This window comes from Ranitomeya variabilis, chromosome 8 (assembly GCF_051348905.1).
Source record: "Ranitomeya variabilis isolate aRanVar5 chromosome 8, aRanVar5.hap1, whole genome shotgun sequence".
Classification (NCBI taxonomy): domain Eukaryota; kingdom Metazoa; phylum Chordata; class Amphibia; order Anura; family Dendrobatidae; genus Ranitomeya; species Ranitomeya variabilis.
In genome coordinates this window covers 29268743-29340305 of record NC_135239.1, presented here as the reverse complement: position 1 = coordinate 29340305, position 71563 = coordinate 29268743, and the positions used below count along the sequence as shown (strand labels likewise).

Sequence of the window (71563 nt, the reverse complement as noted above, 5' to 3'; positions counted from 1 at the left end):
AGTGCGCCAAGGCGGCCTGCAAAGTCCGCCTGCCCAGACTCACATCTGTGGAAGTGTGTGAATTATAGTGCTTCAAGAATGCATGCGGACTGGAGGAATTCGCAAGCTTGCGGTCGTGCTTGCCGACGCCTGGTGCCTAGAGCCCTGAGACAGGGAGATAGGCTGACCTCTAGCACGGAAGGACTCCTGGATGGTGAAAAGAATCCACCAGGCTAACGTGGCCGATGAACACGGCTAAACCCTTCCTGTGACCGTCGGGAAGCCTACTTACCATCGAGAAGCCCAAGCAAAGTGTCCAACCTTCGGAAGGACGCCGTCCTCGATACGTACCCACTTGGAGCACTCACTTCTTCCAGATTATGGAGAACCCATTCCGTTGTGTGGACTGGAGCCGAAAGAGATGAGAGGACGATGCCCCTGCAACAGTGGGAATACAAAACCACCTTGGCAACGAGGGAAGGGGATGGCTTGAGGGCAACGATGCATTGATGGTAACAAGGAAAAAAGACTGAAAGGAACAGAGTGGCAAGCTCTGAAGACTCATCAGGATGACAAGAACGCAGAGAAAAAAGGGGAGTGACGTTCCCTGATAGTAAAGTCTTTCTGGATCGAAAAAGGAGTCTACTGTAAGATCCCCAGGACCATTAAGGTCCCCCAGATCTAACGGTACGCGGTAGGGAAGAACTACAGGTGAAGGCTCCCTGCGAGAAGATCCATATTTCCAGTTTTGACGAAATAAGACGGAGAATACTAGTACCGCAAGCGAGAAAACCTGACATGGTCAGTGCGGGTCTCCCGGGATCACTGGGGGCCTTTTCTGCTTCCAAAAAGATCTCAGACGTAGTGGAAGAGGAGTTATGGAAATTGGTACCGTGGAAGAAACGGAGCATGCACTGCGATGGACTTGGATCTTGAAGCCAAACCATGAACTGGAGTACATAGGCGTTCAGCTTGGACGCCATCCGATCTACATCTGGAGTACTCCAGTGAAGGCAGATGTGAAGGAAGACTTCCGAGTGAAGTTCCCACTCACTTGAGGAGAAAACCCTGACGGCTGAATATGTCAGCCGCCCAGTGTTCTACTCCAGGGACATGTACTGTTGAGATCACCGAATGATAGATCTCGGCCCATCAGAGAGTGCGAGGTACCTCGGCCATGGCGCTTGACTGTGGGTACCTGCGAGATGATTGACGTATGGTACAGCCGTGACATTATCCAAATTGAAGACGGATGGTTGACCCGCCTAAGGGCAGTAGACCTGCTGTAGGATTAGCCGTACTGTTCGGATCCCCAGAGAAATGATCGGGAGAAGAAGACGGGCATTGGTATCCCTAATAACCATTGGACCAGAAGAAGGCTCTGGATGAGGAAGGAGCTTAGAGACTACCTTTTGAAAGCCTGATTGACTTGCTGAAAATGAGCGGAGCAAAAGAAAACTACTTCCGTTTTCATCTTATTGCTCGGAACCCTCCTAGCTAATTGAATGAACCGAGGGAATGAGTGATCAAGTGCACAAGCTCCGTGTTGAAGGGCCACGACCTTGACTCGAGAGAGAGAATTACCATCCTTCTTGTGTAGGATCATCGTCAAAGAGGATCTGCTGGGCTGGGAATGAGGAAAAAACTTCCTAGTGAGAGGGTATTGCAAGTGATATAGACAACTTAGCGTAGTCCTTGTAGAGCGGCTAGAAAGTCGACCGAGTAGGGCAGGACAACCATGTTTCTAGGGTGCAAGAAGCACATGACAACTGCTATGAGCGTTGCGACCACTGTGGTGCGGTAGCCAGGCTGAAGGGTAAGGTCGTGACTTGAAAATGCTGTTCGCGAATGGAAAGGAGAAGAGATAATTGTAGAGGGGAAAAAAGTAGGCATGTGAGGGTAAGAAAGCCGAATGTCGATGGATGCCAGAAAACTCCACTTTTTTTTTTTTTTTTTTTCTGTTGAAGTAATGGCTGAGCGGAGGAACTGCATCTGAAAAAGGAGGGCCTTGTCAAAGGTTGTTAGAAGTTTGAGGTCCAGGAATGATCATACTTTTCATTTTCTCCTTCGTGAAACCAAGATCCCTTAGATCTACACTGTCCAGGACAATGCTTCTACTGCTGGATGGGTCTGTAGAAAAAATACGATCCCTTGTTAGTCTCCCGCTCAGAAGATTTGATTTGAATTGAAGTAGTCAAGGTCTCTGACCAGGAGACTATTGGTCAAGCAACATCATGTGGCGCTAAAGGGTAGAGCGCTGAACCCGAAGCCACAAGACAGAACGAACCAGATTTGCTATCCAACCGTCTGTGGTTTTTTAATTGATGATACATCGGGCAGGGATACTGGTAGGTATACCTCAAGAAATTCCATCCGGTTAGACTGCCAAGTGGCAGAATGCGGGGCTGCAACCAGCAGGCCTCTTGCCATCTTCGTGCAGAGTAGAAAATTAGGAACCTTCGATCCACCATTCCGTTAACAGGGACGTGGAGAGGAATCGTCCGCTTTCTTGCATCATCCCCTAAATTGATACAAAGGGGGGTGCTTGGACGCCAAAGATGTGTGCCTCTGTACATCCCCAGAGTTGAGGTCCCCGGGTGGACAAGGCAGGTTGTTTGGCATTAGGCCTGGATGCAGAAGAGGATACATGGAGGCGACACTGCATGTGTTAGTCTGTTGAAGATGTGGGGGGAATCGGTGCCCTTAAAAGGACCCGTCGCCCATAAAAATCAGACCAGGTATGGCAACCTACTTAGCGGCTTCTGTCCATTGAATTGCTCGTCGATTTGTTGATGGTATAAATAGGAGAGTCCCTCTTTTTCTGAAGCTCTTGCAATCCAAGGCAATATGCGATCCATATTCAGCGTTGTTCTTAACCAATCATAGGGGAGAGATTAGGAAATGAAAACTACCGTTTTGCAGACGCCTGTACGTTTTTCTAGAACACTTGCGGCCCCTGCTAGCGGAAGCTCCCATGTAGGAGAGGGACCATGTATATCTGGGTTGCGGTTAGGCTACGTTCACACTAGCGTTGTGCGCCGCTGCGTCGGCGAAGCAACGCACAACGCACGCAAAAACGCGTCAAAACGCACGCAAAAACGCTGCGTTTTGCGACGCATGCGTCGGTTTTTGCCGAAAATCGGACGCAAGAAAAAATGCAACTTGTTGCGTTTTCTTGGTCCGACGCTTGCGGCAAAAAAGACGCATGTGTCGCACAACGCAACAAAAAAAAACGCATGCGTCCCCCATGTTAAGTATAGGGGCGCATGACGCATGCGTCGCCGCTGCGTCGCCGACGCACATTAGCTTAACGCTAATGTGAACGTAGCCTTAGGGATGAGCGGCGGAAGGCTCCAGAGCTCAGTTAGAGTGACCAGCTTAGGATTGATGATGTGCCCATAAGACCAGTAAATACTGGTTATGCGCCTTTAAGACTAGGGAATGCTGGTCGTGCGTCTTTAAGACCAGGGTATACTGGTCTTGTGCCTTTAGGAGGAGGGCATGCTGGTCATGTGCCTGTAAGAACCAGGACATACTTGTCATATGCTTTGAAGACCAGGGCATACTGGTTATGTGTCTTTAAGTCCAGGGCATATTGAACACGTGCCTTTAAGACCAGGGCATACTGGTCACGTGCCTTTAAGACCAGGGCATACTGGTCACGTGCCTTTAAGACCAGGGCATACTGGTCACGTTCCTTTAAGACCAGGGCATACTGGTCATGTATCTTTAAAACCAGGTCATACTGGTCATGTGCCCTTAAGACCAGGGCATACTGGTCATGTGCCTTTAAGACCAGGGCATACTGGCCAAGTGCGTAAGACCAGGGCCTACTGGTCATGTGCCTTTAAGACCAGGGCATACTGGTCACGTGCCTTTAAGACCAGGACGTACTGGTCATGTGCCTTTAAGACCAGGTAATACTGGACATGTGCCCTTAAGACCAAGGAGTACTGGTCATGCGCCTTTAAGACCAGGGCATACTGGCCATGTGCGTAAGACCAGGGTATGCTGGCCATGCGCCTTTAAGACCAGGGAAAACTGGTCATGTGCCTTTAAGACCAGACAATACTGGACATGCTCCTTTAAGACCAGCCAATACTGGACATGCGCCTTTAAGAACAGAGAATACTGGACATGCGCCTTTAAGAACAGACAATACGGGACATGCGCCTTTAAGAACAGAGAATACTGGTCATGCGCCTTTAAGACCAGACAATACTGGACCTGCGCCTTTAAGAACAGACAATACTGGACATGCGCCTTTAAAACCAGACAATACTACATGCGCCTTTAAAAACCAGACAATACTACATGTGCCTTTAAGAAGGGAGAATACTTGCGCGTTTAATGCCTTGATGTAGAGTGGTTGTGCCCCCTTAATGCTAAAAATCGTTGCCTCAGTGTGAGCCGGCCGGGTGGACCAAGATGGCCACTGTGAGCTGCAGAGTAGATAAAATCTCGCAGAGAGCGAGAAGCGCCAACTCGGGGGGCGGAGCGACGGACACGATGCTGAATAGGCCCAAGCCGGGGCCTAAATTTCTGTAGCAGGCGGGCGACACCAGCGGGGCGTTTCAGGAGACTTCCGGGATGCGGCCTACACATCGGCCGAAGCCAGGGGCTAAATTTTTGCAGCCGGCCAGAGCGTTACCTCAGAGAGGTGGGCCACAGGAAAGTGGCTAAGGCTGCCTGCGCCTTTATGGATATCCCTCTGAAGATGGATCCACTCACCATCGTTGCGCGTCCCGGCATGGAGCCGCCGCGGATGTGGGTTTCAGCGCTGTTTTGTGCAGCGTGGACGGTGCAGGGATAAACCTCAATCCATCATCCGTTTGTTAGGGAGGAGGAGAGGAACCGTCCGCCTCCTTGTACCATCCGCTCTTAATAGTGGTGATGCAGTGGGGGCTGCTCGGACGCCACACTGGATTGTGCCTCTGAACAGCCGAGGGTATAACCTGGTGGGCAGGGCTGATGTCCGGCAATAGGCCTGGCTGCAGAAGAGGATACTGAAGGTGACACTCCAGTGCTCGTCTGATGAGGGGGAGATCGGTCCCATGAAAGGGCCGTCGCCCCTAGAATCAGCTCAGGCAGTGGCTTCCCACGTCGCAGGAGAGGATACGGAGAGGTGAAACTCCCGTGCTCGCCTGTTGTTGGTTCGGGGGAGATCGGAATATGAAAGAATCCGTCGCCCCCTTCGTCCGGTAAAAGGTAAAAGTAAAAAGATTCTTTGGGTCTGAATAGCAGACCCGTCCGTGTGCCTCCTACGGACACTAAGCAAGAACTGGTTAGCTGGGAGCCAGCAGAGGGGTGTATACTGCAGGGGAGGAGATCACTTTCTTTGTAATACTTAGTGTCAGCCTCCTGGTGGCAGCAGCATACACCCATGGTCTGTGTCCCCCAATGAGGCGAAGGAGAAACACTAATTTGAGAGATATCAGCCAAAGGTTACCGGCAACATACAGTAGAAGGGAAAAAAAAAAAAAAATCTTCTTTGGGTTAGAAAGGGGTAAACGACCCTAGAACGGATAACCCCAAGAAGTGACCAATTGTGCCGCTATTTATATCACCAGGGTTTGTGAAGGGCTGGTCCTAGAGATCCACGTGGTCATATAACGATATATTGTGCGTGTGAGAAGTCTGCACTCACCTCTTCTCCAGGCTCTCCCTGTTATCGTCACTTCTCCCACTGCTCTTCCCTCTCTCCAGGCAGCGATGAATACAAGTCTAACACAAGGGGAAATCATTACAAACGGTTCCAGACATGAAAAGCCCCTGCACAGGCATGCAAAAAAAAAAAAAAAAAAAACATCTATAATACCATTAATTTCCAAAGGACAGTTTAAAAAAAGGTTTCAGAATACCCCCTGAACTCTAGCTGCAGCTTAAGGAAAAAAAAAAAAAGAAAAAAGGTCCTTTATTCACCCTCCCCAGGTCCTGCACAGTCTTACTCGCTGCAGCACTGACATGTAGCTAGTGATGCACCCAATCAATGGCTCTGAGCAGCTCATACCATCAACTGGGGCATAGCCTCTGAGCTAAGTGATTGGCAGCAGTGATGGTAGGTGCTGCAGACAATAATAAACGCTGGAGCAGTGGAAGAGACTCAGCGCTGGACCCGGGGAGGGTAAGTAGTGCAGTGTTTTGAGTTTAATAAAAACACTGCAGGGGAAGAAAGTTTTTAACCCATGTTTTCTGGTAGTTTTGTTCCATATGCAAGGCCAATGCTCTGCTGAAGGACGGACAGACAGATCTGTGTATGTCCCCCCTGACGTAGCCCACCTCATTATCGCAGTCAAAGAAGAGCACAAAAGAGACAGCAGCTTTGCCATCCATGGTCCTGTCCCAGCCCTGCAGATTGTCCTCGTTCCTGGGAAAACCGTCAATAAGAAACCTATTCTTCTCGATATTGGCCGCCATGGTCTGCTCCATTGCCTGGACCGGAAAGAGAGATTAAGTCATAGAATATTAACCCCTTCCCGTCAGTCCACCCCGCCCATTCTTCCAAGAGCCATGACTTATTTTTCCGTCGACATGTCTTGATTTTCGCATGACGAGATTTAGATTGTGAATAACACCGTTCATTAAACTATATAATGTACTGAAAAAAAATGCAAACAATAAAAAAAAAAAAATCTGTTTTGGGTTTCGTTTTCATGGCATTTATTGTATGACTAATATTGAATTATAAAAATGGACAAGAACATCACGAAATTATCAAAAAGATAAAAACGTTGCAACAACAATATCGCTAAATAGATCCAGGGGACGGGCAGTAAAGAAAGCAGTGTATGACAAAACTAATATACCCAAAAGGTCCCCCAAACAGCACAAGACGGATAAAGACACTAGTATCCCAAAATATCACTTCCAAAATGTCACAAGGGTCTGTTCACATGTGCGGTCGTCAATCGAGTGGAACAAACACGGTAATAATAATTATTAAACTGGATCCGTTATGAGCAAAGCAAAAACAGATGCAAAGACTGGTTTTCGTTTTGCAATGAATTTGGTTCTGTTTGCAGCAGATTCGGTTTCTTTACTGGGAGGTGTCCGAGATTACCGTCATGCGGGATCGGCCGACAGCCAAGGTGTAAAACCAACTTTAAAATTACGGTAACTTTGTTAGTGTGAAAACCCCTTTAAGGATATGGCATGTCCAGTTTTGGACTGCCTGATCCTTTGTGATTATCTGGAACCAGGAGCCCAACAATGGAGCTCCCATACAAAACCGAGTAGCAGAGCGCTCTGTGTGTGGGGGTCTGGGGAGGAAGGTCAGGCTGCTATCTATTGTACATAGGAGGCTTTATCTTATGATTAAAGACCTGTTTGGTTCTATCATTGTGCTTTCCCTCCTGCTTGTGCACAAAGAATCAGGATGTCAGATCTTGTCGTAGATTATATTCTCAATTCACAAACTGCACTCCGATCACACAGAGCGGAGACGCTGAGACGTGCCGACCCACTAATATCACCCCAATGTTTGCCCTACAGCGGCTTTTTACAGGACTATTACGATAGAAAAAGAAAAAAAGAAAAAAGGTTATTTCTATTCTCCTTTGCAGAGTGTTTATCTTATGCCTTATTGAACTTTAGATCTTCATACTTTGGACTTCTACAGACACATTAAGACCTAATTGATTTTTTTTTTTTATAAAAATATATATTTTTATCTGTACACTAATTCTAATGATCACTACATTATTCCTAGAAAGTCTTATGAGAACAGGGGATCAGCATCCTGGAAACTTGCAGTGATCGGCCCCTGGTCTCAGGAGTCATAAACCGCAGATCTCTGGCAGTTGTCCCATGTGATGACGTCCCGCAGAGATGGAGAAAGTGGAGAAAGTCCTCCTTAACAGACCCCTTTAAGTAGAAACTTTGTAGGACTTATGGCATAAAATGGACCCTCCATGTAACCAAATAAAACACCCACCTATGGACCATAAAGAGGGGTCCTCCCACTTGTATCCCCCTCTCTTACAGCCAGCAGTGTTTGCATTGTCACGGATTAATAATTAACAATGCCGCTGATAAGATGAACTAATGCAATAGTCACTGGCTGCTACGTGTCAGGTTGATCTCCAGCACTACAAAGGGCCGCACCCGACATTAACCCTCAATCATGGAGTTTTGTGTCTTCATAGAAATCATTAAAAGTTTTCAACATTACATAATGAGCAAAAAAAAAGTGTGAGCTTGGTAAAACTTTTTTCTGCATCTACTCTTAACTCTTGTGAATATCTTTGTTTGACTGTAGTGAATGAATTACATTTTGGTGTTAAAAAAAAATCTATAAAGACCTAATACTTCTCACAGCTGAGGGTTTGCTACACTTGCATCTGAGTGATCTTGTGTGAGCTGAACAGCTTGGACAGGATTTGCTTCATACATCTCAGGTCTCCTGACACCAAAGACACTCCATTAGCACCCGAGCATGCTCAGATAACACCTTATCCCAGCACATTCACTTATCACTAGTGCCCAAATATGACTCTCCTGGCACATCATCGTAAAATCACAGGGGAAACAAATGTATATAAATGACCGATACCCGTGTGTGCATCCGCTGTACTGGAGGTCGGTGGCCTCCGCTCGCTCCAGCACTTCTTACCCTTTGCAGCAGGCTAATGGTGATCTCTACCGGGACGATCTTCCCATCCCTAATGTAAGACTCGATCAGTTCCCCGTACTGAGAGCCGGGCCTCTTCCTCTCGTCACGCAGCAAGTCTCCCGCTGACAGATGGGTGTAGCCGTATTTCTAAAAATAAAAAGAGGATAATTCTCATAATAAGAGCAAAGACAAGGCAAAAAATATTCAACATACACGTGACTGGTACCAGCTCCTGCTTTCTGTAGGGTTATTAGCTTCCAAAGTCTGCGGCATTGTGTCTGTGCGGTAGGAGAGATTACCGGGAGGGTACACCGGCGTCTAAGGCCGAGCATACGTAGAGGTCGGTCCGCCTAATGCCGCCTCTCCCATTACAGGGGAGCCCTCACTCAGACAAGCGATCCTGTGTTTCCCCAGAGAAAGTTTACGAATGACGTCTGCCTGCGGCTTATTTACGGGCAAACAATGCGATCGACAATAATAAATCGGTTATATCTGATCAATATCTCCCCTGACCATCAGCCGCCCCATACACATGGGACCGTCAGCCAACCCATCGTATAGTGAGATTCAGCCGACATTCATCTTATCTGCAGCTGCCTAAGAGATGCCACCCCTGGTCTAATATAAGGACCCTTCCTTCGGTATAGCCCCCCAATATGCACTCACCGCTACGACTACTCCAGCAGCGCCGGCTCATCGCTGCCAACATGGCGGTCTGTGCACGAGCAGCAGGAATATCCTGAGCTTTTCTGCTCCATCACAAAGAGACTTTGTACTTTATACATTTCTGCTGTATAGATCTACAAATCTGGGAAACCTGTCATTACAGTCTGAGACCGGCACAGCACCACATTTATGGTCTTCAGAGTATAAACTTAGCAAAGCAAAACTATTTTTTTTGCAGTTGTGGCCGCAGGGCGGAGACCGCACCTAAATGAAGGGTTTGTAATTACTCCGGACTCCTCCAGATGTCGTCAGGGTCTGTCGCAAAGACAAACTATCCAAGATTTGAACTTACTGAGTGCAAGATTTCAGCTCTGAAGCCTGCAGAATTACAAATACAGCTGAGCAATAGAAATTATTTCCAAGAGGAAGATGCAATGTATGGTGGGAAAGAAAATCTTTGCACAATGCCTCAAATGTAAAAATCAATTTGGGGTCAAATTGTCCATTGTCTGCCCATAACAATGCAACCAAACATCACTGCTGGAGGTATAGGGGGGGAGAAGATATCAGGGCAGATATCACAGGCCAGGATCCAGACGTCAATAGAAGACTATCAGCGGCCGGAGCCGACAGCCGGACCCCAAGCCGCCTCCTCTTTGCCGTGGTAGATTCATCATGCCCTTGCAATATCACCAAAACTAAAGGTCCAGTTACTTTACATGTTATATGACTGCCGACCAGGTTACCGGTTGTTGAGGGTAATTTAATACTGTTTACACAGAACGACCAATGAGTGATCAGTAATATATAGATCATTCTGTTTTTTTTTGGTTCTCGGCAGCACAGGTCCGGTTTACACAGCTTGACGCGCTGCCGAAAATAATGATCTTTTGTGCATAAGAAAATATAATTTAATCCGACGAACGAGTATTCTGTTGGATCGTCAGGTGATCGGCCAAGATTATTGGGAAACAAATGAATAAAACGAACCGTTAGGTTGCAAAACTTCTTACAAAACCCGCAGTATTGTGCACGGAGAGCAGATTCTGTGAGGAGCAGATCCTGACATTGGCTCTGTGCGGAGAGATCGCCCGCGGGCGAGAGGCTGCCGATTGCTGGGCGATGCGCTGTAATCTCGGGTCAGGTTTCACCCCGCACACACCCAGAAAACGCAGGTTCTACCAGTGCGAAGCCAGAATAGATACAATGATCGTTTGCCTCTGATCCTGGGAAAGCTGGGTGACGGTGTAATAACAGGGAGAAGAGTCCTGACCGGCCGGGTTCACACTTGGCAAATTAAGGATCTGATTTCCGTTCAGAAAAAAGCGCACAAAGATTTGGAGCATTATTACAAAAACACTTAAGAATAGAGAAAGCGAAAAAACACTAAAGGGACGGCGCTTTAACCCTTTAGTGCATTTTTTCTACAAAGAAGGAACAAAAAACTTGCAATGGATGAGATGTCACACAGGTATCGCCGGCATGCTGAGCCTTGTAGTGCCCGGTCCCCCCTGATTACTAAGGAGCAGGACCGGCCTCACCGGAGGCAATGACAGCCGCGCGCACTCACCTCCACGATCCTCTCACACTGCGTCCCCTTCCCCGCGCCCGGTCCTCCGAGGACGAACACTACGAGAGGCTTCATGGCAGCACACAGGAGAGCGCGGGCGGACACTGGAGGGAACCGGGACACAGCACGGAAGAGCATACAGAGCGGGAGAGGGCGGAGCACGGAGCCGGCGCGGCCGCCCGCCTACCAGCTGCTGAGGTGTCACTCACCGGAAGTACGTCACCACGACCCGCCCTTTCCTTGACAGAGCTGACCGCTGATTGGCTGAATCACCTATCAGTTACCTCATTTCTCGTTGGATTTCATCTTAACTGTGGGCAATTGCCAGTAGTTTGGTCATTAAAACCTTCTGAATATCTGGAAATCACAATTTTTATTTTATTTTATTTTTTTAATCCCAATACAGTTAATTTATCAATGCATTGAAATGACTGGTGTTTAGGTTCAAAGCCCTATTTATTCAAGTGTCCCTACACAGATAAGTGGTAGTGGCCAAACTCCATATTCACAGTATATAGATGGTAATGACCACATCACGGCGGATTTAATTAAAAAAATGTCATAGCTACCACAAGTTTTCATTTTTGAAGACAATTATAAGAAATGAGAGCTGCGCTGTGATTGGTTGCTATGGGCAACAGACCATTTCATAGCAGGGCCGGCGCCGGGTCTATCCGGGCCCTGAGGTGACAGCGTCTGCGCTTTCCATTTTTCCTCCTCGCCTTCCAGGAGCTATACCTCGAGCTGTATCAGGGCTTGTTTATTGCGTTACGAGCTGTAGATTTTATCATCTCCATTTTGGGGTCTTCACAACTTTACAATATCTTTTCATTGTTTTTTTTTCGGTGAGTCAAAATGACTAAAAAAGCAGCGATTCTGCCATTACAATTCTCTTTCACAAATTTTTTCACAATTTTTTTACATTTTTATTAGACCCTCTAGGGGGTATCTGCGATCACTTTCCATACACTGGAATATTCTAACATTGCTTATATTGTAAAAATACCATCTTCCTATGAAGCCGCGTAGAAACTCGGCAGACACGGGGGCTTTAGTAGGTCCCTTGTGCCATGACTATGTCATCAGGACCCCATTTCCAACCTCTTAATATTCCTCTGTCACATAAAGGGCTGCGATCACTGCACTTAGATGGGTGTAATGTATGCGGCGGGCTCAGCTCCTGAACCTGCTCCATACATGCAGAGTGGAGTGGGCTCACTGCAGTGGCGTAACTGGAAGCTCATGGACCCCAATGCAAAAACTCTGCAATAGTAATGGCCTTTTCATATTGGCCAGAAGGACTTTTTGGTCCCCTTAGGCTCCAGGGCTGATATGCAATCACAACCCCTGCACCTACTGTAATTACGCCCTTTTCTTCCTGTACACCGAGGGTCCCGACACTTGCCTTGGTTCCAATTATTCACGATAGCAATTATTCCACTATTTACTTGTATGGAATTTTTGAAAACAGAACCCCCTCGACTGTTTTCAGCGACTTACTTCTCTCTCCCCATTGAGATCACACGCATGTTCGGACAGCTTTTGCTATATGTGTATGGGGTCAGGAGCATTAAAGGATATGGACACTTCAGGGCAAATATTTTTGCATTTTTGCCTAAAACTTATTCATGCGGCAGGGTTTCATTATTATGGAGCATTTCTACAGCCTCTATGTATCATAGTACATAGCAGTCTGCAGAATGAGTTACCAGCGAGCTCATCGGATGGCAAATTCTGTAAGCCCAATTTTTACCCCACTGGTATTTACAGCTGTGGCGACTTTGGCTGTAACACAGGATGCACGGCCAAAGATCGCTGTTATGCCACTGCTGCTGCCAAAATGTATCTGAAAGTCCTGGGAAATTAGGGATAGTCAGCTGGGGCCACTTCTTTTAGGGATTGTCCAGTTGTGCTATGGGTGATGGGGGCAGACATGGCGCTCTTATAAAGTAGTGCAGCCAGTGGCATAACTTGGAGCTCATGGACCCCAATGCAGAAGCTCCAATGGGGCCCCCAATTATTGCAAGTCTTTAATAGCATTTGTCTTTTTATATAGGCCAATGTGACTTTTTGGGCCTTCTGGGCTCCAGGGCCCGGGTACGATTGCAACCCCTGCACCTAGTGTAGTTACGCCCCTGACTGCAGCATATTCAATCTAGACTTTTTCCTTGAGACGAACAGGACCACAAGTCAATTCCATGTAGTGGGGGATCCATCTGTCGGCCTCGCAGTGATCATCCTGTACTGTGGATGGGTGAAAACGTCCCCAGCCTTGCATCGCCATGTAAGTATAGGGGGTCAAAACCCCTGTGTGAGCATAGTAGTGCTGGGGATGTGTGATCACTGCTTCATTCACTTCTATGGGGCTGTATTCTATAACTCTATAGAAGTTACATATGTTCACCAATGCTTCATTTACATAGGGGACTTTGGGACCCCTGTTCTTGAGAATTCGCGGGAATGGGGTCTCTGCCGTTGTAATCTGTGGACAGGTGCTAAAAGTGAAAACCTCTTCAATTTGTGTTTGTTTGAATACTTCTTCTATCACACAATTCCTTAACGAGTTTATGAGTGACCAGTCTTTGCTTTTATTTTATCCCGGATGCAGGGGCGTGCATAGAAATCATGGAGTCTCATAGTCAGGGCTTTGGAGTCGGAGCCCATTTTGGTGGAGACGGTGTCATGAAAATTAAGGAGTCGGAGTCTGAGGTTTGGCTTACCGACTCCACAGCCCTGCCCATAGCAGAAGTTCTAATTGCCTACCCTCCACAAAAATAAATAAATAAATAAATAAATAATTATCAGGGTCACAGAAGAGCATATCCCACAAATTTTCACTGATTTTACAAAGTAATTTTCCTCCTGCTGAATTCCTAGATTTCCTCTTTCATTGCGCCAATGAAGTATGATATATAACCAAAGGAAAAATGGATACCAGAGCAGTAATAAAACATTCATACAGCTTATTATGACTTTAAACATGCAAAATATATTTTGTTAATACATAAACAATTAATTATAAAATTCAAAGGGCAGCGACACCTTGGTGCCACGTTAGAGCCAGGGTAAGGTGTACAAGTCAATATAAGAGCCTAGTGAGAGTCCAAGAGAGATATACAAAATGTAGATTATAAATATAGTTGTATAGTCATGTTATATAATACCTGGGAGGATAATAGCTGATGGTCATACACAAATATTTGAGTGGCGTAATATAAAGTGCATGGTGCAAGACATATAAGTGGTTCAAACAGACATACTGATGGAAGACACACATGTAGTACAGCTTAATAAGGCAAGGTGACATACTGATAAGCATTGGATACAACTACAGCTGGTAAGGATCCATAAGGGAGCCAGGTTAGATGGGTACTGGTATGCCCTCTGACAAAGTGACAAGGCATAAGATGACTAAAAGATCTCCGGACTTGTCTCCCATGGCTGCAGCATCTCCGGACTTGTATCCTATGGCTGCATCACCATTCTTGTCTCCCATGGCTGCAGCGTCTCCAGACTTTGTCTACCTTGGCTGCAGAGTCTCCAGACTTGTCTCCCATGGCTGAAGCGTCTCCAGACTTGTCTCCCATGGCTGAGGTGTTTCCAGACTTGTTTCCCTTGGCTGCAGCGTCTCCAGACTTGTCTCCCATGGCTGCAGCGTCTCCAGACTTGTCTCCCATGGCTGAAGCATCTCCAGACTTGTCTCCCTTGGCTGCAGCCTCTCCAGACTTGTCTCCCTTGGCTGCAGAGTCTCCGGACTTGTCTCCCATGGCATTTGAAAAAACTGACCGTCACATCCAAACATAGTCTAAGTGTGAACAGGTGCTGAACCTAGAGTCACCAGCTCTTATACAGTCAAGCAAATAAGGCATCACACTGCAGCGCTGAAACATACAAACATGAAAATTGAACTGCATTACTGCTCTAGAAATATGAAAAATGAGAGTGTTTAGCGAATAAAAATGGCCAATTTTATGTGTACCTTGTAGCCACTTTACGGCATCTCTCTTATACCAGGTCCTACGCTTTCCTTTCCTCGCTGAGAATAAACGTCCCCATCTGAATGGGTACCTATGAAAACCTCTTCTTACACTAACATTCTCTCTCTCTGTGGAGGGGTAATGGACCTGTTGCAATTAAAACACCTAGATGTGACGGTCAGTTTTTTCAAATGTATTATTTAGCCTTCTGACCGAGCACTCCGCCTACTAGCCACAGGTGTTTTAATGCCGTAAATGCGCTGCAGTGTGCTGCCTTATTTGCTTGATTTTCTCCCATGGCTGCAGCGTCTCCGGACTTGTCTCCTATGGCTGCAGCGTCTCCTAACTTGTCTCCCATGGTTGAAGCATCTCCAGACTTGTCTCCCATGGTTTAAGCATCTCCAGACTTATCTCCCATGGTTGAAGCATCTCTGGACTTATCTCCCATGGTTGAAGCATCTCTGGACTTATCTCCCATGGTTGAAGCATCTCTGGACTTATCTCTCATGGTTGAAGCATCTCCAGACTTGTCTCCCATGGTTGAAGCATCTCCAGACTTGTCTCCCATGGTTGAAGCATCTCCAGACTTATCTCCCATGGTTGAAGCATCTCCGGACTTATCTCCCATGGTTGAAGCATCTCCAGACTTATCTCCCATAATTGAAGCATCTCCAGACTTGTCTCCCATGGTTGAAGCATCTCCAGACTTGTCTCCCATGGTTGAAGCATCTCCAGACTTATCTCCCATGGTTGAAGCATCTCCAGACTTGTCTCCCTTGGCTTCAGCATCTCCAGACTTGTCTTCCATGGCTGCAGCATCTCTAGACTTGTCTTCCATGACAGCAGCATCTCCGGACTTGTCTCCCATGGCTGCAGCGTCTCCATACTTGTCTCCCATTGATCACATTTGCAATTAAAACACCTAGATGTGACGGTCAGTTTTTTCAAATGTATTATTTAGCCTTCTGACCGAGCACTCCGCCTACTAGCCACAGGTGTTTTAATGCCGTAAATGCGCTGCAGTGTGCTGCCTTATTTGCTTGATTTTCTCCCATGGCTGCAGCGTCTCCGGACTTGTCTCCTATGGCTGCAGCGTCTCCTAACTTGTCTCCCATGGCTGCAGCGTCTCCAGACGTGTCTCCCGCGGTTGAAGCATCTCCAGACTTGTCTCCCATGGTTGAAGCATCTCCAGACTTGTCTCCCATGGTTTAAGCATCTCCAGACTTATCTCCCATGGTTGAAGCATCTCTGGACTTATCTTCCATGGTTGAAGCATCTCTGGACTTATCTCCCATGGTTGAAGCATCTCTGGACTTATCTCTCATGGTTGAAGCATCTCCAGACTTGTCTCCCATGGTTGAAGCATCTCCAGACTTGTCTCCCATGGTTGAAGCATCTCCAGACTTATCTCCCATGGTTGAAGCATCTCCGGACTTATCTCCCATGGTTGAAGCATCTCCAGACTTATCTCCCATAATTGAAGCATCTCCAGACTTGTCTCCCATGGTTGAAGCATCTCCAGACTTGTCTCCCATGGTTGAAGCATCTCCAGACTTATCTCCCATGGTTGAAGCATCTCCAGACTTGTCTCCCTTGGCTTCAGCATCTCCAGACTTGTCTTCCATGGCTGCAGCATCTCTAGACTTGTCTTCCATGACAGCAGCATCTCCGGACTTGTCTCCCATGGCTGCAGCGTCTCCATACTTGTCTCCCATTGATCACATTTGGGACGTCATGGGTCGGTGATTACACAGAGAGCTGCCAGCAGCAGATCTTGATGATTTCTGTGCCCAAGTGCATTCAGAGGCAGAACGCTCCTCTGGCGACCATTAATAGCCTCACTGATAGCAGGCGAGGCTGTAAGTGTGGGGATGTCTGCGCTGTAGTGGTGCTGACCCAGAGAATCATCTTCCCAAATCATTTTTACAGTGCAATGAACACAGTAAAAAACATCTAAAGAAAAAAATAAGAATTGTGTTTTGCTTTTCACCACATTTGGACTTTTTTTTTTCCTGTCTTTCAGTACATTATACAATAAATCGAACGATGTCCTACAAAACTATAAGTCCTCTTACAAAATGAAACGAGCTCTCATACGGCTATGTTATCTAAACTTACGGGTCAGGGAAGATTGGGAGAAAAACCGAAAATGCATAAATGGAAATTGGTAGTGGAGATTGAATAGGGGCACAGGATTGTCAGCCATCCTTCATGCTTAGCTTCTCTACATTAATGAGGACAGACTCACTAAGAACGCATTAAATGATCCTGCCGTGTGCACACAACGCGATCACCACCCGCCATAACCACATCTACATAGTAACCGTATTGTATCAAGCGTCTCCCTGTTGCTAGGAAACCAGACTCCTCTGTCAACAGAACGCATGCGCAGAATCCTCCCTTCCTCCTTCGTGCCGTTAGCTGTTCGAATATGACCCCTGGGATAGGCTGTTTGCTCGCTGAGCGGCCGCGTTTCATTGGCTGTCAGACATTGGTGTCTGGTTTCTGATTGGCTCAGGGGAGGGAGAGGTGTCCCGGGCCCTGGGGACGTGCTGGCGCCATATTTGTAGTTACGGCTGCGGCTGCGGTGTGTGAGGGGCCGGTAACTGTCATTGTTTATCACGGAGACTCCTCCCCGGGGAGCTGCCGCCACTGCTGCCGCCCAGGACCAGCACCGAGGAGTGGAGCACGGGCGGAATAACGAGCAGACAGGTGCGGGCGTCAATGCGGAGCTCCAGGTGAGTGAGGAGAGTGCGACCGACGCTCAGACTGTGTGTATCTGGATGGCGTGCCTTTAACCCCTTCCTCACCGTGCAAGTTGCTTTATTTTTGTGCTTTCATTTTTTTTCTTCCAGAATTGTATTTTTTTTTTCTTTGACACTCCTGTACAAATTCTTATTTTTTTTGCAGGACGAGCTGTAGTTTGTGTATACACCGTATATTTTACCATACAATGCACTGAAAAATTGGGGAAAAAATATTCCGAGTGCGAAGAAATGGTGCTAAAATAATAAAAAATACTGCTTTTTTTTTTATTTGCATTATTAGTTGTGCTGTTTAAAATGGCCTGATTATATGATTCCCCAAGTCTGCATGATTACGGCACATTTATTATATACAATATATATTGTGGCTTAGAAGTTCTGTTTTAGGTTTGGGTTTTGTTTTTGTTTTTTGCACAACGAGATGGCGCTTTCTCGGTGTTAATATTATATTTTTATTTATTTATTTTTTTTTTTTTATTGCATTTCTCGTAGGAAGTGCAGCCACCAAAAGATTGCAGTTCTGGCATTTAACTTGTTTTTTTTTCCTCTCTCTCCCCTTTAGACATTAAAGGCCCCGTCTCACATAGCGAGATCGCTAGCGAGATCGCTGCTGAGTCACAAGTTTTGTGACGCAACAGCGACCTCCATAGCGATCTCGCTATGTGTGACACGTACCAGCGATCAGGCCCCTGCTGCGAGATCGCTGGTCGTGTCGGAATGGCCTGGACCTTTTTTTGGTCGTTGAGGCCCCGCTGACATTGCTGAATCGGTGTGTGTGACACCGATCCAGCGATGTCTTCACTGGTAACCAGGGTAAACATCGGGTTACTAAGCGCAGGGCCGCGCTTAGTAACCCGATGTTTACCCTGGTTACCAGCGTAAATGTAAAAAAAAACAAACAGTACATACTCGCCTTCTGATGTCCGTCAGGTCCCTTGCCGTCTGCTTCCTGCTCTCACTGACTGCCGGCCGTACAGTGAGAAGTGAGAGCACAGCAGTGACGTCACCGCTGCGCTCTGCTCTCAGTGTACGGCGGCTCAGTCAGAGCAGGAAGCAGACGGCAAGGGACCTGGACACCGAAAGGCGAGTATGTACGGTTTGTTTTTTTTGGTAACCAGGGTAAACATCGGGTTACTAAGCGCGGCCCTGCGCTTAGTAACCCGATGTTTACCCTGGTTACCCGGGTGCTGCAGGGGTACTTCGGCATCGTTGAAGACAGTTTCAACGATGCCGAAGTCGTTCCCCTGATCGTTGGTCGCTGGGGAGAGCTGTCTGTGTGACAGCTCCCCAGCGACCACACAGCGACTTACCAACGATCACGGCCAGGTCGTATCGCTGGTCGTGATCGTTGGTAAATCGCTTAGTGAGACGGGGCCTTAAGGCCGTTCAGTATTTGGTCAGTATTTCACATCAGTATTTGTGAGCTAAAACCAGGAGTGGGTGATAAATACAGAAGTGGTGACGTGTTTCTATGAGGCTATGTGCACACGTAAGAAATGTGGTGCAGAATTTTCTGCACAAAATCCGCATCTCCTGGCAGAATCTGCAGCTGCGGATTTGCCACGGAATTGATGCAGATTTTTTTGCGGATTTTATGCAGTTTTTTGCCACTGCGGATTTCTATCATGGAGGGGTGCAGGAACGCTGCAGATCCGCACAAAAGAAGTGGCATGCACTTCTTTTAAATCTGCAGCAATTCCGAACTGATTTTTCGGCTTTTTTTTTTTTTTTTTTTAACCCATTGATTTACATTGTACTGTAAATCACAGTGCGGATCTGCAGCGTTTCTACGCGGAAAAATCCGCTGCGCATCCGCAGCAAATCCGCATCGTGTGCACATAGCCTTATACTTTTCCTATGATCGTTTCACTCCTGGTTTTGTCTTACAAATACTGAAGTAAAATACTGAACGTGGCCTTAAAGGGAACGTGTCACCCCCAAAATCGAAGGTGAGCTGCGGCCACCGGCATCAGGGGCTTATCTACAGCATTCTGGAATGCTGTAGATAAGACCCCCGATGTAACCTGAAAGATGATAAAAAGAGGTTAGATTATACTCACCCAGGGGCGGTCCCGGTCCGTTCCAGGGCCTCCTATCTTCATAGGATGATGTCCTCTTCTGGTCTTCACGCTCCGGCGCAGGCGTACTTTGTCTGCCCTGTCAGAGGGAAGTGAGTGCACTGATTGTCTGCAGGGTTCACGCTGCATAACATCGGTGCAGGAGGTATCCGTTATTTTTATTTTACAAGGGGGACTACTAAATTTAAAGGTAACCTGCCACTGGGTACATGCTGCACATAGATTTAAAGAGAAGTGGATGTCAGGATTTTAAACCCCCAAGCTAATGTCCTGTATGTAAAGGTGCTTTCATGCTGAGTAAATCCTCACCTTTCTCATAGAAATCCGTTTTGCTGTTTTAGAGAAATCCATTGTTGAAATTGTATGCTAATGAGTTGCAAGTGCAGTGGGTGGAGCCTGCACTGGCATTGCTGCTCCTTCTTTCCCTAATCCCCACCCCCTGCCTGTCTGACTGACAGGTCACTAATGTTTCAGAGACCGGAGTCGGGGGGATAGGGAGCAGACTCTTTAGCTTACGATTTCAAATATAGATTTCTCTTTAGACGACTAAAGGGATTTTTACAAGAAAGGCAAAGATTTTCTTAGCATAGATAACTTTTTTTTTTTTCTTGGAATAACCCTTTAAGTGCTTACTAGGCAGTGATTGGAGTTAGTCGCTGCTGTTGCAGGCTTGGCCATCTGAGCACTCCAGTGTATGGGAGTCCGCGGAGATCGCTGTCGGCCAAATGAAGGTTCTGCTGACCCCTATCTAAATTGTGTGGGGGACTAGAAAGCATGAGCATGACCTATGTCGTAAGTTTCCCCAAAGTCTGTGATCTCGGGGTGCGATATCTCAGGCTCTCTGCTGGTCACAGTGGCGGCATAAGCCTTTCGGCTGAGTAGACGGCCCCTGTCCATGGCTTTAATAGCTTTGTTCTCTTTCTAAGATATGAGTGCAAGAATGAGCGCCAAGAACTCGCAGTACCATAAGGATGCCAACCCCATGTCCAGCGAAAATCAGATAAATATAAGGTAAAATCAGAACTTCTTCTACAAGAGCTTTAAAGCTGAACTCGCATGTCAGAAAAGGCGCCACTCCTGTCAAATGGCCGTGTCTGGTATTACAGTTAAACCCCACTCGGCAATTGTATTTGTGGCAGGTTGCACTTAAAGGGATGAATTCAGTGAGGCAGGTGTGCTAGAATTTGCACATGGATTGTGTCACTAATCATAAGGCGGCTCATGCCTGATCATTGGGCTGTGAAAACAAGCCACCGATCAGCTGATGAGCGAGCAAAACGCTGTCATCCGCAGTTCGGGTGGAGCGAACCCTAAAATGATCATGTAACCCGAGTGTGTGCCTCTGACACCATGCAAACCTGACAGGAGCCGAAATATTGTATTCAACATTGCACGTCTTACTGTTTGCATCACCGTAGGTGAAAGGGAGATACAGGGTATGTGTGCGCCTAGTCTTTTTCTGGGAAATTCCGCCTAGAACTTATCTGAAAAAGTGCTTAAAACTGCCGGTAAGAATGAATGTATGCACGGCAATGTCAAAACGACGTGCTGTTCATATGTTTGGTTTCTTCTTACTTCTATTAACCACTTTCAGGCTTTGAAGTAGTCAAATGAGGCGACCGGACCATTCTTCTGGAGGCCGCCGCTTGGAAGCCACTTATTATTAATACATGCAATTAAAAAAAAAAAAATCCGCTGCAATTCATTAGGTCAGACATTGAAAAGCGTTTGCTTTTGATTTTTTAAATCGCTATTGGATGTGAAGCGGCAACTTCATCAGTTTTTTTTTTTTTTTCTTTTCTTTCCCCTCTATAAAATTAAGGTGGTTCGTGGCACAAATTTAATCCAGGTTTCTGGCACATGTAGCTTAGTACATTAGCCCCAGTGTGCACTTAAGGTGCAGTCAGCGAGATAGGAAGGCAGTGACGGCTGTCACGCTCTGGTCGGGAGAGCCGCCGGCCAGTCCGTTCACCATGGTCCGATCTAGCTCTGATTTTTCGGTCCGTCTGACTGCGTCCTAATGCATATTACTATTTCCCCAATGTGTCACATTAACCTCACGGCGTACTGTCATTTCCACCAGGTGGGAGTCCAATCTGACTTGCAGGGGAAATATGTAAATGCCGTAACTTGTACTTTACCACCGTGTTACTGCGGAGGGCGCCGTCCTGTCTAGTCTATTATCCCCTATCTGCTGTGTAGACAGGACAGATGGATGGAGACATGTTACCTTCCAGTCCCTCCCCCACATCTGTTCAAGGTGTTTAAGCTTCTCAATAATCTGCTTTCTTTTTTCATCCATTCCCTCTCATTCCATTTATTGATAATATGGGAAATTGTGTTCAAATTTTTATTATTTATTTATTTTTATTTTTTTTTACTTTTTGTCTCATTATGTTTAGGAATATGTCTAACCGGATGCTCCCAATTAATTTCCCTCCTTCGAAGACGGTGCTATGGGATTCGACCCCCATGGGAGATCCCATCGGATTACATTTCAGCTATTACAGGTAGTTCTATAATCATATTTCCAATTGTTGCCATCCATAATTCAGATGTGCATTCTCATTCCATGTGTGCGCTGCCTGGATTATCACTTTTACTACCCTTGCCTGAAAAAGGTTCACATATACAACTTTCTACTTGTATATATCCTGGGTGAGTTGGGATCAGTGTGGTCCCCATGATTGGGTTATTACCTTGTGTTCTGAAGATCTCTGGTTGTATCATCTTATTCCTCTTCACTGCATTTTTTGGTGCAGATTTTCCACCTGGGGCATATAATTCCTCACCTGGATTTTACAGTGGTTTCATTGGATTAGTGTAGAAAAAAGGCGTGCATCTGTAAAGTTGCTTTCACTCTATTGTTGCATTTTTTGTTATATTTATTATTTTATTTATTTTTTTATTTTTTGGATGCATCATGATGAAAACTCCCAGTGTATAGGTGAAACGTGACCGTAGGCCCACACCGATCCAACGAAAGCAAAAAAATAAGTATTACTTTCTTCTCTGCTGTGTTGACAATTCAAAGCGCAGTAAGAAAGCCTTAGGATTGACATTGGGGTTTTAGGTATCTTTTACTGCAAAAATTAGACATTTTGTCGAACTTTACTTTGTCAAAATAATTGCAAAACTCTTAATATGGCATCTGTTGGGATTCACATGCATCCATATGAGAAATAGACGCCTTGACCCTGGTGTGAACAGAGCTTGAGTTGCGTTCAGTCACTTTTTCTTCCATCCCCCCCTATGTGTCGTAGACATTTCTCTATTTCTGGGGAGAATAGAAAGGGAACGTCCTGAAACCGCTGTGAATAAAAAATAAAAAAGTTATTCTAGTACTCGAAGAGTTGTGCGCAGGACGCGCCCTTTAATTTAGTTTTCACACCCTGCTGACCTGTGCTATGAACTCATTTATCTTCTTCTCATATATTGTAGGAATCCTCGCCTGTTCCTGTCTGAGAAAGCCTTACGGCTGTCTTATCGCCACGCCAAAACAGAGAGGAACTTGTTCTGTGGCTTCCTCCTTGGATCTCTTGCTATGGATGATGGTTCGTGTTCACTTATTTTCAATCATTTTTTGTCATTGTACAAATTTCATCAGGAGATTGTGGTCTTTACGTACATAATCGGGAGTATCCCATGACTCAGACTTCTGTTGTTAGATGCACTAAACTCGGTAAGTGGTGCGCACCGGAGTAGATTTCTGCTATCATTTACTACAAAATTCTTTGAGCTGAATTTGGCCGTGCCTTCCTACTAAAATGAAGTCACTGGACTGGTTGCTATAGTTTTGTGAAGCTTGTGCTTCACAAAAGAAGCTTGTGTAAACCCCTGCTGCCAGGTAGTCATGCATATTCATGAGCTCTATACTGATTGGCAGCTTTCTGCCTATGCACAGTGTACACAGAAAGCGGCCAATCCATGGTGTGTGCAGAGTTATTCAGAGATCAGCAACAACAAAAAACTGCTAGATCTGCAGCCCATAAAATAGTGATTTTTATCAACACTGCAGCCCAGTAAATGACACATCGCTGGAATCAGTCTCATCCTCTAAATCATGCTTCTCTGAGATGGACAAAAAAATGGTGACAGTCCCTTTAAAAGTGGAAAACATCCTTAAAGGAAATGCTTCAGCAGGTCTTTCCTATTAAATCTGAGAGCATCAGGATGTAGGGACAGAGACCCTTATTCCAGGGATGTCACTTATTAGGCTGTGTGCTGTAGTTTAAATATAATCAATGTTTTATCAGCAGAAGATTCACTGCAGAACTAGGTGGCGTACAAACTACCAGGCTAATCTGTATAACTCCGTCCCCACCACTGATTCACAGCTTTCTGACAACGTACAGTGTAGTCAGGAAGCTGCCAATGAGTAGTGTGGGCGGGTTATACACATCTCACCATTCTGAGCACTGCTACATCTACAGCAGAAAAAACAGGGATTTTATCGAAACTGCACCAAGCAGCCCAGTAAGTGACACCTATGGAATCAGGGTCTCTGCCCCAACGTCATTCTGCTCTGATTTCATAGCCTAAACCTGCTGACTGATTACTTCTCTTTTCAGCTTGTAAAAAAAAGGAAATGTATGCATTATATATTTCTATTACTAATTTTTTTTAAATCGTTCCCATCTGAGTGCGCAAAAATGCCATGAAAAACTGTTTGTTGCTGAACAGCTTGAGACGTCTCCAGTAAGTGGTTGGGATAGGATTTGGCGTCATATTTGTTCTCCTTTTCTTTAGATGAAGAAGGCATAACGCTGACAATCTACCGCTTTGATCCTGGCCGTGAAAAGTCGGGAGTTGAAGGGAAGGTTCCCTCGGCTCTTTTACCTGGAGACCTTGCTATTCCGTGCACGGTCTGTCTCCAGGACACCACAGGAGGCGCAGCGCTGCACACCCCCGAGGACTTCACCACCGCATTTAAGGTAGGCTGGTTGATTTTTGGAATTATGAACTTCTATAATGCGTTTTTTGTCTGATTTGCTGATTCCCCAACACATAGAACTTCATAGGGAAATCAATTAACTTAAAAGCATTTTGAAGCGGCAGAAAAATGGGGAAATTAGGGAATGGTGAGGGCCGCCTGGTGCGTTATATGGAGACATAGTAAAAATATCAAGAGGAGAGCTGTTACCCTGCTGTAAAATATGTATTGTGACCTCTGACCCCTTCATCATGTCACTGACACAGCCTGGGTTACAACAAACTTGGGGTAGACCAGGAGAGGAGCACTGAAAGAGGACCACCCAGGCAGAGGTAAACATTAAAGTACTGTTGTTGTTGTTTTTTTATTTTTTACTATGAGATGCACTTTTTTGCAAAAAAAAGTAAAAACAAAAGTGTGTGCTTCTGATAGTCTGAAGGTAGCATCCTGTGATTGGCTGTTCTCAATCAGCTGTCCTCTGCAGCGGACAGAACTGCTGCGTTGCGGGGCTGCACAGCTCCATCCATTGTATAGTGGCCGCAGTGGGTACTGCACATCTACTGATTTGAATAGGGCGCATGTGCTGTACCTGGCTGCAGCTATTCCATCGGCTGAGCTGTGCTGCTCCTCAACTGAGCAGTTCTGGACGACACTGGGAACGGCTGATTGGCGGGGTGCTTTATCCTGCTGGGAATTTGGTAATCTGACCTGGTGTTGGTAAGGCTGTATCTTTTTCTGTGATGTCTTTTGGTACCGTACCAGTGTATGTCCAGGAACTGTCCTGATTCTCCATCCACTATTTTTCACTTGGAATCCTTCATTGGCATACTACCAGCACTATAGAAACTGAAACTTCCTTCCCAGCATGCATTGTTCCTGCCATTGTCCAATGGCCTGCCTCCGTTGAACTAAAAGCCTACCTCAATTATGCCTGTATGGAGTTCAAAAAAACAGGAAACAATGAGCAGGGACTAAGCCCCTCCCCATTTCCCATAGCCGGGCCAATCCCCCTCCTCACTCTCCATAGTGGGACTAAGCTCCTCCCCACTTCCCGTAGCGGGGCCAAGCCCCTCCCCACACTGGGCCAGGCGCGATTGTCGGCCGATGCTGGAATAAATCTTCTCCTTACAGTCTGGGGGTTTGGGCTCCTCCATATTCCTCTATTATTGCTGTGATCTAGTGTTTGTCTTTGTCAGGATTATTTGATTCCTTTTCTTCTTTCCTCTGTTTTTGACGTACAAGGCAGACTTCTGAATGTCAAGTAGGAAGAAGGAAATGGAAATTGCCGTCGTCAGGCTTTAATTGTATTGTTTCTCAGATGAAAAAGGAATTTTTTTATTTTATATATTTTTTTTTTTTATTTTGTTTTAAGGGTCTTCAGAGTCATCTTCACAGCAAAGAAGCCTTGGATCTCTCCAAATTGCTCACATTGAGAGCGCATATCACTTACTCGGAGAACATGGACAATCTTCACTTTGATCTTCGCTGGGCGGCTGTCACCGTGGCGAATACATTTGAGAGTACTCCCATAAAGCCTGTCCCAATTATACCCACGGCCCTCGCCAGGAACCTGAGCAGTCACAATAATATTGCCCAGCTTCAAGGAACACACAAATGCGGGTAAGCTGCTTTTATTCTGAGTGTGCTTTAATAACAAAAATCCAAATCGTAGCGGCGCGGCTCGACATATGCTTGTCCTCCCGACCGCCGCCGCCGCAAAGTGTTTTTAAGATACTTGTTTGTTTCTATTTACCAGGCACTTATTTTTATATTTCCGAGATGTGGTTTATGTTGAGTGCATCCACACCAAAAGTGTTTTTTTGCAAAGTTTTAAGAAGTGAGAAATAGCCGAATGTGTATTAGGGTCTGTATATAGAAAAGTGTTGCCTCTACTTATGGTAGCAGCAATGACATGCCGTAGATAAAACATCACTGACGACCTCAAGTACGTCGCCTCCATTTATATAGTTCCTGCTTCACATAATTATTGCTTATTAGCTAAATTAGTTTGGCTTGGTCGTGCGCTGAGGACCCCTGGCTACGTGCCAGAAGTTTTCCTTAAATACTGCAGCCTAATTCTTCTCTTTATGTCTCTCTTTAATTGTAACTCTTATTCTAAATATTAACAAGTAGAAAAGTTTTGATTCACACAACTTTTTTTTTTTTTCTGTAAATTTTTTTTATCCTCTAAAAATGCAGTGTAAAAAATTAATAAAAATATATATTGTATATTAAAAAAGACAAATCACCCCCGTTCCACAATTAAAAATAAATAAATAAAAATAAACATAGGCTATTTATTGTAAAATCCAATATACCAAAATAAAAATATCACAGCATAGTATTAATTATTTTCATTCTTATTAAAAATAAATACACAAATAAAAAAAACAAACCTCAATATAAACTGATCAATACAATTTGAGGTATGATGAAAAGTATTATTATTATTTATTAATATAGCACCATTGATTCCATGGTGCTGTACATGAGAAGGGGTTACATACAAATTACAGATATCGCTTACAGTAAGCAAACTAACAATGACAGACTGATACAGAGAGGCGAGGACCCTGCCCTTGCGGGCTTACATTCTACAGGATGGTGGGGATGGAGACGAGGGTTGCAGGAGCTCCGGTGTTGGTGAGGCGGTAGCTTCGGTAGTGGTGAGGAGGCAGCGGGGTCAGTGCAGGCTGTAGGCTTTCCTGAAGAGGTGTGTTTTAAGGTTCTGTCTGAAGGATCCGAATGTGGTTGATAGTTGGACGTGTTGGGGCAGAGAATTCCAGAGGATGGGGGACATTCTGGACAAGTCTTGAAGGCGGTTGGATGAGGAGCAAATAAGTGTGGAGGAGAGAAGGAGGTCTTGGGAGGACCGGAGATTACGTGAGGGAAGATATCGGGAGATTAGTTCAGAGATATATGGAGGAGACAGGTTATGGACGGCTTTGTAGGTCAGTATTAGCAATTTGAACTGGATATGCTGAGGGAATGGGAGCCAGTGTAGAGATTTGCAGAGGGGGGAAGCGGAGGAGTAGCGAGGAGAGAGATGAATTAGTCGGGCAGCAGAGTTAAGGATGGACTGGAGAGGTGCAAGGGTGTTAGCAGGGAGGCCACAGAAAAGGATGTTGCAGTAGTCAAGGCGGGAGACGATGAGGGCATGCACAAGCATTTTAGTAGATTGACGGTTGAGGAAAGGACGGATTCTGGAGATATTTTTGAGCTGGAGGCGATAGGAGGTGGACAAAGCTTAGATGTGCGGTTTGAAGGACAGGGCAGAGTCAAAGGTTACTCCGAGGCAGCGGACTTCCGGTACGGGGGAAAGCATGATGTCGTTGATTGCGATAGATAGGTCAGGTAAGGAAGATCTATGGAATGGAGGAAAGATGATGAGGTCAGATTTGTCCACATTGAGTTTGAGGAAGCGAGAAGAGAAGAAGGAGGATATGGCTGATAGACATTCTGGGATTCTGGACAGCAGAGAGGTAGATCTGAGTGTCATCAGCATAAAGGTGGTACTGGAATCCATGGGACTTTGAGTTGTCCCAGGCCAAGTGTATAGATTGAGAAGAGTAGGGGTCCTAGAACAGGGCCTTGGGGGACTCCATCAGAGAGAGGGTGGGATGAGGAGGTAGTGTGGGAGTGGGAGATGCTGAATGTGCGGTTGGAAAGGTACGAGGAGATCCAGGATTGGGCGAGGTCTTTGATGCCAAAGGAGGAGAGGATCCGTAGTAGGAGGCAGTGGTCAACTGTGTCGAAAGCAGAGGACAGGTCTAGAAGGAGGAGTACAGAGTATTGTCCGTTAGCTTTGGCGGTAAGTAGGTCGTTAGTGATTTTGGTCAGGGCAGTCTCAGTTGAGTGATGGGGGAGGAAACCAGATTGTAGATTGTCAAAGAGCAAGTTAGATAAGAGGTGGGAGGAAAGTTCAGCGTGGACGTGCTGCTCCAGGAGTTTGGAAGCAGTAATATTGGGCGATAGCTGGAGATAGCAGTTGGATCGAGGGGTTGGCTTTTTAAGGATAGGCGTGATTCTGGCATGTTTGAAAGCAGAAGGGAAGGTGCCAGAAGTTAGTGATAGGTTGAAGAGGTGGGTTACGGATGGGATAAGAGAGGTGGTGAGGTTGGGGAGTAGGTGGGAGGGGATGGGGTCGAGCGCACAGGTGGTGAGGTGCGATTTGGAGAGGAGACAATTAAGCCCCCCTTTAGGGATGTTGGATAGGGAGGTTATGGGGGTTTGGGCATTGGTCTGGTATACAAAGGGGTTGTGGTGGTTGAACAATGAAGACTTGCCTTGTTTGGTCGATCTTATTTTTAAAGTGTGTGGCAAAGTCCTCAGCAGAGATGAGGGTGGTTGGAGGGGGCAGTGGGGGGCGGAGGAGGGAGTTAAAGGTTTTGAATAACTGTTTGGGGTTGTAGGATAGAGAAGATACGAGGGTTGTGAAGTAGGCCTGTTTAGCAGAGGTGAGAGCAGATTTAAAAGCGAGTGTTGCTTGTTTGAATGCAGTGAAGTCGTCTTGCGAATGTGTTTTCTTCCAAAGCCGCTCTGCAACCCTGGACACTTGCCAGAGCTTTTTAGTGATGGTTAAAAAGTGGTGGTTAGTGCCAAGGTTGTCTATTGATACGTCGCACTCTGCCATGGACGAGAGGGGCGACCATGTCAATAGCTGATGCAAGAGTGGCAATGTAGAAAGCAGTGTCTGTGTCGTGGAGTGAGGATATGGATGCCAGTGTTAGGATAGAGTCAGAGAGCGTTTGGGTGTCTAGGTGTGCAAGGTTTCCGCGGGGGTGCGCATTTTGCTGGACATGGGAGGGAGAGGGGAGGTGGTGAAGTTAGAGCAGAGACGGGTGAAGACCAAGTCTAGTGTATGTCCGTCTGTGTGGGTGGCTGAGGAGGACCACTGAGTAAGTCCAAAGGATGAAGTAAGGGACAAGTTTGTAGGCTGTTGACTGAAGGGTATCAATGGGGATGTTGAAGTCACCCATGATGATGGTGGGAATGTCGGCAGAGAGAAAGTGAAGAAGCCAGGTGGAGAATTGGTCAAAGGCAGTGGCCGGGCCCAGAGGTCAGTATATGATGACCACTTGGAGGTTGGAGGGAGAGTAGATGCGAACAGAGTGGACTTCAAAAGAGGGGAGGATAAGGGAGGGAAGAGGCGGGATTGTGTTAAAGGTGCAGTTTGAAGAAAGGAGAAGACCCACTCCTCCACCATGTCTGTTGCCGGGGCGAGGGGTGTGGGTGAAGTGGAAGCCGCCGTAGCACAGCGCAGCAGGGGAGGCTGTGTCAGAGGGTGTTAGCCATGTTTCTGTGGGGCCGAGGAAGGCAAGATTGCGAGAGAAAAGTATGAATAGAATCTAATGCTCGGCACGCAAAATACCACCCCTCGTGCAGCCCCATTAATGAAAAATTAAAGTTTTGGGTCTTGGAATATGGCGATGGGGCTTTATAAGTTTGTATTCACGTGACGAAAGTCACCAAAATATCTTGTACATGCTGTATATTTTATATATTCTCATACAGGCATGGCATTTTAACCACACAATAAGGGTTCGCTCACATCCGAGTGCGATCTGCTGTTTTAACGGATAGCACTCAGCCCAATATTATACTGTGGGGCAGTCCAGATCATGCTGCAGGTGCATCCAATAACCATGCGCCCCATGCAAGTCTTTGGGTGCGTGTAAAACATTGGACTGCACTCGGATGTCATCCAAGCACAGTCCAATATACACGTACAGAGCCAAATGAAGCTAATCTCATGCTTGTGACTCTCTGACTTTTTGATCCGAGTGTCATTAGCATAATTGGCCCGATTCTCCCTCTCCTCCAAACATCCTCGGAATTGTTTGGTTTTTATTTATTTTTTTTTAAACTATTTTAACCTTGCATGGATTTTTTGTTAGTACATCATATGCTAAAGTAAGTATTGAATGTGTCACTCAGAGCAAATGTCTGTTGTACATTTGGTATGTGTGACATTTTTTTCATATAGAAATTGTATGTAAGGAACGAACTTTATATTTTTTTCTTGTCTTCTGCTCATTAGGTATTTGACGATGGATCAAACCAGAAAGCTTCTCCTCGTACTGGAATCTGACCCAAAGGCTTACACGTTACCACTTGTGGGAATGTAAGTCCTCAGTATGTCAAAAATGTATATATATAATATATATGTGTGTGTGTGAAAAAACACTGAAGTAACGCATACGTGGAAAATGGTCGTCTGTATGGGGCCTTAACCCCTTACTGACCTCGGACGTACTATACCGTCCGAGGTCAGCTCCCCTGCTTTGATGCAGGCTCCGGCGGTGAGCCCGCATCAAAGCCGGGACATGTCAGCTGTTTTGAACAGCTGACATGTGCCCGCAATAGGCGCGGGCAGAATCGCGATCTGCCCGCGCCTATTAACTAGTTAAATGCCGCTGTCAAACGCAGACAGCGGCATTTAACTACCGCATCCGGCCGGGCGGCCGGATATGACGGCGTCGCCGACCCCCGTCACATGATCGGAGGTCGGCGATGCTTCTGAATGGTAACCATAGAGGTCCTTGAGACCTCTATGGTTACTGATCCTCGGCAGCTGTGAGCGCCACCCTGTGGTCGGCGCTCACAGCACACCTGCAATTCTGCTGTGTAGCAGCGATCTTATGATCGCTGCTACATAGCAGAGCCAATCGGGTTGTGCCTGCTTCTAGCCTCCCATGGAGGCTATAGAAGCATGGCAAAAGTGAAAAAAAAAAAGTTAAAAAAAATGTGAAAAAAAAAAAATAAAACATAAAAGTTTAAATCACCCCCCTTTCGCCCCAATCAAAATAAATCAATAAAAAAAAAATCAAACCTACACATATTTGGTATCGCCGCGTTCAGAATCGCCCGATCTATCAATAAAAAAAAAAGCATTAACCTGATCGCTAAACGGCGTAACGAGAAAAAAAATCAAAACGCCACAATTACGGTTTTTTGGTCGCCGCGACATTGCATTAAAATGCAATAACGGGCGAACAAAAGAACATATCTGCACCGAAATGGTATCATTAAAAACGCCAGCTCGGCACGCAAAAAATAAGCCCTCACCCGACCCCAGATCACGAAAAATGGAGACGCTACGGGTATCGGAAAATGGCGCAATTTTTTTTTATTTTTTTTAGCAAAGTTTGGAATTTTTTTTTCACCCCTTAGGTAAAAAATAACCTAGTCATGTTAGGTGTCTATGAACTCGTAATGACCTGGAGAATCATAATGGCAGGTCAGTTTTAGCATTTAGTGAACCTAGCAAAAAAGCCAAGCAAAAAACAAGTGTGGGATTGCACTTTTTTTGCAATTTCACCGCACTTGGAATTTTTTTCCCGTTTTCTAGTACATGACATGGTAAAACCAATGACGTCGTTCAAAAGTACAACTCGTCCCACAAAAAAATAAGCCCTCACATGGCCAAATTGACGGAAAAATAAAAAAGTTATGGCTCTGGGAAGGAGGGGAGTGAAAATGAAAACGGAAAAACGAAAAATCCCAAGGTCATGAAGGGGTTAAAGGGGTATTCCCAACTTTAAAGATCCTATTCCAATATATAGTTGATGTAATAATAATATTAGCAAATACATTTAACCCCTTAGTGACCGAGCCAAATTTTTGAAATCTGACCAGTATCACTTCATGTAGTAATAACTTTGGAATGCTTCAACAAATCCCAGTGATTTTGAGATTTTTTTTTTTGTGGCACATTATACTTTATGACAATGGTAAAATTAAGTTGATATATTTTGTTTATTTATGGAAAAAAAATATCAGAATTTTGAGAAATGTAAAAAAAAAAAAATTAGCAATTTTCAAGCTTTGAATGATTACCCCTTTACTCCAGATAATCATACCAGAGAAAAACATCAATAAATAACATTTTCATTTTTGCATGCTTTAAGTTGTGTGGCCATGCTGATGGCGTCCTCTGCTGTTTCTCTGCAGTTGGTTGAGTGGCATCACACACATCCACAGTGCTCAGGTGTGGGCGAGCTCTCTGCGCTACATGTACAGCCCTTTAATTAAAGAAAGGTGAGTGCCGACGGTCTTTTCCTGCCTACCCTTAAGGTACCTTCACATTAAGCGACGCTGCAGCGATAGCGACAACGATGCCGATCGCTGCAGCGTCACTGTTTGATCGCTGGAGAGCTGTCACACAGACCGCTCTCCAGCGACCAACGATGCCGAGGTCCCCGGGTAACCAGGGTAAACATCGGGTTGCTAAGCGCAGGGCCGCGCTTAGTAACCCAATGTTTACCCTGGTTACCAGCGTAAAATGTAAAAACAACAAACACTACATACTTACATTCGCGTCCCTCGCCGTCTGCTTCCTGCACTGACTGAGCGCCGGCAGTAGCAGGGTAGTAGGGCACAGCAGTGACGTCACCGCTGTGCTCTGCTTTCACTTTCACTTTGCGGCGCTCAGGATCAGGATCCTGATCGCTGCTGCCTGTCACACTCAACGATATCGCTATCCAGGACGCTGCAATGTCACGGATCGCTAGCGATATCGTTTAGTGTGAAGGTACTTTTAGTGATATCCGTTGGGTGTTTCCTGGACTTATTGCACCCGGGAGTTGAACTTGCCACTTCACCGGGCAGCCCTGTCTCTGAAAATTGTGGCCCCAGCGATTAGAAAAGAAATATTTTGCTTTTGTCGCTATTGCAGAGTTGACTCCTCGCTCAGTCGTACGTGGCGACATGCTGATGCCATAGGAAATCCAGCACTCGACATGGATCATGCGGCTGGTTGTTACTCGTCTATGTCCAGTGCTGGATTTTCTTTGCTCTCACAATTAGCTGATCACCATGGGGGTCCGGCTGCTGAAACCCCCAATGATTAGCTGAACTTGCCAAGAGGAGTGGTGTCCTGATGCATGTGACATTACTTGATTCTTGTTTTCGGCACATAGGGTGTTAGTACTTTGTAAAATTTGTGGCTATGCAGGGAGCCACCACAACGGCCACGGAATCATCCTCGTGAGATGTCATGTGAGTGATCCGGCTTCCATTAATATCGATCGTAGCTGGGTCATCCATGTAAGCGCTTGCAGGGATGAACTTGCATTTTAATTGGACCGTTTAAGCTATTTACTTGTTCAATATTGCATGCTATGAAATAAATATTCTTCTTCTTTTTCCCCTCCTAGGGTACTTTCCGAGTCTGGCAGTTTCCTCATAGTCCTGTACTCGCTCACCCACAAGGAGCCAGAATACTACGAGTGCCTTCCGTGCATTGGCCACGAGCCGCTCGGCTTCCAGTTGCTGACATGTGAAGATGCGTTACATCTCTTTAAAGTAAGTGGCCACTTACAGTGAATAAAGTCCCATTACAAGTCTTCAGGAGAAGGAATTTTATTAACATTATTTATTATTTTCAGAACGTAGAACCTTCAAAGCAATCGCACCTTCAGTTTGAGCTTTCCACCGAGACCCAGAATGCAGAAGCGTACCTGTTTAATGAGGTCTCCAAGACTATGTCCGCGGCTGTGTGAGTCTCTTTACCTGCTTTAGTTTATTCTTTAATGTTAGAGTTCTTGCTGATGCCCATGGGATGGATCTTCTTGTTCCTCATTTACTTATTTACATCATTCTTAGATTAAAACCAAACACGTCTCCCAGTAAATTATCTGTGAGCGACCATGATTCTGGCGTAGAAGATGAGGATTTTTCTCCTAGGCCTTCTCCTCGCCCTCACCCATCATTTCAGCAGGTAAAAGTCGTGATGCCCATGTAATAAAAATGCCAAGACAAGAGACAATATGACAAGGGACGAGAGACTTCCTGTTTGCTCAATGTAGAAACAGGAAGTCTCTTGTCCCTGTACTTATCATTATGTGATTCGTTATGATTGGTGAATGTTTGTTTAGCTGTAGCGTATTGACAAGTTCTGCAGAGACTAATGCCGCATTTATTTAAAAAAAAAAACAAAAAAAAAAACAGGATAATTTAGCAAAGTTTTATGGTGTATATTAGAATTAAAAAAAAAAAACTAGGAGAATCAAGATTACCAAGGATAACTGCCCTCTTGGCTCTAATTAAACAGCCAGGCTGCAATAGGGTGAAAAGTGTATCCTCTTCATATAGCATCGCCAAATGTTTCAGCATGATGGATTTAATTCCGGTGTCTAAGATCCCATCTCAATATGTAGTAGGTGTAGTAATAATAGCAAATGCCTCCAATTAGAGATGTAGTATAGTTCTTCTCATTTGCTATGTCGCTTACCCCATGTGCAGGCTTTGCAGGACTTTAGGTATCCATGGTTACGACCACTAACAACTAACTGTCACTATTAGTGGTTGTAACCATGGAAACCTAAGCTACTGCAGTGTCCTGCACATGAGATGAGCGACATAGGTTATCAGGAGAACTATACTACATGTGTATTTGGAGGTGTTTGCTAATATCTACATTTTGGGATAGGATCTTGGATATGGGAATACCCTATTAATTTAGTTGACTTGGGGAGTACACTGTAAGGATAAAACTGGCATTTTACTATCACCAGATTTAGCTCTGCGAAGATCCTGTCTGTTCTTGTGTTGCACAATATTGGAGGCCCTATCCAAAATCCAAGGAGGGTGACCTTTTTTTTTTTTTTTTTTTTTTTTTTCTTCCCTAGTTTGTCACGGAACTTCTCTAATTCTTGGGCTAATTTATTGCTATCACTGCAATTTCTCTTAATGCGTGTACATTCTCCTACTGGAATTTCTTTGACTGTTGCCTGGGATGACAATGAGCACACAGAATAGTATTGCCAGATAATGATTTGGAAAAAGTAGACGTAAGAATAGATTTATCACATATACCCACCGATAGTAAATCTAAGAAATCTTGGAAGAATGACCAGTAGATGTAAAAGGCAAATTACGGTGATTTTATAATTGAGGCACTGTACAAATTCCTGTATGGCAGACGCATCGCCTCTCCAAAGGAAGAGCAAATCGTCTATGTATCTGCCATACCAGAACAAATGGAGGACAAATGGATTATCGCTACAGTAGAGATAGCATTCTTCCCAGAAAAATACATTACCAGATTGACCAATGGAGGTGAATACTTTGCTTCCATTGTTACTCTCCTGCATTGTAAAAAAAAAAAAATAATAATTAATTATCAAAGGAAAAAATGAGTCATGAGAACCTGTATTAAAAAAAATAAAATTAATGTACCGTATATACTCGAGTATAAGCCGAGAATTTCAGCCCATTTTTTTTAAGGCTGAAATTGCCCCTCTCGGCTTATACTTGAGTCATACCCAGGGGTCGGCGGGGGAGCAGCTGCTGTGTAATAATACTCACCTGCTCCTGGCGCGGTCCCTGGTTCCCCCGGCGCCGCAGCTTCTTCCTGTAGTGAGCGGTAACGTTGTACCGCTCATTACAGTAATAAATATGGACCCCACTCCACTCCCATAGGGGTGGAGCTGCATATTCATTACTGTAATGAGCGGTACCATGTGACCGCTCTCTACAGGAAGAAGCTGCGGCGCCGGGGAACCAGGGACCGCGCAAGGAGCAGGTGAGTATAAGCAGTGCGCGATATTCACCTGTTCCTCGTTCCGCCGCCGCGTCTTCCCCATCCTCTGCACTGATACTCAGGTCAGAGGGCGCGGTGACGCGTTTAGTGCGCGCCGCCCTCTGCCTGATCGTCGGTGCAGAGGATGGAAGACGCAGCGGCGGTGGAACCAGGAACAGGTGAGTATAGCAAGTGCCTGGGGCCTAAGAGGTGAGTATGTGATTTTTTTTTTTTTTGATTTTTTTTTTTTCTAAATCGCAGCAACAGCATATGGGGCAAATGACTGTATGGAGCATCTTATGGGGCCATAACCAATGTTTGTGGAGCATTAGATGGGGCAAATGACTGTATGGAGCATCTTATGGGGCCATAACCAATGTTTGTGGAGCATTAGATGGGGCAAATGACTGTATGGAGCATCTTATGGGGCCATAACCAATGTTTGTGGAGCATTAGATGGGGCAAATGACTGTATGGAGCATCTTATGGGGCCATAAGCAACGTTTGTGCAGCATTATACGGGGCAAATGACTGTATAGAGCATCTTATTCGGCCATAAGCAACGTTTGTGGAGTATTACATGGGGCAAATATCTTTATGGAGCATCTTATGGGGCAATAATCTGCATTTGTGCAGCATTATATGGGACATATTTTAATATGGAGCATCTTATGGAGCCCATCATAAACTGTATGGAGCATTATATGGGCCGTAGTTTGTATGGAGCATCTTATGTGGCCCATCATAAACTTTATGGAGCATTATATGGGGCTCCTGATTCAATATGGATATTCAAAACACTTAACCTACTGATGTCTCAATTAATTTTACTTTTATTGGTATCTATTTGTATTTTAGACATTTACCGGTAGCTGCTGCATTTTCCACCCTAGGCTTATACTCGAGTCATTAAGTTTTCCCAGTTTTTTTGTGGTAAAATTAGGGGGGTCGGCTTATACTCGGGTCGGCGTATATACGGTAAATCAGGAGTAATCGCTGTGCGTAGAGACATGGAATGTTGGCTCATTAATAGCAATGTCATGTGGTATTGTGGGATAAAGAGCGATGTCGTCTGAACTCGACCCAGTGAAATCGCTCGGCCATGGGTTATCTGCAGATTGTTCCAAAGCATCTCTAGAATCCTTGAGGAAACCCGGGGTTCTTTGGAGTAATGTTGTAGCAACGAGTCCAACTGTTCAGTAACTGGCACTGGCCCTATGCCGGACACCATGGGATCATTGGCAGAGGAGGGTCATTAGCTTTATTCAGTTTAGGGAGGGCATGCTAAAACGGGATCCTACACTTTGAGATAGTTTCTTTGTGTTTTGGTGGGAACTCCAAAAGAATCTCTGCTCAATGATTGATTTTGGCTCCTTTTGCCTGAAGTCACACAGCATAGAGGTCGTCATTCAAGCAGGAGGAAGCAGCGCTGGTCAGGGAATAGAGCTGGAGTGACGAGGCTTCAGATCTACCATAGCTCTTCATCCTCATTTTGCATATTAATTTAAAAGTGGCCGAGGTCCTAGATGTGATGGCTGCCTGTATGGCTTCCTCAGTAGTTATGGTTGGCATTTCTCTACGGAGTTATATGTATGAGCACAGTGCTCTGTATTCGGGGTGGATGCAGCTATGACGGTGAGGTTACCTGTAGCATACAGCATTTCTTTAATTTACTTTGAATACAGTTGAACAGAAATGATGTTGTACTTGAGCATATGTTAAACCTTCATATATGATATTGTGTATATTCTGATTACAGGCGACTAAAATCCACCCGAGTGTTCCGGAACTGTCTCTGGTATTTGGGAATATTGTAGACCCAAGAGCTGGCGCTCAGCAGATCAGTAAGAAGGTGCCACCGTTCTCCTCCACACCAAAAATGATCAGTCAGGTGCTGAGTGCAACGTGTCCAAATAACGACCCACACGGGAAGGAACACTCTACAAAACAATCACTCCTGCCCTATAAAAATGCAAAGAGCCAAGTAACAAAAGCATCAAAGGTGCGACCACCTGCAGCAGATACAGGAAGCCCCCATCAGAACACCAAGGGGCCGACGAGAAGAAGCTCTGCCTGCTCATCATCCTCGTCTCCTCTGTCCACACCTCGCACAGGCTCGTCCCCAGACACTTCGGTTCATCAGGTCAGAGGTGCGGCCGACCTTGATCTGAGCTGTAACATTAATGGATTGTGCCAGGAGCAACCTGTGCTGCCATCTGCTCCTTTTTCCAGGCAGTCTCCCCTGCTACATTCTCCAACCCACAATGTGACTTTTCCTCTTCCACCAAAAAAGGTTGCCGAAATGCCAAAGCAAACTCCAAACTATGCTCCTTGCCATCCAAGCAGTGTTTGTAACTGTTGCCATAATATTGCTCCAACTCAGTGTCATCCTGCAAGTTCTTGGCCGGTGATGAACGCTTACATGAACCAATGTGGTACTGAGAGCCCATCAGATTCTCCCACTTATCCAAACATGAGCTGTCCGGCTGTGTGCTGCAATGCAGTGTGTGTCAATAATTGCCAAAAAGGCTCCTCCAGAGCAGGGGGCTGCCCGTCGCCTCTAGAGAACGTGATGTCACCGGGCAGGAGGGATTGTTTACTAATGAACGCGTGCAGTCCTCATTCCTGCCAGCATAGTACGGCGCCATCGATGCCTGCAACCAACGGGGTGTTGGGATTGTCTACAGAAGCTTACCGGCTCCTAGCCGAGCAGGACAGGCAGCTGAAATTGCTTCAAGCTCAGGTTAGTTTATGTTGATTTACCTCCTAGTGCAGAAACACTTCTCCTGCCATGTGTCTGGCCGTAAGGTTACTGACTACAGCAGGACCCTCGTGTCTGGCCATAAGGTAACTGATTACAACAGGACCCAGATGTGTCTGGCCATAAGGTAACTGATTACAGCAGGACCCAGATGTGTCTGGCCGTAAGGTTACTGACTACAGCAGGACCTTGTGTGTCTGGCCGTAAGGTAACTGACTACAGCAGGACCTTCATGTCTAGCCATAAGGTTACTGACTACAGCAGGACCTCATGTGTCTGGCCGTAAAGTAACTGATAACAGCAGGACCCAGATGTGTCTGGCCATAAGGTAACGGACTACAGCAGGGCCCTTGTGTCTGGCCGTACGGTAACTGATTACAGCAGGACACACGTGTTTGACCGTAAGGTAACTGACTACAGCAGGACCCTCATGTGTCTGGCCGTAAGGTAACTGACTGCAGCAGGACCCCCATGTGTCTTGTTCCACAGTTTAAAATGGAACAGGATCAGAGCAGTTAACCCTGTGTTCTGTGCAGGGTTTCTACATGATTTACTGCACTGGGGTGGAGCAGGGGGAGGGGAGACCTTATAATCTCTTGATTACTCTCCTCTCTAGGTTAACTGTTCCTTTGTGATCATGACCTTGTGCGCCATGTTGTCTGATCTGTGTAGTTGTGTGTCCGCCCTGCAGATTCAGCGCTTGTTAGAAGCCCAGAGTAATTCCAAGGAGGCCGCTTCTCCCCAGACCACGTCTTCCACACAGAAGGTGGCAGAATCCGTAGCCACCGAAATGGAAGAAGCCGAGCACTCGAGGAAAACCAGCGTCAGCATAGCCGTCGGCACAGGTACCGTTTATACCAGTGTTTGCAATATTTTTGCTATTACTCATTGCAGGGATTTGTATGTGAAATAGAAGCATAAAAAGCAAACTACTATCTCTTCAGTGGTCATTGCTCTCATCGCATGCCACAAAATGGTTTGGCAAAATTATATTTAATAAATACAAAAATAACCACATGAAATGTTTTTTTAATTTGAACTAATTAGAAATTTGTATTGAAGACCTGACGTCTATAAAAATAAAATGCATGTACTGTAGATTTTACTAGTTTTCCTTTTAAAATAAAATAGTTTTTCTTAGATCTGTAAATGTGGTGACTTTGGTGCTCTGGTGTGGCCAAGTGCTCATCAGCCATGATCCGCCGCACATCCCCTTATGGTGACTGACGGCGCTCGCTTTGGGGCGCTGCTTGATCTCAATCCCCAGCCTCGCACATACACTGCAGGGGATGAGAGCACGTGCAGTGTCGGTGTGCACAACTACGTTCTCATCCCTCACTTGTGAGGGAGAGGCAGATGAGAGTGCCCTACCATAAATGCCTAAACAATTTAATCTGAGTTTTCGGGGTGACAGCGGCAACAACATCCCTTCAGCAGAAGAGTATTCACTGCTCCTTTTTTATTATTATTATTATTATTATTATTATGCATTTTTATAACGCCATTTATTCCATGGCGCTTTACATGTGAAAACGGGGCAAATATAGACAAATACAATAAACATGAGCAAAAAACAAGGCACACGGGTACATAAGGAGGGAGGACGCTGCCAGCGAGGGCTCAGTCTGCAGGGGATGGGTGAGGATACACTAGGAGAGGGTAGAGCTGGTCATGCGGCGGTTCAGTAGGATGAGGATCACTGCAGGTTGTAGGCTTGTCGGAAGAGGTTTGTCCTCAGGTTCTTTTTGAAGGTTTCGATGGTGGGCGAGAGTCTGATGTGTTGTGGTAGAGGGTTCCAGAGTAGGGGTGATACGCGAGAGAAATCTTGTATACGATTGTGGGAAGAGGAGATAAGAGGGGAGTAGAGAAGGAGATCTTGTGAGGATCGGAGGTTGCGTGTAGGTAAGTACCGGGAGACGAGGTCACAGATGTATGGAGGAGACAGGTTGTGGATGGCTTTGTATGTCATAGGGTTTTGAACTGGAGTCTCTGGATGATAGGAAGCCAGTGAAGGGCTTGGCATAGGGGAGAGGCTGGGGAATAGCAGGGAGACGGGTGGATTAGTCGGGCAGCAGAGTGTAGGATGGATTGGAGGGGTGCGAGAGTGTTAGAGGAGAGGCCAGAGAAATTGCAGTAGTCAAGGTGGGAGATAAGGGTGTGCACTAGTGTTTTTGTGGTGCCGTAGTCAAGGAATGCGCAGATCCGGGAAATATTTTTGAGTTTGAGACGGCAGGAGGAGGCAAGGGCTTGGATGTGTGGTTTGAAAGAGAGGGCAGAGTCCTAGCTCAATTGGGGTCATGAATTGATGAGGCAGGCGTTCAGATTCCTCAATTTATTTTCCTTAATGCTTAGTGAGGCTCTAAAATTTGCCCTAGTTTTATGAAAAGTGTGCAAAAAATAACTAAAGATCTATGCCGTACTTGACACAAGTAACGTGAACTGGCCAGCAGGGGGCAGTATAAGACCAGCAGAATATCTATAGTAAATTAAAGCAGGCTCGGTGCTTGGGGGGGGACTAAACGTATCAGCATGGAACTTCTAAATATAAGCACTCTTCATCAATGTACATGGTAGATACTTCTAAATATATTTATATACTGTATATAACTTTTTTATTATTATTTTGCGGTAGCTTCTTTTTAAGGGTAGATTTACACCCCAAACTTTCTACTTTTTGTCCTATTGATCTGTCTGTGGCTTTCAGAAATCAATTCCCTTCGTGCAGAAACAACCTCGTTCTGATAAATTGTACATTTTGCAACTGGAAATCATTTCTCCTAGTAAAATAACACGGGTAGACTGCCGAATCCATCGCACCTCAGACCAGCAGTGTCCTATAATGGTTTTATGGTGGCCTTATGATGGGCTCCTATGGTTTAATTCCCCCCCTACACCAAAAAAGATTTAAAAAAAAAACCACAACAAAGCTTGGACGTTTTGTCTTGGAGCATGTTCAGTCTTGGTAGACGAACTCTCCATTTTTGTTGTGGATTTGCCTCCTGTTAGTTGCAGAGGGAATCGTCACACTCCGGATTTTAATATCTGTCCCACATGTCAGTATCTGTGCAATGAGTAGATGAGATTTGTTTGAGTCTTCGTCTACCCAGCTGGTGATGGAATACGCCATGGGTTTTCCTCACCATTACTGCGGCAACTTTTTTTTTTTTTTTTTTTGAGACCCCATCCCTGGTGCCTCCATCCGATGGGGGGGGGGGGGGTGCTGCCTCCACTGTTCTCTTATGTATCCTCTGACCATGGCTGTATGTGTTACCCTCCTTCTAGGTGCAAGCTTGTACTGGAGCCCTCCTCCATGTCCTGAGGAAGAGGCGACGATGGACAAACAGGATGAGTCTGACCTCTGCAAAGAGCTGAGCGCCGCCGTGAACAATGAGCAAGATGCGAGCCGCAGCACCATCGCTTCCTCCTTACAGGCTGTGGACATCTATAGCTTTGCAGAAAGCAGTCAGCTGACAGACTGCGCCGACCTCTCTCCTGCCGCACCGGCACCGTGAGTAGCCACCACCGAGACTCTGCCATCGTAGGACATGTAGTTCCCTAACTCCCAGGCAGTCCTCTCGTTTTCCGTCATCGTCCGTGCAGTACCCAGTACGGGGCAACTGCACTAATGGCTGCATCCTTTATCTTCACTTCTCTGCAGCGTTCTACATTCTTGCACTTACGGGAGAATAACTTGGTGTTTGAAAGGTTAAAAAGGTTTATTTTATTGATTACAAAACTTTTTTTATTTAAAAAGAAAAATACGTTCTAAAAGCAGAAAGACAGGTAGGTAACAATCGCTGGAAAAAAAAAAAAAAGATGTCAGATGTCAAAGTGTACCTCCCCTTGAGAAAGCTAATGACTTGAAGAGCAAAACGTGCGTCAAGGACTTCATTTTTTTTTTCTCTATCTACTCCAATAATGGGTAAGGCGGTCTCTCCTTTTACTTGTCAGAAAATGTATTTGATGCAATGGTGGATACTTTGTGACCACTTTGGTCACCATTTTTGGAAACTCCACACGTACCCTGTGGATTGACTTTGACATCCGATTATATGTGCGCTTTTTATCAGTGATCGTTACATCGGTCTTTCTTTCTTGCATTTTGTACATATTAATTTTCTATTTAATCAAAAAAGTTTTGTAATCCTTAAAATAAATCTTTTTAGCCATTCATACACCAAGTTATTCTCCTGTTTATACTTCGTTATTTTGGAGCAGTTCAGGTTCTTTTTGTGGGTATTTTCTATAACCACAGATTGTAGCATTATCCACATTAATTATGCTAATGGATGTGTTTGTATCTAATATTCTTGCAATTGCATTGCATTTTTAATATTTATATATTTATTCTTTAAAAAAAATACCTGTCTCTAAAATTCCCGTCCAAGCTCTTTATCCGAATAATTAAGTAAAATGTCCATTTGCCATGAAAACTGAATTAATTTCTCCCTTTTTGATTTTTGTCCTTTCAGTGTTTGCAGCACAAGGAATGAATCCTGCTCGCCTCAGCCAGAATATAATGACAGATTGTTGGGAAACGCCAGCCTGGGAGCCACAGGGAACCCAAATGGTGCCGACCTGCCGGGTCTGCCCCCACAAAAGTTCTATAAAGACCTACTAGTAAGTTTTGTTTTGTTTTTTTTATCCCTAATTTTTTTTTCCTCGTAAATTATTGGGACGTGCATTGATGATTATAGTAAGACAGCACACTTTCCTCATAATATATACTTTGAGGAGGCCATAATTTAGAAAAAAAAAATATTAAAGTAATAGATATGTATGATCTGATGGATCCTTGTGGAGGGAGTTCTCATTTATTTGGATAAGATATTTAATATCTATTATTTTTATTTATTTTTTTCCCCTAATCATGGCCTTCTCATGATTAGGAACCTTTTTGATGCACAAAGTAAATTTCTCCTCGTGCTAGCAACACTTGGTTGTAGATGGCTCTTTGTGTCGTTTTATCACTCGCACACATTATGCAGCCATTACATACTGTAATTATTAATAATGTCAGATAGTTTATATAATGTGAAACTATTATTTATCAGGCTCTGACATAGGATCGCGCAGCATGTTGGATGGGTTCTCCATTCATCCTCTGATGTCTGGCTTAGATACCTGTCGGCTGGTATATTTGCTGTAGATGTATATAGCCGCCAATAAATACCCCGTATGTCACTCTTCTTGGGATGAGTGTTGGCAGCTGTATATACAGTTATATGCAATAATGACTTATTACAGGGATTAACCCTTAGTGTAACCCAACGTGTCGATCTGCTTGTAAACCGAATCACTCGCTCTTGTTTTGATGTTAATTCTACGTAATTTATTTCCAGAGTCAGGTTAACCATTTACTGAAGAGCTCAACCAGGGAGAGCGAGTCCAGAGACTGTGAATCTCCCGCAGAGAAACGCAGTAAAAATCTAGCAGCCGGGACCGGCCAGAAGGAGCAGGACACCGTACTGAAGGCCACGATGAAGCAGCTGCGGTCACTAGGCGTGAACATGGAGCAACAAACCTCAGACACGAAGCCCAGCAAGTCCGACAGTTCGGATAACGCCTGGTAATTTTTTAGATCCTTTGTATTTGTCGACCCTTTTACATACAGGCATTGGGTGCATTTGCCAGCGCTTTTTTTGGTGTAATATGGCCGTGTAGTATCTCGATCTGATCAGTGATGGGATTCATCCAAGACGGCTTTCTCGCATGCTACTTTTGATGCAGTTTATGATGATTGGGGGGGGGGGAGAGAGAATATTGTGCCAAATTATGGGTTCTCACAACATGCCTTTTTTTTTATTTTATTTTTTTTAACAGATTTATGAAATTGGAAAATGTTGCACTTTGTCTTAGGTCTGCACCCGCTCATAAACTTCATTTTCTTTATTTAACAAACCTATTAAATGGCATGATGTTTTTATTTTTTGTATAAAATTTGGTGCCGTTTACTCCATACATTTGTCCAACTGCGTGTAAAGATTTTTTTCCTAATTTTAATGCAGACAGGGCAAAACGCACCCAATTATTATTATATATATATTTTTTTTAATGTTCTCTCATTTTCTTCGTTATTCCATGAATCCCACTCTCAGCCATGTCACTTGTTGTTTTTTTTTTTTTGTTTTGTTTTTGTTTTTTGCAGGGCACGTTGCCTTGAATGGCAGTAATTTTGCCATATTTTGTATTGAAAAACGAGGGGTAAAAAAAATCAATTGGGGGAGGGGGGAGAAAAAGCATAACCTTAGATTTTTATATCTAGACTTTTGTGGATATGGGGACACCAAATAAATCTTGCTGGATTATTGGGTGTTTTTTTACCCACAATATATTTGCAAATGACCAGCAGCTATTTTCTTCTGGGGGTGTTTGGGCTGCGGAGAAAAGTCTCAATACTTTACATGACTGACACGATGATCCTGACACTGTAAAGATCCATCCAGTGTGTGCCATGCTTGTCACAGACCCTTAAAACAATGGTATCTCTTCCTTACATTGTCTTCTTCTCTCTGCAGCGTTCTTGCCTCCATCAGCCCGGAGGCGGTCATCCCAAGACTAAACTACATGTCATTTACTAATATCGGCTTAAGCGGCTTCATCCCCAATGGAGTGGACCTGAGCATGGAGGCGAACGCCATTGCCTTGAAGTATCTGAGCGAGTCTCAGCTGACGCAGCTGTCTCTGAACCATGCGAGCAAAAACAAAGCCCCGGATTCCTCCTCACTTCACAATCTCCTTCCTGGGAACCCAGAGAAGAGCGCGGCGGGTCTGAGCGTAATCTCTCTCAACAACATGTCCTTCGCAACTAAAAAGTACTTGAAGCGTTATAACCTGATCGAGAGTAACGACAGCAGCGACGACGAGGCCGACTCTCCATCAGAAATCCACCGGACAGGCGACAGAAACTGCAGACTGTCCCCCGATGTGTCCCTGAGTAACGGGACTCTGGAGTTTATGCCTCAACCTAATTCACACTGGAGAATTTCAGACAAGGAGATTTCAGACCCCGCTAAGAACACGGAGGCTAATACCTTAAGAAACATAACTAACGAGGTATCCGGTTCTGAGAGCTCTCTGCCGTTCTTAAAAGATCTTAATCACAAAGCAAAACTTTCCTCAGGAAAGGGACACCCCGAAAAGGAGAATGGAAGAAGCCCCCCGCTATTCACTGCAAGGGAATCTGTTAAAAAAGGCCCCGGCAGCTCAACGGGAGACATCTTGGATGTCAACAGACTTCGCCAGCTTCCAAAATTATTCTGAGCGACTACCGGAACTTCTGCACGACTGGTCCAGCAAATATTCCTTCCTATGGAAGTAAAGGGCCTGCAGAACGGAGCCGATCACCGAGCGCGCGGCTTCATTACGGCTTCACTGCATCGACCAGACGTTCGCTGGTATTTAGGATAACTACATTAAAGAGCTAGTCCACCGGTTGCAGAAATATTTGGAATGGATTTCGCATGGGAGCTTGGTGCGTCACAAGGATTTTGGGCTGGAGCGTCTTAGGCGGTCAAAGATCGCTTTGTGATGCCGCTAGATTGCAGGCGAATGGGGTCGCAGGGTATTATGCCCACAACAAGCAAGTTGTAAAAAATCCAACTGGTTTCAGATTTGTCAGACTTGCTTATCACAGTACCCTGCGGGTCCCAATACCATTCATAATGTTGTGACGTAGCCCCGGCATGAAGCAATCTTGGACTAGATGGCAATTTTAGCTGTGACGTCAGAATTCCTCACTCTCCTCTCCTGTGTTTAATAACCTGTAAATTGCATTCAGTTTTAAATGTTTACATATATATCTAATAATATATATAATGAATTGTACTTTTTATATAGAGTTTTACGACCATCACCGGCTGATCAGGTCTCTTTTTATCCAGTCCTTCCATTGTCTAGGCAGCTTAGGTCCTCCGATCATGTCCATCACCCGACCACGTAATGTTTCCAGTTATCTACTTATGACCTGGCGTTGCGGAGCCTTTCAGATTTTGCACTTGTACTTTTTGGTATGTCTTTGTTTTTCGTGTGTGTGACTGAGAAAGCTGTTCATCCAAATGCTAAAATCTATTTGTACTTGAGTCCCAGGTTGTTGTTTTTTTTTACATTTTGTTTTTTATATATATAAATTTGTTAATTTTTTATTTTTGTTTGAAAATATTTTATATTTTTTAATAAAGGTCGAGAAATTGTAACTTTTTTTTTTTTTTTTTTAAACCAAATAAGAACATTGCTTAACGGTAGTTTATACAGTAGTGTTGAGACGTCCCGTGTACATGATACTGGACTGACATGCCAATGCAGCTCTGAGTGGATGTTCTCATACTACAGCCCGACTTCTATTCAAGTGAATGGGAGATTAGTTGCCACTCCAGGTACTGCAACCTAAGGCCACGGTCACACGTTCAGTATTTGGTCAGTATATTACATCTGTATTTGTAAGCCAAAACCAGGAGTGAGTGATAAATACAGAAGTGGTGACGTGTTTCTATTACAGTTTTCCTCTTATTGTTCCTCTCCTGATTTTAGCTTACAAATACTGATGGGAAATACTGAACCTGTGAACGTGGCCGGAGCGGTGCATTTTTTTCTGTGTACATACGATGGCCACTTGAGCAGGTTGGTGGGAATGCTGGGTGTTGGACTTTCTGCCACACCCCCAATCTGTGTTTAGGTCTTAGTTTAACTTTTTTTCTCCCTAATTGCCATACTTTACATATAGGTGAATCGCCTATATATTGATAGGACAACACCACTTGCCAAGAGCGATTTTAAAGATGTTTATTGTTCTATCAAGGCCGTCGTCCTAGCCTGCCCTTGGCCGTCGTCCTAGCCTGCCCTTGGCCGTCGTCCTAGCCTGCCCTTGGCCGTCGTCCTAGCCTGCCCTTGGCCGTCGTCCTAGCCTGCCCTTGGCCGTCGTCCTAGCCTGCCCTTGGCCGTCCTCCTAGCCTGCCCTTGGCCGTCCTCCTAGCCTGCCCTTGGCCGTCCTCCTAGCCTGCCCTTGGCCGTCCTCCTAGCCTGCCCTTGGCCGTCCTCCTAGCCTGCCCTTGGCCGTCCTCCTAGCCTGCCCTTGGCCGTCCTCCTAGCCTGCCCTTGGCCGTCCTCCTAGCCTGCCCTTGGCCGTCCTCCTAGCCTGCCCTTGGCCGTCATTACATTTTATTGGCACCCCCTGCACACACTTTTTTGCTTTTCCTGTATTACACATAGAATAATCTCAAAGTCCAAACAACTTTATTTTCGGTGATCAATTCCAACTTTCTCTAGTGAGAAAAGGAAATTGACAGTGTGACTTTATGTACAGTGGGCAAAATAAATATTTCATACACTGACGATTTTTCACCTTTTGCTACCTACAAGGAATGGAGAGATCTGTAATTTTTATCGTAGGTACACTTCAACTGGGAGAGACAGAATCTTAAAAAAAAATCCAGAAAATCATTACATAATTTTGCAATTTTTTTGCATGAAAGAAGTATTTAATACAATAGAAAAACAGAACTTATTTGGTACAGAAACCTTTGTTTGCAATTACAGAGGTCAGATGTTAGAGTTGGCACACACTTCAGCAGGGATTTTGGCCCATTCCTCCATACAGATAATAATAATCTTTATTTATATAGTGCCAACATATTCCGCAGCGCTTTACAGTTTGTTTCAAACACAACAGTCATAGGTAACAACGTTAGCAATGCAATAATTAAAGCACAATAAGCCGCCCCTGCTCGTGAGAGCTTACAATTTACAATGAGGTGGGGGAGATAGTACAGGCGTGTATTTACAATGATGGACCAGCCATCTTCAGGGAGTGGGGGATAGATGGAGATAGTGAATGGGCTACACACACACACAAACATAAAATGACTTTGATTAGGGAACGTGATAGGCCGCTCTGAACAAATGTGTTTTCAGCGAGCGCCTAAAACTATGTAAAATGCGGATGGTCCTAATATCTTGGGGTAGAGCATTCCAGAGGATTGGCGCAGCACGGGAGAAGTCTTGGAGTCGGGAGTGGGAGGTACGGATTAGTGCAGAGGTTAGTCAAAAGTCATTTGCAGAACGCAGAGGTCGGTTAGGCCGATAGACAGAAATGAGGGAGGAGATGTAAGGGGGTGCCGCACTGTGGAGAGCTTTGTGGGTGAGAACAAGTACTTTGAATTGGATTCTATAATGAATGGGCAGCCAGTGTAACGACTGGCGAAGAGCGGACACGTCCGAGTAACGATTAGCCAGATGGACGACCCTGGCTGCTGCATTAAGGATACACTGGACAGGGGAAAGTCCAGATCTTTCAGGTTTTGGGGCTGTCGCTGGGCAATATTGAGTTTCATCTTGCTCTAAAGATTTTCTATTGGGTTCAGGTCTGGTGACTGGGTAGGACACTTCAGGACCTTGAAATGCTTCTTACGGACCAACTCCTTAGTTGCCCTGGCTTTGTGTTCTGGGTCGTTGTCATGCTGGAAGATCCAGCTACGACCCATCTTCAATGCGCTGAGGGAAGGAGGTTGTTGACCAAAATCCATGACCCCATTTGTCCTCCCTTCAATCAACCTGTCCACTTTCCAGAGAAACAACTCCAACGTATGAGGTTTCCCCCACCATTTTTCATGGTTGGGATGGTGTTCTTGGGATTGTACTCATCCTTCTTCCTCCAAACATGGCGGTGAGTGGAGTTGATACCAAAAAGTCCTATTTATGTCTCTGACCACATGACCTTCTCCCATGCCTCCTCTTGATCATCTAGATGGTCAGTGGCAAACTTCAAACGGACCTGGACCTGTGCTGCATGAGCAGGGGGATCTTGCGTGCCTTGCAGGATTTTAATCCATGACGGTGTAGTGTGTTACTAACTGTAATGTTTGAGTCTGTGGTCCCAGCTCTCTTCAGGTCATTGACCAGATCGTCCCGTGTAGTTCTGGGCTGATTCCTGAACTTTCTCAGAATCATCCTTACCCCACGAGGCGAGATCCTGCATGGAGCCCCAGACCGAGGAAGATTGACAGTCATCTGTCTTCTAATAATTGCTCCAACAGTTGTTTCCTTCTCACCAAGCTGCTTGCCTATTGTCCTATAGCCCATCCCAGCCTTGTGCAGGTCTACAATTATGTCCCTGGTGTCCTCAGACAGCTCTTTGGTCTTGGCCATGGTGGAGAGGTGAGTGTGTGGACAGGTGTCTTTTATACAGGTAACGAGTTCAAACAGGTGCAATTAATACAGGTAATGAGCGCAGAGTAGGAGGCTTCATAAAGAAAAACTAACAGGTCTGTGAGAGCCAGAATTGTTGGTCGGTGATCAAACACTTATTTCATGCAAAAAAAAAAAGCAATTTAATTATGCAAAAATCATACAATGTGATTTTCTGGTTTTTATTTTTAGATTCTGTCTCTCACAGGTGAAGTGTACCTACGATAAACATTACAGATCTCTCCATTCTTGGTAGGTGCGATAATCGGCAATGTATCAAATACTTATTTTCCCAACTTAGCTACAATCTTGCAGATATTTAATGCGTTTAATAGTGATAGCAAAACATCATAGACACAAGATGTCAAACCATAGGAGATATGTGCAACCACTGTAGTTGTAGAACTTGCTAGCCTCCGGTGGTGGCAGGACGGGCAGTGTGGAGAAGGGTAGACTTTGGGGAGGTGTAGAGCGCGTCCTCGGCACTGACCCTGCAGTGTTGTATCCAGGTGATGGCGTCCGGATCTCTCATTGCTACAAAGCACTGACATAAATATCTTCACAATATCTCATTTTCCAGCCCCGCCGGTCACTAATTGCCTCCTGCCTGCTTGATCGCGAGCCAAGAAGCGGATCTATAATCGGCCGTCACTTTCATGCAAATAAGATTTAATACCAACTAAACAGCTTGTTCCAAAAATGACTCTAGAGTTCAAAAAATACCTAATTCCCTGCAGATAGCGCACTTCCCCGATCATTAGCCACAAGGTCGTGTATTCTTATACCACTGGAAAGGTTTAATAGGACAGGACGGACTATGGGGAGGAAAAAAAAAAAAAAGTCTGAAATAAAATGCCTGATCTGTGAAAGTCGGCTCATAAAGACTATTTAATCTAAAAATAACATTCACTTCATCGGGTCTGTTCCATCTCCAGCATTTCCTGTAGGGAGAGGAAGTGGGCTGGAACCAATATCATTTCCTGGATGTAACCTAAACATCAGAGCGACTCGCTGGGGTCCGCGCTTTATCCCTTCCTGCCCCGCACGGCACAGCGTCTGCTTACACCATAGTGAGGGCCGGCATGGACGTGCTGGGGGCCGAGGATTGGGGAATAGTGTTGAGCATTCCGATACCGCAAGTATCGGGTATCGGCCGATACTTGCGGTATCGGAATTCCGATACCGGGATTCCGATACTTGGCGCGTATCGGATACCGGAATCGGAAGTTCCATGATTCAAAATTCAGAAATTCAGCCAATGAGAAAGATTCCAAGTGTGGGCACATCCTGTTTAGCATGGAGGGCATGAAACTACTGGCAAGGCTGTGATTGGCTGCTTAAATGATGTCATGATGCAGTTTAAAAGTCGCTGGCGCCATTTTGCGATCACTCTGCTGTGAATTCAGTTAGTGACAGGACGCTGTTTGCTGACTGAGGGACAGTTTAGAGATAGCGATTTGCTTCTTTGTGCTTTCCAAAGGCTAATTTAGCAACCGCTGTGTTCACCTACTAATCACCTTCCTTTTGCCTTGTAGCGCTGTTTTCACAGCGATCTGCAAGGTCTGTCTGTGTGTGTGTGTGAGTGCAGCCCACTCTCTAGTCTGAGTGCAGCCACATAGGCCATCCATAGCTGGTTGTATTCAGTTCAGGGAGGGTGGTTCATTGCCTCATACTGTCCTTTTTTTTTTTTTTTTTGAAGTAGTGCAGGCTGCTGCACATTTTTTCCAAAAATTCCTATTAGTGTCTTTCCACCCGTCTCCAGCTAATTTGTGGAAAAACACTACATAGGATAAAGTAGAGGAGGGTTTTTGGGCCTTGCAGCGCCGTTTACGGCTGTCTGCACGGTCTCCGTGTGACTGCAGCTCGCCCTGTAGTCTGTGAGCAGCCGTAGCTTGGTTGTCTCCAGCTCAGGGTTGTTCACTGCGTCATACCGCCAAATCAATTTTCATTTTGTTTTCAAGTAGTGTAGTCTGCTGCTAATTAATTTAAAAAAATCCTATTAGTGTCTTTCCACCCGTCTCCAGCTAATTTGTGGAAAAACACTACATAGGATAAAGTAGAGGAGGGTTTTTGGGCCTTGCAGCGCCGTTTACGGCTGTCTGCACGGTCTCCGTGTGACTGCAGCTCTATCCGTTGTCAGTTCAGCCCCAAAAAATAAATAAATAATAAAGTTCACCAAACACACCAGTTACACCACTTTACATTTGTGTAGGCCACATTAGCTCATATTCAAGTCTAGTCCACACTTTAGAAAATTAGTGTGTCTTATACCTGTTAGGAGGAGTTGCTCAGGAATAAGCACACAAAGCCGTTAGTACTTTTCTGCTTATCTTTATCAGTCAACCAAGATGAAGAAGGCAGTGAGTAAGGCACGTGGGCGTGGGCGCGGAGCAGGGAGGGGACGTGGGGATTCTGTGCCTGCTGCGGGCACCGGTGAGTCATCAGCACCCACTTTCACAAGGGAACAGTCGTTCATGCGCAGCTTTGTCGCCGAGCGCCGTACACCGCTGCTGCGTCAAGACCAAATTGAAGCCGTTGTGGGATGGATGGCAGCTAATGCATCAACTTCCATTAGTGCCACATCCTCTCAGACACAGAGCACTGGAGAGCAGCCATCTGTCTCTTCACCACCTGCAAAATTGCCCAGGCAGACAGAGATCCCAGGACAGGAGCAGTCTCTACTTCTGTTCTCTGAATCATCTCTTGGCTTGGAAACAGGGGGCCAGCCAAGCAGCATTGGAGAAATGGAAGAAGAGGCAGGGTGCAGTGATGCCCAACCGCTTTTTCTGTCTTCCTCTGAAGAGGCGGGTGGGCCAGTGGCTCCGGTCACCACCTCGCAGGCCGCATCAGCTGATGATGACACTCAGGTGCCACTTACTGGTGCGTGCTCTGCTGCTGAGACTACCCAGGAGGAGCAGTTGGGGGCAGAGGGTAGTGTAGATGATGAGGTCCTTGACCCATCTTGGCGTCAGGGACAGGAAGGTGGTGGGAGCAGCTCTGAGGAAGAGATTCCCCGTACGGCCCAAAGAGGGAGAGGGAGGGGGAAGACTGCGGATCCTGCAGCCTCCGCTTTGGCACCCGTAAGGAGCATGTCTCTTCCAAAAGTCAAAAGGGGGGCTCCCAAGACTTGCAGTGCCTGGTCCTTTTTTGACACAGTTGCAGATGACATTTGCTATGTCAGATGCAAGGTGTGTCATCAAAAAATCAAGAGGTCAAAAAGTCGCCAACCTCAATACCTCCAACATGTGGAAACATGTGCGCAACAGGCACCCGGCGGAGTTAGACAAACACACTGAAGAGCTAGGCCAACCAACAGCGGCAGCTACCACCTCTTCAGCTCGTGTTGCCTCTTCCTCTAGCTCACACGCAGCTGGTTCGGCTTCCTCCCAGGATCGCCGTGGAAGAACCTCTGGCCCTGTTGTCCAGAGACCCGCTGTCATTCCACCCGCAGCACCACTTTCCCAGTCAACCACACACTCCCAGCCCAGTCTACAGCCATCGGTAGTACAGGCATGGGAGAAAAGGCGGCCTTTCTCGTCAAACCACCCACGAGCACAGGCTCTGACTGCAGGCATTGCCAAACTTCTGTCACTGGAAATGCTGTCATTCAGGCTGGTGGAGACTGACAGCTTCCGTGACTTGATGTCATTGGCAGTCCCACAGTACAGTGTGCCCAGCCGCTTTTACTTCAGCAGGCAAGCCGTCCCTGCCCTGCACAAGCATGTTGAGGGACACATAAAACACGCGCTACTGAACGCCGTCAGTAGCAAGGTCCACCTCACCACCGATGCGTGGACCAGTCAACATGGACAGGGGCGATACCTTTCCCTCACTGCCCATTGGGTTAATGTAGTTGAGCCGGGTACAGACCGTGCGAGTGGCGCAGGACGTGTCCTGCCCACTCCAAGGATTGCAGGAATCCATTCTGTACGCATTGACTCCTCCTCTTACACCAGTTCCTCAGAATCATCGCTGCAGGAGCCGTCACAGTCCACCTCCACATGGACCCGTGATGAACGTGTACCTGTTACGACCGACATGAGCACAGCCGTGGCCAAACGTCAACAGGCCGTCTTGAAATTAATTTTTTTGGGGAATCGTAGCCACACAGCGCAGGAGCTCTGGAATGCCATCAAGCAGGAGAGCGATGTGTGGTTTGAGCCAGCGAATCTCCAGCCAGGCATGGTAGTGTGTGATAATGGCCGAAATCTGGTGGCAGCCCTGGGCCTCGGCAACCTCACTCACATCCCATGTCTGGCACATGTGCTCAATTTGGTCGTGCAGAGTTTTTTGAGGGACTATCCGGATCTTGATGCACTGCTGCACAAGGTCCGCCTAGAGTGTGCTCACTTGCGGCGTTCCAGCACGGCAAAAGCGCGCATTGCGGCTCTGCAGCGCCGACACCACCTGCCGGAACATCGCATCATATGTGACCTACCTACCAGGTGGAATTCCACGTTACATATGTTGGAGCGGTTGTGTGAGCAGCAGCAAGCTGTAATGGAGTACCAGCTGTATCAGGCGCAAAAAAGTCGCAGTCAGCGCCGTACAGACTTCACAACCACAGAGTGGGCCACTATGAAGGATGTCTGCCAGGTTTTGCGTCCCTTTGATTATTCCACGCGGATGGCGAGTGCAGATGATGCACTAGTCAGCATGACTGTCCCCCTTATCTGCCTGCTTGAAAAATCACTGCAAGCGCTAAGGGATGATGTTGTGGAAGAGGTGGAGGATGAGGATTCACCACTTCCATCATCTTCTGGACAGTCAGCGCCACGTGGTTCCTCACAAACGCGTAGGCAGGGGACAGTTTGTGAGGAGGATGAGGAGGAGTCAATGGAGGAGGAAGACATCCGTCCAGAGGAGGGAGTTCCCGAATTGTCCAGTACTCAGTGTGTACAGCGAGGGTGGGGTGATGACGAGCGGGCAGAGATCACGCCTCCAGCTGGGGACAGCGTTTCTTGGGCAGTTGGCAGTCTGCAGCACATGGTGGATTACATGCTGCAGTGCCTGAGAAACGACCGCCGCATCGACCACATTCTCAACATGTCTGATTATTGGGTGTTCACCCTCCTCGATCCTCGCTACCGGGACAACGTAGAAAGCCTCATCACACCGTTGAACCGGGAGCGAAAAATGCGGGAGTACCAAGACACACTGGTCAGTTCCATCATCTTCTCCATTCCAACTGAGAGAAGTGCTGCTACTGCATTCCAAAGCAGCTCAGTGCGTCCAGGCAGTGGTGGAGGCTCTGCACAAAGAGGGAGCAGAAGCAGTGCCTCTGCCCAAGGCAAGACCAGTATGGCCCAACTGTGGCACAGTTTTGTGTGCCCCCCACAAAAGTCTACACCATCACAGACGGCTCCAGTCAGCAGGAGGCAACGGTTCCGTCAGATGGTGACAGACTACATGTCTTGCCCTCTTGCTGTACTCCCAGACGGCTCTTCCCCTTTCAAGTTTTGGGTCTCAAAGCTGGATACATGGCCAGAGCTAAGCCAGTATGCATTGGAGGTGCTGTCTTGCCCTGCGGCCAGTGTATTATCGGAACGTGTCTTTAGTGCTGCAGGTGGTGTACTAACTGACCGTCGCATGCGACTATCCTCCGATAACGTTGACCGGCTTACTTTCCTGAAAATGAACAAGGCCTGGATCTCGCAGGAATTTGCCACTCCTCCTCCTGATTAAATAATTAGGTCACTGTATACGTTATCCAGGTCTCCTGTTGTGTTCATCTTTCTACCACCTGAACTTAAATTCCTGGGCTCCAACACCGCCAGTTGAGGCTCAGACGTGCCGTCTGCACAGTCAAAACATACGACCCAGTGTTATTGGGTTTCAGTAACGTCAGCTGATCCCCAGCTGTGTAGCCGGCAATGTGTCATGCGACCGCCACGCTGACACAACAACTGAAATGTAAGGGAATCTGTCCCCCCCCCCCCCAAGGCGTTTGTTACTGAAAGAGCCACCTTGTGCAGCAGTAATGCTGCACAAGGAAAAAGGTAGCTATTTTGGTTTTGCTCCTTGCACACGCAAAACTTAACACTTATAAAATGTGTCCACTGATACCGTAAAACCGTCCCGGAGGTGGGACTTTCCTTCGTAATATGACGCAGCACAGCCGTCATTCCTACCCCCCCGGCGCCGCGCCCCGGCTCCTCAGCGTTGTTTGATTCCGTCCCGGAGCCTGCGCTGTTATGTTATCCCGTGGCCAGGCACACTTAGCGCTGCCCGTCTTCTGGCATCATTTGGTGTCAGGCTGGCTGCGCCTGTGCGGCCACGCTGGCCGAGAGCCCGCCTCGCAGTGTCTTCTGATTTAATCCCACTGGGGGCCTGGGATCTATGGACATGCGCAGTGCATATCTGAACCTCCACCTCTCACTCATCTCCCTATGGCTTCTTCAGACTGTTCGGTGTCAGCTGGTCCCTAATAGCATGCCACGGCCGTGACACCGCACAGTCTGGAAAAGAAGCCGTAGGGAGGGGAGTGAGAGGCGAGGATATGCACTGCGCATGGCCATGGATCCCAGGCCCCCAGTGGGATTACATCAGAAGACACTGCGAGGCGGGCTCTCGGCCAGCGCGGCCGCACAGGCGCAGCCAGCCTGACACCAAATGATGTCAGAAGATGGGCAGCGCTAAGTGTGCCTGGCCACGGGATAACATAACAGCGCAGGCTCCGGGACGGAATCAAACAACGCTGAGGAGCCGGGGCACGGCGGCGGGGGGGTAGTAATGATGGCTGTGCTGCGTCATATTACGAAGGAAAGTCCCACCTCCGGGACGGTTTCACGGCTTCAGGGGACACATTTTATAAGTGTTTAGTTCTGTGTTTGCAAGGAGCATGATGAAAAGAGCCACCTTTTCCTTTTGCATCTTTTGTGCTGCACAAGCTGGCTCTTTCAGCTACAAACGCCTTGGGGGGGGGGGTTAAAGGTTCCCTTTCGACTTTCTCAGGCTTCGGCCTACATTGTGTTCCTCTGCTTTTCCACCTGCCCCTGGGCTCCAACACCGCTAGTTGCCGTCCAGAAGTGCTGTACGCACAGTCAACAGTCGCTCCTCTGTTATTGGGGTTCAGTAACGTCAGCTGTTCCCCTGCTGTGTGTGTGGCAATCCCTCCTACCTCCTCCAACCTCCTCCTCCTCCACCTGTCCCTGGGCTCCAACACCGCCAGTTGCCGTCCAGAAGTGCTGTACGCACAGTCAACAGTCCCTCCTCTGTTATTGGGGTTCAGTAACGTCAGCTGTTCCCCTGCTGTGTGTGTGGCAATCCCTCCTACCTCCTCCAACCTCCTCCTCCTCCACCTGTCCCTGGGCTCCAACACCGCCAGTTGCCGTCCAGAAGTGCTGTACGCACAGTCAACAGTCCCTCCTCTGTTATTGGGGTTCAGTAACGTCAGCTGTTCCCCTGCTGTGTGTGTGGCAATCCCTCCTACCTCCTCCAACCTCCTCCAACCTCCTCCTCCTCCACCTGTCCCTGGGCTCCAACACCGCCAGTTGCCGTCCAGAAGTGCTGTACGCACAGTCAACAGTCCCTCCTCTGTTATTGGGGTTCAGTAACGTCAGCTGTTCCCCTGCTGTGTGTGTGGCAATCCCTCCTACCTCCTCCAACCTCCTCCAACCTCCTCCTCCACCTGTCCCTGGGCTCCAACACCGCCAGTTGCCGTCCAGAAGTGCTGTACGCACAGTCAACAGTCCCTCCTCTGTTATTGGGGTTCAGTAACGTCAGCTGTTCCCCTGCTGTGTGTGTGGCAATCCCTCCTACCTCCTCCAACCTCCTCCAACTTCCTCCTCCTCCACCTGTCCCTGGGCTCCAACACCGCCAGTTGCCGTCCAGAAGTGCTGTACGCACAGTCAACAGTCGCTCCTCTGTTATTGGGGTTCAGTAACGTCAGCTGTTCCCCTGCTGTGTGTGTGGCAATCCCTCCTACCTCCTCCAACTTCCTCCTCCTCCACCTGTCCCTGGGCTCCAACACCGCCAGTTGCCGTCCAGAAGTGCTGTACGCACAGTCAACAGTCGCTCCTCTGTTATTGGGGTTCAGTAACGTCAGCTGTTCCCCTGCTGTGTGTGTGGCAATCCCTCCTACCTCCTCCAACCTCCTCCTCCACCTGTCCCTGGGCTCCAACACCGCCAGTTGCCGTCCAGAAGTGCTGTACGCACAGTCAACAGTCCCTCCTCTGTTATTGGGGTTCAGTAACGTCAGCTGTTCCCCTGCTGTGTGTGTGGCAATCCCTCCTACCTCCTCCAACCTCCTCCTCCTCCACCTGTCCCTGGGCTCCAACACCGCCAGTTGCCGTCCAGAAGTGCTGTACGCACAGTCAACAGTCCCTCCTCTGTTATTGGGGTTCAGTAACGTCAGCTGTTCCCCTGCTGTGTGTGTGGCAATCCCTCCTACCTCCTCCAACCTCCTCCAACCTCCTCCTCCTCCACCTGTCCCTGGGCTCCAACACCGCCAGTTGCCGTCCAGAAGTGCTGTACGCACAGTCAACAGTCCCTCCTCTGTTATTGGGGTTCAGTAACGTCAGCTGTTCCCCTGCTGTGTGTGTGGCAATCCCTCCTACCTCCTCCAACCTCCTCCAACCTCCTCCTCCTCCACCTGTCCCTGGGCTCCAACACCGCCAGTTGCCGTCCAGAAGTGCTGTACGCACAGTCAACAGTCCCTCCTCTGTTATTGGGGTTCAGTAACGTCAGCTGTTCCCCTGCTGTGTGTGTGGCAATCCCTCCTACCTCCTCCAACCTCCTCCTCCTCCACCTGTCCCTGGGCTCCAACACCGCCAGTTGCCGTCCAGAAGTGCTGTACGCACAGTCAACAGTCCCTCCTCTGTTATTGGGGTTCAGTAACGTCAGCTGTTCCCCTGCTGTGTGTGTGGCAATCCCTCCTACCTCCTCCAACCTCCTCCAACCTCCTCCTCCTCCACCTGTGCCTGGGCTCCATCACCGCCAGTTGCCGTCCAGAAGTGCTGTACGCACAGTCAACAGTCCCTCCTCTGTTATTGGGGTTCAGTAACGTCAGCTGTTCCCCTGCTGTGTGTGTGGCAATCCCTCCTACCTCCTCCAACCTCCTCCTCCTCCACCTGTCCCTGGGCTCCAACACCGCCAGTTGCCGTCCAGAAGTGCTGTACGCACAGTCAACAGTCCCTCCTCTGTTATTGGGGTTCAGTAACGTCAGCTGTTCCCCTGCTGTGTGTGTGGCAATCCCTCCTACCTCCTCCAACCTCCTCCAACCTCCTCCTCCTCCACCTGTCCCTGGGCTCCAACACCGCCAGTTGCCGTCCAGAAGTGCTGTACGCACAGTCAACAGTCCCTCCTCTGTTATTGGGGTTCAGTAACGTCAGCTGTTCCCCTGCTGTGTGTGTGGCAATCCCTCCTACCTCCTCCAACCTCCTCCTCCTCCACCTGTCCCTGGGCTCCAACACCGCCAGTTGCCGTCCAGAAGTGCTGTACGCACAGTCAACAGTCCCTCCTCTGTTATTGGGGTTCAGTAACGTCAGCTGTTCCCCTGCTGTGTGTGTGGCAATCCCTCCTACCTCCTCCAACCTCCTCCTCCTCCACCTGTCCCTGGGCTCCAACACCGCCAGTTGCCGTCCAGAAGTGCTGTACGCACAGTCAACAGTCCCTCCTCTGTTATTGGGGTTCAGTAACGTCAGCTGTTCCCCTGCTGTGTGTGTGGCAATCCCTCCTACCTCCTCCAACCTCCTCCAACCTCCTCCTCCTCCACCTGTCCCTGGGCTCCAACACCGCCAGTTGCCGTCCAGAAGTGCTGTACGCACAGTCAACAGTCCCTCCTCTGTTATTGGGGTTCAGTAACGTCAGCTGTTCCCCTGCTGTGTGTGTGGCAATCCCTCCTACCTCCTCCAACCTCCTCCTCCTCCACCTGTCCCTGGGCTCCAACACCGCCAGTTGCCGTCCAGAAGTGCTGTACGCACAGTCAACAGTCCCTCCTCTGTTATTGGGGTTCAGTAACGTCAGCTGTTCCCCTGCTGTGTGTGTGGCAATCCCTCCTACCTCCTCCAACCTCCTCCTCCTCCACCTGTCCCTGGGCTCCAACACCGCCAGTTGCCGTCCAGAAGTGCTGTACGCACAGTCAACAGTCCCTCCTCTGTTATTGGGGTTCAGTAACGTCAGCTGTTCCCCTGCTGTGTGTGTGGCAATCCCTCCTACCTCCTCCAACCTCCTCCTCCTCCACCTGTCCCTGGGCTCCAACACCGCCAGTTGCCGTCCAGAAGTGCTGTACGCACAGTCAACAGTCCCTCCTCTGTTATTGGGGTTCAGTAACGTCAGCTGTTCCCCTGCTGTGTGTGTGGCAATCCCTCCTACCTCCTCCAACCTCCTCCTCCTCCACCTGTCCCTGGGCTCCAACACCGCCAGTTGCCGTCCAGAAGTGCTGTACGCACAGTCAACAGTCCCTCCTCTGTTATTGGGGTTCAGTAACGTCAGCTGTTCCCCTGCTGTGTGTGTGGCAATCCCTCCTACCTCCTCCAACCTCCTCCAACCTCCTCCTCCTCCACCTGTCCCTGGGCTCCAACACCGCTAGTTGCCGTCCAGAAGTGCTGTACGCACAGAGCCAAACACCTCGCCAATGTGTTAGTGGGGTTCAGCACCGCCAGCTGTTCCCCTGCTGTGTATACGGCAACGTGTACTGCGACCGCCACGCAGACACAACAAGTTAAATGTAAGGGAACCTGACCCCCCCCCCCCCCCAGGCGTTTGTTACTGAAGGAGCCACCTTGTGCAGCAGTAATGATGCAAAGGGAAAAAGTGCCTCTTTTCGTGATGCTCCTTGCACATGCTGAACCTAACACTTATGAAATGTGTCCCCACACAGCGTTAAACCGTCCGGTAGGTGGAACTTTCCTTTGTCGTGTGACGCAGCACAGCCATCATTTTTACCCCCTTGGCGCCGTGCGCCCCCTCCTCAGCGTTGTTTGAATCTGTCCCGGAGCCTGCGCTGTTAGGTTAGCCCTTGGCCATGCACACATGTTGCGCTGCCCGTCTTCTGACCTCATTTGGTGTCAGGCTGGCTGCGCCTGTGCGGGTGCGCTGGCCGAGATCCCGCCTCGCAGTGTCGTCTAATGTAATCCCACCGCGGGCCTGTGATCCGTGCCCGTGCGCAGTGCATATCCTCTCCTCTCACTCCCCTCCCTACGGCTTCTTCAGACTGTGCGATGTCAGCTGGTCCCTAATAGCATGCCACGGCCGTGACACCGCACAGTCTGAAAAAGCCGTAGGGAGGGGAGTGAGAGGAGAGGATATGCACTGCGCACGGGCACGGATCACAGGCCCGCGGTGGGATTACATTAGACGACACTGCGAGGCGGGATCTCGGCCAGCGCACCCGCACAGGCGCAGCCAGCCTGACACCAAATGAGGTCAGAAGACGGGCAGCGCAACATGTGTGCATGGCCAAGGGCTAACCTAACAGCGCAGGCTCCGGGACAGATTCAAACAACGCTGAGGAGGCGGCGCACGGCGCCAAGGGGGTAAAAATGATGGCTGTGCTGCGTCACACGACAAAGGAAAGTTCCACCTACCGGACGGTTTAACGCTGTGAGGAGACACATTTCATAAATGTTAGGTTCCGCATGTACAAGGACCATAATTAAAAGAGCTAAGTTTACCTTTTCCAGCATTAGTGCTGTACACAATGGCTCTTTCAGCTACAAACGCCTGGGGGGGGGGGGGGTTAAAGGTTTCCTTTCAACTTGCTCGAGTGCAGGCTTCGGCCTACACTCCGCTCCCCCTGCTCCTCCTGCTGACCCTGGGCTCTAACACCGCCAGTTTTTGCCCAGATGTGCTAGCTGCACAGAGAAAAACACCAGCCAATGTGTCAGTGGGGTTCAGCACCGCCAGCTGTTCCCCTGCTGTGTAGCCGGCAACGTGTCCTGCGACCGCCACGCAGACACAAGAACTGAAATTGAAGGGAACCTGTCCCCCCTCCCCCAGGTGTTTCTATGTTTTACAGCTACCTTGAACAGCAGTAATGCTGCATGTGTTCAAGGTGGCTCAGAAACTTATTCTCCTTGCCCATGTTGAAGTGAACACGTCTAAAATGTGTCCTCTGTGACCATTAAAACGTCCCTCAGGTGTGATTTGACTTTGTATTGACACACGCAACAAGCTCCTTGGTAACGCTGCCCGTCTTCTGGCATCATTGTTTGGCTGGCTGCGCCTCTGCGGCCGCCCTGACCCACACAACGCCCCTCGTTGTCTTATTTAATGGGACTGCGAGGGTGTGATTGATGGGCAGGATCAGTGCATCAGTTCGCCTGTCCCTCCTCTCCTTCCGCCTTCTTCGGACTGTGCGGCTTCATGGCCGTGGCATGCGATAAGGGATCAGATGACGCCGCACAGTCTGAAGCGGGTGTAAGGACCCGAGTGTGAGAGGCGAACATATGTGCTGCGCCAGGCCCTGAATCCCAGCCCCGCAGTGTTTTAACAATGTTAAGACACTGCGGGGCTGGGATTCATGGGCATCGCGAACCGCACCGGCCGACATTACATGATGCCAGAAGATGGGCAGCGCTAACGGCGCTAGGCCAGGGGATAACACGACAGCGCAGACTCCTGTACAGCAAATAACAACGCTCGGGAGGCTGCACCCAGCACCAAGGTGGGATTCTTGACACCTGTGCTGCGTCTCATTACAAAGGGAACTCTCGCCTCCATTACACAGTTTGACTGTATAAAGGGCTGAATGTTATACGTGTTCCATTCAGCGTGTGCAAGGAGAAAAATTACAAGAGCAACCTTTGACTTGCGCAGCACTGCTGCTGCATAAGCTGTGGCTCTTCTACTTTGTAACCCCTGAGGGGGGGTTAAAGGTGACTTTTGAAATCGGTTCAATTAGGCTTCGGCCTACACTCTGCTCCACCTGCAGAGCCCGGGCTCCAACAACGCTAGTTGCTGTCCGGAAGTGCTGGCTGCACAGAGCCAAACACCTCGCCAATGTGTCAGTGGGGTCCAGCACCGCCAGCTGTTCCCCTGCTGTGTAGCCGGCAACGTGTCCTGCAAAAGCCACGCAGACACAACAGACCCAAAGCTGCCGCCAGTGCAGGCTTCGGCCTACACTCCCCTCCCCCTGCTCCTCCTCCTCCTGCTCCTCCTCCTGCTGACCCTGGGCTCTAACACACCGCCAGTTGGGGCCCAGATGTGCTAGCTGCACAGAGAAAAACACCAGCCAATGTGTCAGTGGGGTCCAGCACCGCCAGCTGTTCCCCTGCTGTGCAGCCGGCAACGTGTCCTGCAAAAGCCACGCAGACACAAGAACTGAAATTGAAGGGAACCTGTCCCCCCTCCCCCAGGCGTTTTTACGTTATCCAGCCACCTTGTACAGCGGTAATGCTGCATGTGTGCAAGGTGGCTCAGAAACGTATTCTCCTCGCACATGTGGAACTGAAAACACGTCTGAAATGTGTCCTCTGTGTGACCATTTAACCGTCCCGGTGGTGTGACTTTCCTTTGTAATGACACGCTGCAACCCCCTTGGTAGCGCTGCCCGTCTTCTGGCATCATTGTTTGGCTGCCTGCGCCTCTGCGGCCGCCCTGACCCACACAACGCCCCTCGGTGTCTTATTTATTGGGACTGCGAGGGTGTGATTGATGGGCAGGATCAGTGCATCAGTTCGCCTGTCCCTCCTCTCCTTCCGCCTTCTTCGGACTGTGCGGCTTCATGGCCGTGGCATGCGATAAGGGATCAGATGACGCCGCACAGTCTGAAGCGGGTGTAAGGACCCGAGTGTGAGAGGCCAACATATGTGCTGCGCCAGGCCCTTAATCCCAGCCCCGCAGTGTTTTAACAATGTTAAGACACTGCGGGGCTGGGATTCATGGGCATCGCGAACCGCACCGGCCGACATTACATGATGCCAGAAGATGGGCAGCGCTAACGGCGCTAGGCCAGGGGATAACACGACAGCGCAGACTCCTGTACAGCAAATAACAACGCTCGGGAGGCTGCACCCAGCACCAAGGTGGGATTCTTGACACCTGTGCTGCGTCTCATTACAAAGGGAACTCTCGCCTCCATTACACAGTTTGACTGTATAAAGGGCTGAATGTTATACGTGTTCCATTCAGCGTGTGCAAGGAGAAAAATTACAAGAGCAACCTTTGACTTGCGCAGCACTGCTGCTGCATAAGCTGTGGCTCTTCTACTTTGTAACCCCTGAGGGGGGGTTAAAGGTGACTTTTGAAATCGGTTCAATTAGGCTTCGGCCTACACTCTGCTCCACCTGCAGAGCCCGGGCTCCAACAACGCTAGTTGCTGTCCGGAAGTGCTGGCTGCACAGAGCCAAACACCTCGCCAATGTGTCAGTGGGGTCCAGCACCGCCAGCTGTTCCCCTGCTGTGTAGCCGGCAACGTGTCCTGCAAAAGCCACGCAGACACAACAGACCCAAAGCTGCCGCCAGTGCAGGCTTCGGCCTACACTCCCCTCCCCCTGCTCCTCCTCCTCCTGCTCCTCCTCCTGCTGACCCTGGGCTCTAACACACCGCCAGTTGGGGCCCAGATGTGCTAGCTGCACAGAGAAAAACACCAGCCAATGTGTCAGTGGGGTCCAGCACCGCCAGCTGTTCCCCTGCTGTGCAGCCGGCAACGTGTCCTGCAAAAGCCACGCAGACACAAGAACTGAAATTGAAGGGAACCTGTCCCCCCTCCCCCAGGCGTTTTTACGTTATCCAGCCACCTTGTACAGCGGTAATGCTGCATGTGTGCAAGGTGGCTCAGAAACGTATTCTCCTCGCACATGTGGAACTGAAAACACGTCTGAAATGTGTCCTCTGTGTGACCATTTAACCGTCCCGGTGGTGTGACTTTCCTTTGTAATGACACGCTGCAACCCCCTTGGTAGCGCTGCCCGTCTTCTGGCATCATTGTTTGGCTGCCTGCGCCTCTGCGGCCGCCCTGACCCACACAACGCCCCTCGGTGTCTTATTTATTGGGACTGCGAGGGTGTGATTCATGGGCAGGATCAGTGCATCAGTTCGCCTGTCCCTCCTCTCCTTCCGCCTTCTTCGGACTGTGCGGCTTCATGGCCGTGGCATGCGATAAGGGATCAGATGACGCCGCACAGTCTGAAGCGGGTGTAAGGACCCGAGTGTGAGAGGCCAACATATGTGCTGCGCCAGGCCCTGAATCCCAGCCCCGCAGTGTTTTAACAATGTTAAGACACTGCGGGGCTGGGATTCATGGGCATCGCGAACCGCACCGGCCGACATTACATGATGCCAGAAGATGGGCAGCGCTAACGGCGCTAGGCCAGGGGATAACACGACAGCGCAGACTCCTGTACAGCAAATAACAACGCTCGGGAGGCTGCACCCAGCACCAAGGTGGGATTCTTGACACCTGTGCTGCGTCTCATTACAAAGGGAACTCTCGCCTCCATTACACAGTTTGACTGTATAAAGGGCTGAATGTTATACGTGTTCCATTCAGCGTGTGCAAGGAGAAAAATTACAAGAGCAACCTTTGACTTGCGCAGCACTGCTGCTGCATAAGCTGTGGCTCTTCTACTTTGTAACCCCTGAGGGGGGGTTAAAGGTGACTTTTGAAATCGGTTCAATTAGGCTTCGGCCTACACTCTGCTCCACCTGCAGAGCCCGGGCTCCAACAACGCTAGTTGCTGTCCGGAAGTGCTGGCTGCACAGAGCCAAACACCTCGCCAATGTGTCAGTGGGGTCCAGCACCGCCAGCTGTTCCCCTGCTGTGTAGCCGGCAACGTGTCCTGCAAAAGCCACGCAGACACAACAGACCCAAAGCTGCCGCCAGTGCAGGCTTCGGCCTACACTCCCCTCCCCCTGCTCCTCCTCCTCCTGCTCCTCCTCCTGCTGACCCTGGGCTCTAACAAACCGCCAGTTGGGGCCCAGATGTGCTAGCTGCACAGAGAAAAACACCTCGCCAATGTGTCAGTGGGGTCCAGCACCGCCAGCTGTTCCCCTGCTGTGCAGCCGGCATCGTGTCCTGCAAAAGCCACGCAGACACTTGCTCTTGTACCTTCTGCTCCCCATCCTGGTTCCAGTACCGTCAGCTGGTTCCGGGCAGAGCCTTTGGCTTAGGTGCCTCCCTTTGGTATCCGAGTTCCACCAACGTCAGGTGGTCCTTGGTAGTGCTTTCAGGCACGGGTACCTCCTGCTTAGTAACCGGGTTCCAGTAACGTCAGCTGGTCCTCGGTAGTTCCATTGGCTCTTGGACCTTCGGCTACCCATCCGGGTTCCAGCACCGTCAGCTGGTTCTCGGCAGTGTCTTTTGCTCTTGTACCTTCTGCTCCCCATCCTGGTTCCAGTACCGTCAGCTGGTTCCGGGCAGAGCCTTTGGCTTAGGTGCCTCCCTCTGGGTATCCGAGTTCCACCAACGTCAGGTGGTCCTTGGTAGTGCTTTCAGCACAGGTACCTCCTGCTTAGTAACCGGGTTCCAGTAACGTCAGCTGGTCCTCGGTAGTTCCATTGGCTCTTGGACCTTCGGGTAGCCATCCGAGTTCCAGTTCCATCAGCTGGTTCTCGGCATTTTCTCAGCCTTCTTGTACCTTCTGCTACATTTCCAAGTTCAAGAGACTAAACACAATGACCCAGAAGACCACCCCTAAGATGACGACGACACCAGAGACGACAACCACCGTGATGACGACGACCCTGGAGACGATGACCCCGAAGACCACCCCGATGACGACGACCCCCCCGATGACGACGACCCCGGAGACGACGACCCTGAAGACCACCCCGATGACGACGACCCCGGAGACGACGACCCTGGAGACGACGACGACCTGGAAGACCGAGAAGCAGAAGAACAAGAGGCTGCAGAACAAAGAGCAGAAGGACATTAAGCATAACACAAAATATCAGAGCAAAAAATATTATGTAAATTATAAGCAGAAGAAGACTAAGCAGTGTATGGGGGTGAGTCCGTTCCTCCTCGTGGTGCCCCTGGATAAAGCCTGATGCTGCAGGCCAAACTGAACGCGGACAAATGTAACTGTTTTGTGACAGGCAGAACGGAAGGTGTAATCTTCAAACTTTTATAGATAACAACTACGGGAATGCCTGTCACAAATAAGAATATGATGAAGAAGTTGAATATGATGAAGATAATAGTAAAATAAAAAGAATATGAACAATGTAACCCAAAAAATAATAGGTAGAAGATGAAGAAGAAGATGAATAAGGTGAAGAAGTTGATGTCAAAGAAGCTGATGATGAGGATAATTAAGAAGAAAGCGTGGGAGAAGTAAAAAAGAAGGTGAAGGGCGTGGAAGTAGTGAAACATCAATATCTGACATAAAAAAAAAAAAAAAAACATAGTCAAATTCTTTCTAACGCCGAACTTCATAAAAAAAAATAAAAAATCCTGCTATTCTATTACATTGGGCTAAACCTCTGTCCCTTTAATATCTCCGCCACGTCCCCCAATACATCCTACAATATTCTTAGTTGTTTTCCTTCATGTAGAATGAACCTACAAGTGTATAAAGGGTTTATTTTAATTCCGATATTTTCGTCCCATTGACTTGCATTGGGATCGGGTATCGGTATCGGATTGGATTCCGATACTGTGACGGTATCGGCCGATACTTTCCGATACCGATACTTTCCGATATCGGAAAGTATCGCTCAACACTATTGGGGAACCATCTCTGATCATTGATGACTGATCACCGCGCTCCCTGCTCCTCTCCTGTCTCATAGCAATATGCTGGTCGGACCATGCTGTTGATTTGCATAAGGCCATGTTCACACATTCAGTATTTGTAAAACCAGGAGTGGTGATACATACCGAAGTGGTGACGTGTTTCTATTAAACTTTTCCACTCCTGATTTTGGCTTACAAATACTGATGAAAAATACTGAACTAAAAACGTATGTCGACATCTATCATAGCAAATTTTTTCATAGCTAAAAACAACCCCAAACAGAAAAATAGCCAAAATGTGTAATTTTTTTTTTTCTGGCGCACAGCCCCATAATAAGTCTCCCCCATCCTATTTTCTTCTCGAATTCTATTTTTTTTTTTTTTGCAACATTTTTTTGTAATCACATTGAGAAACCTTTAAAGGGGTATTCCCATTTCCAAAATCCTTTCCCAATATGTAGTAGGTGTAATAATACTAGCAAATGGCTTCAATTACAAATGCAGTATAGTTCTTCCGATAAGCTGATTCATTGGCTGTAAGCCATAATCATCAACATCAACAGAAATAAACACGTGAAATAGATCACTCTGTGTGTAACGACTCTATATAATATATGAGATTCACTTTTTGGATTGAAGAACTGAAATAAATTAACTTTTTGATGATATTCTAATTTTGTGAGAAGCTCCTGTATGTCACTTACCCCTATGTGCAAGGCATTGCATCCATGGTTATGACCATTAATATAGTGACAGTGTTCGTAAGTATGGATACCTAAGCTGCTGTAATGCCCTGTACATGAGGTCAGCGACACAGTGAATCAGAAGAACTATACTACATTTCTAATTGGAGGCATTTGCTAATATTTTTAGTACACCTACTACATATTGGATATACCCCTTTTCAGGCTATGTTCTTACATAGTGAAATGCAGAAGATTGTTGTTTTCATACTGGCTCACGGAAGATCTGTCTTTGAGATAACGCAGCGCAGCAATCGTGGGCAAATGTTCGACAGCACATTCATAATGATATCCAAAGCACCTTTGCTTCAAGAGGTTTGCAGTAAATATTGGAAGATATCCCTAAAAGGGGATTTTTACCATTTCGTGGGTTTTTTTTGTTTTTTTTTTTAAATGTTTAACATAACCTACTTAGTGCTACTGTCCAGACTAAGGTTTTAGATACATTGGTTGGAGAATTCTTTCTTTTTTTTTTTTTTGTAATATCTGCAGTCATGTACTGTGTGGACAGCGATGGAGAAAACAGGGACAGTGCAAAAAAAATACTGTGTATATGTGTACACAGTATATACAATGAATATATATCCATTGCTTTACACACAGTACATAATGATTGCAAATACCGTAAATATATTTTTATGTTCTTGGCTGTGGCTACAGGATCCCCTGTGCAGCCGTTGTTCTGCAGTATCTCCTGTGCAGCCGTTCTATAGGTTCCCGTGTGCCGCCATTCTGCAGGATGTTGTGTGCAGGAAACCTGTGCAGCCATTATACTGCAAGATCCCCTGTGTGGCCATTGTACTGCAGGATCCCCTGTGCGGCCATTGTTCTGCAGGATCCCCTGTGCGGCCATTATACCGCAGGATCCCCTGTGCGGCCATTATACCGCAGGATCCCCTGTGTGGCCATTATACCGCAGGATCCCCTGTGCGGCCATTATTCTGCAGGATCCCCTGTGCGGCCATTCTGCAGGATCCCCTGTGCGGCCATTATACCACAGGATCCCCTGTGCGGCCATTATACCGCAGGATCCCCTGTGCGGCCATTATACCGCAGGATCCCCTTTGCGGCCATTCTGCAGGATTCCCCGTGCGGCCATTATACCGCAGGATCCCCGTGCGGCCATTATACCACAGGATCCCCGTGCGGCCATTATACCGCAGGATCCCCTGTGCGGCAACTATACCGCAGGATCCCCTGTGCGGCCATTATACCGCAGGATCCCCTGTGCGGCCATTCTGCAGGATCCCCTGTGCGGCCATTATACCGCAGGATCCCCTGTGCGGCCATTATACCGCAGGATCCCCTGTGCGGCCATTATACCGCAGGATCCCCCGTGCGGCCATTATACCGCAGGATCCCCCGTGCGGCCATTATTCTGCAGGATTCCCCGTGCGGCCATTATACCGCAGGATCCCCTGTGCGGCCATTATACCGCAGGATCCCCTTTGCGGCCATTCTGCAGGATTCCCCGTGCGGCCATTATACCGCAGGATCCCCGTGCGGCCATTATACCGCAGGATCCCCGTGCGGCCATTATACCGCAGGATCCCCTGTGCGGCAACTATACCGCAGGATCCCCTGTGCGGCCATTATACCGCAGGATCCCCTGTGCGGCCATTATTCTGCAGGATTCACTGTGCGGCCATTATACCGCAGGATCCCCTGTGCGGCCATTACTCTGCAGGATTTCCTGTGCGGCCATTATACCGCAGGATTCCCTGTGCGGCCATTATACCGCAGGATCTCCTGTGCGGCCATTATACCGCAGGATCTCCTGTGCGGCCATTATACCGCAGGATCCCCTGTGCGGCCATTATACCGCAGGATCCCCTGTGCGGCCATTATTCTGCAGGATTCACTGTGCGGCCATTATACCGCAGGATCCCCTGTGCAGCCATTACTCTGCAGGATTCCCTGTGCGGCCATTATACCGCAGGATTCCCTGTGCGGCCATTATACCGCAGGATCTCCTGTGCGGCCATTATACCGCAGGATCTCCTGTGCGGCCATTATTCTGCAGGATCCACTCTGCGGCCATTATACCGGAGGATCCCCTGTGCGGCCATTATACCGCAGGATCTCTTGTGCGGCCATTATTCTGCTTGCTCCTATGTGCATGTGCAGGTAAATATTGATGCAGCATATGACAATCTAGTAAACTTGTTGGGGGGAGGGGTGTTCTACCTTTTTAGGGAACTTTTTTTTTTATTTAGGGAATGTATTTTTGGATTAAAAAGTAATTTTTGCAGTTAGGTTTCATTAAAAAAAATCTGCACCATTTGGCTTTTGTTTCTCTGCACATTCACCTATGATGTGCTCATAAATCAGCTAAACACGGACCGGAATGGCCGGCACGAGCGTGACAGCTGCACAGAACCACCGGCCAGTGCGAACACTGCGATGCGGTCTTTGTCTGTGTTATACGGCCGTCTGACTGCACCCTTAGACTTTCAGAAGGAGCTCACTGATGGATTCTTAATTCACTCACTTTGCAGCCAACATTAGACCGTACAAAATGGTGGCGATAGAAGGCAACGTTTCTAAATGAAACCAATTGCAAAAATTATTTTTGGTTATGAATACCTAGCATGAAAAAAATAAAAATAAAGTCTGCAAAGGTGGCCAACCCCTGATTTTTTTTTTTTTTTTATGGCTTATCGTAAATCCGAAACATCAAACAATTATAGGAATTTTCCAGCTAATATCCTTAAAAGTTCTTCCTCATTTCTCCCAAAACCCTGACGTCAGCTTTCCCGAATCTCCAAACCTGCCAGAATGACCCTGCGAGCATCTTAAGTATTTAAGGTAAAAAATAAATGTAATAATGGAGTGTCACACTTCATTACTATTCATTACTTTCTGGGGAAGATCTGCCAGGTCAGGCTCCAAGAAGAGGCTTTTTCAGGTTTCATTTTGCGCCTGCTGCCCAAGCAAGGAATAGTAGAAAATTGAAAGATTTTGGCGTCCCAGCAGTAAATAGTTCATATTTAATCTCTTGACATTAACGAGATGACCTTCTCAAATTGTAGGAGCGAGCTCCCGGGGTTCTATCCAATGCACAGTGTGCACGGTCCAAGTACAATCATGGTGGACGGCGTGTATCAGATTGCTCTTTAGAGGAGATATTGGAAGAACACAGGATGACCGGG

The 71563-nt window shown here is 47.4% G+C and overlaps 2 protein-coding genes across 3 annotated transcripts in view; one reads left to right on the top strand and one right to left on the bottom strand.

Moving 5' to 3' along the window:
* The window catches only part of CMPK1 (cytidine/uridine monophosphate kinase 1), a 14384-nt gene extending 3348 nt beyond the window's left edge, over window positions 1-11036 (bottom strand). The window contains exons 1-4 of the mRNA XM_077278422.1: window positions 10827-11036; window positions 8591-8737; window positions 6259-6411; window positions 5627-5703 (exon numbers count right to left, since the gene is read on the bottom strand). Coding sequence (XP_077134537.1) covers window positions 5627-5703; window positions 6259-6411; window positions 8591-8737; window positions 10827-10964 — 515 coding nt within the window. The 5' untranslated portion in view covers window positions 10965-11036. The remainder of the gene's footprint in view (window positions 1-5626; window positions 5704-6258; window positions 6412-8590; window positions 8738-10826) is intronic.
* A 6344-nt stretch (window positions 11037-17380) lies between these two features.
* Window positions 17381-47057, top strand: STIL (STIL centriolar assembly protein). Of its 2 annotated transcripts, XM_077278420.1 has the most exons (17): window positions 17393-17541; window positions 20573-20657; window positions 22049-22156; window positions 23088-23200; window positions 24396-24580; window positions 25952-26199; window positions 30620-30703; window positions 32533-32619; window positions 33738-33885; window positions 33969-34078; window positions 34186-34300; window positions 37863-38846; window positions 39556-39709; window positions 42147-42372; window positions 43337-43484; window positions 44207-44433; window positions 45383-47057. In XM_077278420.1, exons 2-17 carry the CDS (start codon window positions 20575-20577, stop codon window positions 46125-46127), a joined length of 3765 nt encoding a protein of 1254 aa, XP_077134535.1. In that variant the 5' UTR covers window positions 17393-17541; window positions 20573-20574; the 3' UTR covers window positions 46128-47057. The 2 variants fall into 2 exon arrangements, with proteins under 2 accessions (XP_077134536.1, XP_077134535.1); XM_077278421.1 differs by lacking the exon at window positions 20573-20657 and having other exon boundaries at window positions 17381-17541.
* The last annotated feature ends 24506 nt before the right edge of the window (window positions 47058-71563 follow it).

What these genes read in the sequence shown, in the direction of transcription:
- STIL (XM_077278420.1), top strand. Translation starts at nt 20,575, where the DNA reads ATGAGTGCAAGAATGAGCGCCAAGAACTCGCAGTACCATAAGGATGCC. An exon ending in CAAGGAACACACAAATGCGG is followed by an intron (nt 26,200 to 30,619) that starts GTAAGCTGCTTT and finishes TCTGCTCATTAG; the next exon opens with GTATTTGACGATGGATCAAA. An exon ending in AGCCCTTTAATTAAAGAAAG is followed by an intron (nt 32,620 to 33,737) that starts GTGAGTGCCGAC and finishes TTCCCCTCCTAG; the next exon opens with GGTACTTTCCGAGTCTGGCA.